Source organism: Euphorbia lathyris, chromosome 1, assembly GCF_963576675.1.
Source record: "Euphorbia lathyris chromosome 1, ddEupLath1.1, whole genome shotgun sequence".
In the NCBI taxonomy this organism is placed as follows: domain Eukaryota; kingdom Viridiplantae; phylum Streptophyta; class Magnoliopsida; order Malpighiales; family Euphorbiaceae; genus Euphorbia; species Euphorbia lathyris.
The window spans coordinates 83,049,135-83,115,670 of NC_088910.1; the positions used below are offsets into that span (position 1 = coordinate 83,049,135).

Sequence of the window (66,536 nt, forward strand, 5' to 3'; positions counted from 1 at the left end):
GCGTTGTATGGATTGAGGCAAGTACCAAGAGCATGGTACAAGAAGATAGCAGAGTTTCTAATTCAAAATGGTTACACTAAACTTGCATACATGGATATTTTGGATTCTAAGAAAAAGTCAACCGACCTTAGCAATAAAATTTTAGACCTGGTTGACAGATTGTAAGTTTGATCTTTCTCATTTTCTCATGATCTTTGAATTTGATTTGACTTTTCGAGATGGATTTTAACTAAATCAAACCTACAGCTCCAGGTTAGCAATAGTACATCATAGAGGTTGAAAATTTTCGTGTTCATAGCTACATAAAAATTATTTCTTCTTGGGAAATTATTGTGACTTAGTGATGGAAATATCCTTCTATAGGAAAATTTTTCTTAGGGCCACAACACCTCAACTATTCCTTCCATAATTTTTATAACTATCATATTTCAACATCGTTTCCTTCTTTTGTTTTCTCCTCCTCCCCACCTTTATGCCAAGCAGAAACTAATCCACTAGGGGAGGTTTCTCTTCCTCAAGGAGAGCTCGCGAGGTATTAGTGGATGAAAACCATAACGAGGTCTCATTACCACCGTTCCTCTCACTTCTTCTTTGTCCAATATAAGATCTTATCCTACCAAGTGGCTCTCCTAAGCCTTTTTTTATGTTCCTCCAATAATGTTCTCAAGACTGAATATGCCTATTTTGTCTTGTGAAGCATCGGATAGCGTGAGTTCTCCTAACTACATGGTATCTTAATATATCAAGGAATTTATGAGTGAAAATTTGGTGCCTTAATCACGAACTTCTTCATTTCTCCCAATGCAAATGGATGTTACTAATAGAATATATATATATATATAGTAATAGTAATAACCTTCGCCCATGTTACATTATTGGTAAAGTTGGGGACTAATAGGGTACTGGTTCTTCCACAACACTACCCAATACTCCTTTTCTAGCCTTTGTTTCACAACTTTTGATCTCTAAAAAGAAAGGATTTGTAAGCTTCCCAATAACAAAGTTCTTTTAACATATGTGTAATTTACTCATTAAAATTGTTTAGAATATCATTTTCACCAACTCTACGTTAGAGGGTTACCTATTATTGAAATTGTCAAATATTAAAGGACTTTTATGTTAGTAAAAGACAAATTTCAGACTTTTATATTCAATTTTCAAGTTAAGAAGCTATATGGAAAACGTAAGACAAAATTATGAATATAATTTACCATATAGCTATTGAATCTCAATTTTTGTCCATGGCTTGGTTTTTGTGTAACCTCATACATCCTCACCCATCCTTAGCTAAAAACTCTTTTCGGATTTTGAACCATACTCTTATGAAGGCAATTCATAACTTCAAGTAGGCTAACACTCAAAGGTCCCGCCTCTAGTACAACATAATGGAATTAATTGGCTGTAATTGCATTTGTTTACTTTCTATTTCTATGCCAACTATTTTCTCCAATACAAAGGCAATGCTTGGATATGTAGCTTATGAATTTAATGTCACATCCAACTCGAAATCTTAAGATAGTGGATTAATACCCTTCATTCATCTCATATTTTCTGATGTAAGGTTTCCAAATATCAACTCACACATAAATCTCAATAATTTCACCTTCAAGTATGAGTCTCTTCCACATTCAGTATTTATATCCCAACAATTTCCCCTCAAATGTGATTTTCTTCCATGTTGCATTCAGACTTTGCTGCAACATCACAAAAAATTAATCATTGACTTCACACGATCTATTTCAGACAATGATTCAAACTAATTAGTGAATTTACATATAACTCTTCTTTTCATATGAATGGCGAAGTATCACCTGCTACAATATGCTTATCTTAAACTCAACCATCAGTTCTAATACCATTTATTAGGGTAAATTACATATATGGGGTACAACCTTTACCCCAAATTACACTTTGTTGTACAATCAAAATTTTGTCACACTAAACAGTACGAACTTCAGGTGACCTCCCACTAAAGTGTACAACCGGTTTTTGTGACCGGTCAACGCTGGTCAACTATGCCACGTCAACATTTTTCATTATAGAATTAAAAAAGTGGGACCCACTCTTTATGAAATGACTAATATAGCCTTATTCTTTATAAATTTACTAAAATATCCTCATCTTCTTCCTTCAACCCCTCTCTCCCATTTCTCTTTCTACATCTTCTCACTCACTCCTCTCTCTACCATTTCTTTTTCATTCCTCTCTACTATTTATATGCATTTCCCCTCTTTTAATTAACTTTTCCCTTTTTTCTTTTTTTTTTAGTTAAAGAAATGGAAAAAGTAGAAGTTTTATGGTCAAATATCGTTCTGTGCTAAGCTGCTGGTGAATGGCTTATACTAGTTAATGGATCTTATTCATCCACGACGTTTGTTAGAAAGGATTGGGGGCATATACTGGTTAATGGCTTCTCCACCTTCTCCTCCACAACCTTATCTGTGGCCACACCTCCAAACTTCACCATACCATACTTCCTCTCCCCTTCTTCTCTTATCACCACCCTCCCGTCGATCGGCCTCAGTGCCTCCTCCGCCTCTTTATACTTATCTAGCAACATAAACTGCATGATCACCAGTTTATCATCCTCCTTTGTTATGACTGGAGCTGTCATTGCAATCTTTTCGCCTCCAGTTTTGGTCATAACTGGTGCTATCATGGGAATCTGTTCTGTCTTGGTATTTTGGGGGTTTCCTAAAACTCCTATATAGTTAGCCAACACCATGAATCCATCTTTTTCTTTCATTTGGGATGGATCGTATGTGAATTCTGCTGCTACTGATGGTGAGTATTTTCGGATTTCGTATTCGTCCGTGGACTGCAGAATTTGGAAATTGATTTCGTATTCGTCTGATCTTTCCGAGAATCAATCCCAATTTTGTAAGTGTGAACTGTAGAATTTGGAAAAAAGAAAAAAAAGGAAAAGTTAATTAAAAGAGGGGAAATGCATATAAATGGTAGAGAGATGAATGAAAGAAAATGGAAGAGGGATGAGTGAGAGAGAAGATGGAGAGAGAGAAATGGGAGAGAGAGGTTGAAGGAAGAAGATGATGATATTTTAGTAAATTTATAAAGAATAAGGCTCTATTAGTCATTCCATAAAGAATGGATCCCACTTTTTTTTTTAATTCTACAATGAAAAATGCTGACGTGGCATAGTTGACCAGCGTTGACCGGTCACAAAAACCGGCTGTACACTTTAGTGGGAGATCACCTGAAATTCGTACGGTTTAGTGTGACAAATTTTTAATTGTATATCAAAGTGTGATTTGGGGTAAAGATTGTACACAACGTATGTAATTTACCCTCATTTATTATGATACTAGAACATTTACCATTTTAGAGAAGCTTTAAATATTGTAAAGAAGTACAATTATAAACTAGATATTATGTCCAGCTCAAAACTTTAAGTTAATAGATTTTGCATTCTATATTATTCTAATATAGAATTTTCAAATACCAACTCACACTTCTATGCTAATAGAATTGAAATCTCTATTAGAATTTTAATAAAAAAGAAGGGAGGATAAAGTGAAATGGATTGAAATTATTGGAAAATAATGATCAATCTTTATTTGCATGGAGCTAAAGAATTATGAAGTTAAACAAACATTCTAATTTTGTTGGACTAGAAATATGATGAGGTTTTTTAGGGTAATTTACAAAATTAGACCTTAGAAGAAGTTCATTTACATTTGTATACTTATTTAGAAATATACTACCAAACTAGACTCTTTCAATACATTTTTTTTAAAAATATACTTACAAAACTTTCATCTTCTTCAACCTCATCTTATTCAAGCCATATGTTTCAACCTCATCGTCTTCTTCAACTCTCTTCTTCCCAATCTAGTAGACAATTTAAACTAAAAAAGAGCAAACAACACTCTAAATGACCATGTTTCAATCTAAGAACAATGGGAAAAACAAAAACAGAAACTAAGAACAATGAAGAACAAGCCTATGTGTTCTCATTTTCATATTCTTCATAAAAAGCTATGGTTCATGATATGAATCTTCATTTTCAATCTTTCCTATTCGCATTCTATCATATGGGTTCACATTTTATGAAATGAGAACCCATTTGAGGTTCTCATTTTATGAATTGGGGTTTGCATTTCATAAAATACTAACCCCATGGGTTAGCATTTTATGAAATGGAGTTCGCATTTCATAAAATGCGAACCATTAAATTTACTTTAAACATTTAAAATTATGCAGAAGATGGGTTGAAGAAGAAGAAGATGAGGTTGTAGAAATTTACTCTAAACATCCAAAATTTACTTATATTTGTTCCTCATTGTACTTAGTTTATGTTTCTGTTTTCTCGTTGTTCTTAAGTTGAAATAATATTTGTTCTTCATTGTGTTTGGTTTCTGTTTTCTTTGTTGTTCTTAGGTTGTAGAAATTTACTCTAAACATTTAGAAGATAAGTTGATGAAGAAGATGAGGTTGAAGAATATGAAGAGTTTGTAAGGGTATTTTTGAAGAAATATATAGAAGTGTCTAGTTTAGTAGCATATGTAAATGAGCCTATAAATGTAAATAGATTTCTCCTTGTAGATACCCATTTTATCCGGGGTAAACTTTCATTTTTTAATAATTTTACCATTTTAACCAATTCATTTCATAAATATTGACATTGCATATATTTACTAGATATATCAATAATTTACTATATTTAGTACTTATATTTTGTTATAGACTGTTCTTAATTACAGTTTTTTAAAAAAAAAAATATTAGTATAATTTGTAAAAATAGTTAGATATTTATATCATAAAAATTCAACCAATTGATTAGATATTAGTTATTAATTTAAAAGAATGTTACGTAGGAAATGATATTAATGTACAAATTGATGTTTACATTTAAACAGATAATTACAAATAATAATAACATTGTTAATTAGTAATGTTTGTTATAAGCATTTAATTAGTTTAATTTAAGTTATTAAGATAAACAAAATTTAACTAGACAAGAAAACGAAAACAAAAAATGATTTTTTTTTATTAATAAATTAAAGATATACAAAAGGCTCAGGTGGTTTGGAATTCCAGCAAACCCACCGAAGACCAAAATACTGGGATACAACAAACATAATATAAAATACAAAAAAAAAATATAAAGAAGCAATTTCCTAGTGGCCAAGGCAGTGGCCACATCGCACTGCTTGGCCACCAAGTAGTAGCTTTGTTGGCTCTCTATTGGAGAGCCACAACCATTACCACCAGGTCTGTTGGTTCTCTATTTAGAGAGCCAAAAAAGCAAACAGCAAAGGGGGGGATTTTTGGGACTTCTCCAATGTAGACCTCAGCATCTCCACTTTTTTTCATCTTCACCTTCTTCATCTTAAGACTAGACTTCTCTTTACACCTGAATTGGTCTTCAAGCCAGGTTCTGGTTTGGAGGAGCTCCGTCTTGTTCTTTCAGGCCGGGTTCAGATTTTGAGGAGAAGACAGAGCAGTGCCCTCCTCTTTCTCTTAAATCTCCCTCTCACACCCTTTTCATCCTCATCAAACCTTTTTACCACTATCAAACTTCAAAGTCCCGTTAAAGGAAACCTGTAGCATCAACAAGCAAAATCAACGATAACAAAGTAGAAAATCCAACCAGATGCATCAAACAGAAAATAATAGACAGAAGCAAGCTAGGATACAGACAAAGAACATAAAAGAAGGTTGAAAGCACAGGAAACCGTCTCCTCAGGTAGAATTTCTTCCTAATGTACAACTCTATTTTCAAGTCTCTGTCATCACCTATCACTAAGAAAACACATGGTAGAGGAGCTTTGGTGAGTGCCTATGCTATAGGTACGAACCGACTTTTCTATCATTTGTATTGTCGTCGTTAATGAGAAATTTTGGGGAGTTCCTATGCTATAGGGACAAACCGAAATTTTGGGGAGTTCCTATGCTATAGGGACAAACCGAATCATCTCAGAAGGTCTTTAAATCATCTGTTTTTGTCATTAAGAAACACAGTATAGAGGAATTTGGGGAGTTCCTATGCTATAGGGATAAACCAAATTTCTCTTCTAGGAGGCCTGTAAATGAATGGAAGGATACGTTATATTCTTTCACATCATTTAAAGTCATCCAACTGTGTCTTTTAAGCATTTGTAATAAAAGCATGAATAAATGGAAACATTTGGCTGGTTCCTAAACTATCAGGCAATCAAAGATATAATCCTTAACCTGAATCCTGTTAGCAATTCAGAATAACTCGGCTGGAATTCTCTCCATAGAGTATGTTTGATTGGTGTTTAATGTAGACATCAGCGCATTTAACAGTAATCTAAAAGCTCTATTTTCATGATTGTTTCAGAAATAAAATTAGAAAAGAAACAGTAACTTGAAAGTGCATTTGTTAGTCGATTCAGCAAGCACCAATGTTGAATGTTCATTATTTTTAAAACTCCATATCTAGATATCATCTATTTGACAACAAGGGCAAACCATGTGTTATATATTGAATGACACCATTACGCACGAAAAATAAAACATTAATATAGCTTCAGGGAATTTCCCAAATTTCATAAACCTGACATAAAACTCAACCAAATAGTGAACCATATTAACCTCGTTAGCATCGTTCAAACTAAACTAACAAGAATCAACCCAAACAGCAAACCCAAAAAAGTAAAACTAAAGAAACTCATATAGAAGCCTTTACCATAAATCGGAAAATGCAATTGACTTATCAAACAAAAACTGGAGAATTAGAAAAACAGAGGAAAATCATACGAACAGATCGAAACAAACCTGAGGGGAATCCGGTACTTGTTTCGGTTCTGAACAGTCACCCCGTCCCCCTTTCACTTCATGATTCTTTTGAGTTCCGGCGTTGCTGTCTCCTTTCCTCATTCCGGATTTGACGTCGTCGTCCGGTTGTAGATATAGCGGAATCGCTAGTCTCGAGGAGAGGGATCGTCGGAATAGAAACATGTCGATGGCGAGATGACAAGAGTAAACGATCTAACCACCGTCGAGAGAGACTCGTCGCCATTGAGAACAAATCGCCGTTGAGGGAGGTGGCTGGAAAGAGGGAAAGAACCCTAAGGTTTCGTTTTATTCGAGAGAGAAAAAGGAGATTCATAGCTTGAGTGTTAAGAGATGTTAGGGTAAAAGATTAGGAAAATGGATTTGGGTCAAGTTAGTTGATTGGGCCTTAATTATACTTAGCCCGAATTTATCCATACATCTCCCTTTTTCTTTTCTTTTTTAGTTATTTATTTATTTAAAACTAGTATTTACCAAAATAAAACGACTTACTTTATACGCCTATGTCATAGGGGTATGAAGTCGGTCAAAAATGAAATTAATTAAAAAACACAAACAGCTCAATTTATAAGTCTATGCTATAGGGGTATGAAAGCGATCAAAGTAAAAATAAATAAATAATTTAAAATGATTCAATTCGTACGTCTATGTCATAGGGGTATGAAATGGACCAAAATAAAATTAAACGACTCAATTTATACGTCTATGCTATAGGGTATGAAAGCGGTCAAAATCAAGTTAATTAAAATAAAACGGCTCAATCCATACGTCTATGTTATAGGGGTATGGAACCGGTTAAAATAAAATTAAAATTAATGAAATGGCTCCAATTTATACGCCTATGTTATAGGGGTATGAAAGTAGTCAAATGTAATTAACTCAAATTAAATGGTCCAAACCTATACACCTTTATTATAAATATATATATATATATATATATATATATATATATATATATAAAATAAAGAGAAAATGAATCGAATAAATCAAATAAGTTTAATATAAAAAAATCACATCTTTTAGTGCCAATTTTGGGCGGGATAGGGTGATTACTCAAAGTTTTCTTCCCTACACGTAATCGACAAACGAACCTAAAATCTCTATTTCGCAGACCCCCTTATCCATTAAAATATACCAAATTTCGGCGTCCAATCACGCCTTAATTTTGATTGGTGGCGACTCTCAAAAAAATAGTTCAAAACGGTAAAAAAACTACTAATTAACTCGATTTTTAGCGTCCGTCGTCCGTCGTCCGGAAAATCCCGGTTGCGACACTCCTAAAATATAATTTTATAATTTGCCCGGTTTTTTAAACTTTAATTAATCTCCATTTTAGAAAAAATTATATTATGTGCTAGGTATACCATATCAGATTTCTGATGATATGTGGTATGCCATAACCAATGAATATAAGACGTGTGTTATTTTTAACAATCAATAAAAGTAATAATTAATTAATTTTAGTCCTTTCATTCTTGAAACACATATTTACGCTTGCAATCGGACCTACCTCAACCACAAAATCTGTCGCGGACCACTATCACTATGATGGCGTGATGGTGGAGCCGTGTGAATATATACATTGATGGAGCAGACCTTGCAATTTATAACAGGATACTATGAGGCTATAAGATCCAAATCTCCAGCAAAGAGTTTCGAATGCCACTGATGGAAAACTTCCTTACAGTCTTCTTTACTTTGTTTGCTACTATTAAAATCATTTAATCCTCCTCATCTAGTTTATGTATAATTAGTTAATCATCATTTGTGTTTTATCTTGTTTATAATTACAAGCAGAACAAATGTATGCTCCATCAATTCACATAGAAAAACTGGTGATGGTGTTCTGTGACGGTGGTCAATTCACAAGGAGCAAAATCAAAAAAACAATATAAACTTATAAAAAAAACAATATCAAAAAGATAAGTACTAAATTGAAAATTATCTAAAAATAGTATCAAAAGACAAGTACCAAATTGAAAACAATGAGTAAAATTGGAAACAAAACTCATAATGAAAGATGTGTTGCAAAAGTTTGGAAGGGGGTGGTTTGGGCATTAAGGACTTTAGGATCTTTAACCAGGCTCTCTTGGGCAAGATGTGTTGGGAACTGATTCAAGGTACTAGTCTAGCTCTTTCTATGATGAAATCTAGATTTATGGCTGTCTCTGGTTTGCCTAAAGCTACCATTGCTCCTTCCTCGATTTGGTCTTCTTGTAAGTTTGTTTATTCTTCCATTTGGGACCAGACCTTTTGGTGGATTGGCCAGTCTTCTTCGCTTAATTTCTGGACGGATAGGTGGATAGTCCCATCGGTGGCGGACAGATTGGGTCTTGATCATCAGGATAAACGTTCACGCTTTAATTCTGTTGATGATTTTTTGGTAAATTCGGAGTGGCTTAACTTAGGTACTCTTCCTTCGGTTGTTCAAGACAGTATTCGTTCTATTCACAGGGGTAGAGATGATCTTGATTTATGTGCTTGGCAGCCCTCTATGAAGGGTATTTTCTCTGCCAAAGAGTACTATTCGATTATCAGTCCTAGTTCCTCCTCGGTGGACTGGTATAAATTTGTTTGGAATGCTCATACTTCCCCTTCTCGTTCCTTCACTTTCTGGAGAGTTTTGCATGGTCGGGTTCCGACTCACGACCTCCTGCAGCGTCTTGGATTCTCCTTTGCCTCTCGTTGTGTTCTTTGTGGTAGGGATGCTGGATCCATTAACCACTTATTCATTAGCTGTTCTTTTGCAGATTCTCTTTGGAGGGCCCTTGAGATTCATTTTGACTGCTCTTTGCCTCGTTATTCCCAATTCATCCACTTCCTCAGCTCTCTTTGTAGCATTCATTTTGGCTCCCAGGTGTCGATGATCTGGCGTGTTGCAGCTGTCACTTGCATCTGGTTAATCTGGCATTGCAGGAATGAAGCAATCTTTAAGGAAGTTTCTCCTTCTATTCAGCACTCGAAGATCACCCTCTTTCGAATGATTCGAGAGTCCTCTGCCACTTCTAAAGGTTTTTGCTCTTCAAGGAGAGATGATGTTATCTTATCACGTCTTCTGGCTTCTCCTAGGCCGCCCCCGGCTCCCAACATTATTCCTGTCCATTGGCTAAAACCTCCTCCGGGATGGGTTAAAGTCAATGTGGACGGCTCTGCTTTTGGCACTCCTGGCGAGGCAGGAGCGGGTGGTATTTTTCGCAACTATCGAGGATTTCCCAAAGGCTGTTTTGCTTTTTCTACCCCTCCTTCTTTTGCTTATATGGCTGAATTGAGAGCCGCTATTTTCGCAATTGAACTTGCTTGGGAGAAAAATTGGCATCAGCTTTGGGTTGAGTCAGACTCATTGTACGTTGTTAATCTGCTTAGACATCGTTCCATGGATGTTCCTTGGAGTATTCGTCAAGAGTGGTTGCATTGTCTCAGCATTTGCTCTATGATGAACATTCTTTTTCTCACATCTTTAGGGAAGGAAATAGAGTTGCTGATGCGCTGGCTAAGTTTGGAGTCTCTTCCTCAATGATCAATTGGTGGCCTTCAGCTCCTGCTTTTTGCCACAGGTTTATCAATGATGACATTTGTAGTATTTCTCATTTGCGTTTTTCTTGACTTTTCTAAACTTTTCTCCTCCCCCCTTCTTTTTGTTTGTTCTCCTTTCTCTTCTCTTGTTCAAACACTCATTTTTTATTTTATTAATATTTTGCGGGTTTGTCAGTTCTTGGGCCATGGATGCTCACCCCGCTCAAGTTCTGTCTCGTCCCAATTTCTATCAAAAAAAAAAATAATCTATCAAATTGAAAATAAGTAAAAAAATTGAAAATAAAGCTAATGAATATGAATTAACTTACATAGAAGGTAATAAAACTGAAGGAAGAACCGAATTTAAGGGAGGAAACAAGAGAGAAGCCAAAAGATTAAAAAAAGAGAAGAAGAAGATTTGGGAATTTTAATCCCTAAACGTGACGGCATCTTGTGTCTCCTTTTCCTCCTTTACGTATAATAGATTAGGTTTAATAATTGTAATTTTTTTTAAATATATATATACTGAATAATTTTTTTTGAGTTCCTTGGGCTTGATTGGATGGATGGTTTAGAGGGGTTAACAAGAGAAGGGTTAGTAAGGGTTGATAGAAACTCTTGTTTGGAAGGGGGAAGAATTAATAAGAGTTTCTACAAACCCATATTTGGAACACAAAAAAAATTAGAAGGGTAAGAGTTTGGAGGGGTTTTGAAGGGTTTCTTTTTAAGCCATCTAATTTTCAATCCTCCAATTTGGTGGGTTTGGAAAGGTTAGAAATTACCCTTCATTCCTCTTCTTTTCCTTTTCTTAACTTTCCATACCTTTTCTATCCTTCTTTTATTAACCGTTCCCTACCCCTCATCCAATCAAACTTGGAAATATGAGCTCTGAGGCTGCGTCCCAAAATTTAAAGTCCAGGACCCCCTGTGTCTGGCTATGACAACAGCTTCTAGATTTCTCCTTGAGGTATGTCTGATGGATGGCGATTGCAAGGGTAAATCTATGTTTCAAGCATGAGAGGACTAACAGAAAAATTAATTAATTATTTTTTATTAATTGTTAGCCTTGGTGCAACGGTAAAACGTTGTTGCCGTGTGACCTGAGGTCACGGGTTCGAGTCTTAGGAGCGGCCTCTTGCCAATTAAATTGGCAAGGGAAGGCTTGCCCCCAATACACCCTTGTGGTGGGACCCCTCCCCGGACCCTCGCTCAGCGGGGACGCGTAATGCGACCGGGCCGCCCTTTTTTTAATTGTTAAAAGTAACACCTGTCCTATATTCATTCATTGGTTATGACATGTATGCCTGGCGCATAATATAACTTCTCCCATTTTAGAGACAAACATTAGCTACGTAATATTCAATTATTATTAACGTCTGACGAGCCGAGCCTAAACAAATACGAATGGAGAGGCGATTGATTCAACTAACAACTCGATCGTTTTCGTCACCAAACTTTTGGCAGTAACGCAACTTTCCCTTTCAAAATGCTTCGATCACATTTCTTTCGTTTCCCTCTTTCCACTCTCTCCTTCTCTCGCCCATCCCTAATTCCATCCTTTCTCTCTGTTACGAACTCCCGATACGCTTTCTGCACATCCTACGCCATGTCCACTGCATCCTCCAACTCTTCTAACTTCTTGTTACGCCAGCTTTTCGAGAAGGATTCTTCTACTTACACCTATTTGCTAGCCGATGTTGCTCACCCTGATAAACCTGCTCTGGTTTCATTTCTCTTCTTTATCCCAAAATTAATATCAATTTATGTGTTTCCAGCATTTAATTACAGACTGATTTGTTCTATTTAAGCTCCAATTACTAACACTTAGTTATCTTTTCCCCTCTCTTTCTAGTTGATTGATCCAGTTGACAGGACGGTGGATAGAGACCTCACCCTGGTGAAAGAGTTAGGCCTCAAGCTAATTTATGCAATAAACACCCATGTCCATGCTGATCATGTCACAGGAACTGGCTTGATTAAGGTTTGGAACTACTTCCGCTCCTTTTAAAATGTATTATTCTGTGAAGCATTTCTTCAACTACTTTTCTTGCATTTTCTTTCTTACCTTGTAGACGAAGTCTCCTGGTGTTAAGTCTATCATTTCTAAAGCAAGCAATTCAAAAGCTGATCTTTTCATTGAAGCTGGAGACAAAATACATTTTGGTGATCTGTTTCTGGAGGTAGGATTATCATTACTCTTCAGGCCAAGCCTCATTGGCAAATATCAAACTGCTTTTCATGATATGTCATATTTGACGTTTTCCTTTATATATTCTTGAGGGAATTTAAGGATTTCAGAATTGTTTTACAAGTCACCGACTTCATGAAGACTATATTCTCCTTATTGCTCTAATTTTTTCGTAGCTAAGATGATAATTAGTGTGGATATGGATAAAAACTTGAGACATAAAAGGTTGCTGCAGATGAACTCTTTGGAGTATTATATTAGCATGCATAGTGCGTATCCAGAATTATGATACCACACTTTTTGCAGCTTAAAATGTGTGTTGTTTGTTTTACTATCTTAGTACATGTTTGATAATGTTAAAATTTCAGAACGTGTGCGCATGTGTACATTCTTTTCACTATAAACCAAGGTTTCTGTTTAGGTTGTAACACACAATACACAAAGAGACTAGAGTGACTTAAGTTGGTCCCCGAGTCTGTGTTAGAATGATCTGGAATTTAGCATGCCTAGCTCTGTGTTGCTTTTAGAATGTTAATATTTGCTGACCTCATGAATTGATTCATGGTTTCAGCGTGCTTCAGTTTATCGTTTTGGACATGAGTATACCTTTTGTCTGTAAATTTGTTAATGTGATACATGGACGGACGGTCTAAATATTGAGTTGCTTTCACAAAAGTCTGGACTTGCTAACCACACTAAGGTCCAAGAGGTTATTCCTGCACAAATTAAGTGAACGTTAGTAATTTTTCTATTATATTTTTGATTCCTGAACTCTTTAACCTCTGTATGTGGGGTGAATGTAATGCATGAAAACTGTATATGCTATAAAAGATATATCGATAAATTCTAGCACTAGTAAAAACATAATTACCAAAGGCACACGACGCCCTAAGGCTCAAGGGAGTCCTGGAGCCATGGGTGGTGCAAGGCAGGCGCCAAAGCAACACAAGGCGCATTAACAACAACAACAAAACCTTAGTCCCGAAATGATTCGGGGTCGGCTAATATGAACCATCATATAAAACCGTGAAATCAAGTCGTGTCAGCGACACAAATTCGCTCCCTCCACTCCGTCCTATCCACTACCATATTTTCCTCAATTCCCAGTAAACTCATATCACTCTCGATCACCCTCCTCCAAGTTTGCTTAGGTCTTCCCCTACCCCTCACCACTACATCCCTTTGCCACTCTTCGGTTCTCCTAACCGGCGCATCAAGCGCTCTACGTCTCACATAGCCAAACCACCTTAGTCGGTTTTCTCTCATTTTATTCTCAATAGATGTGACCCCTACTTTTGTCCTAATTATTTCATTACTCACCCGATCCTTTCTCGTATGACCACACATCCATCTCAACATACGCATCTCCGCCACCGACATCTTATGGATGTGGCAGTGTTTCACTGCCCAACACTCCGTACCATATAACAATGCTGGTCTAATTGCCGTCCGGTAGAATTTCCCCTTCAATCTATTAGGCATGCCGGGGTCACAAAGGAAACCCGTAGCACTCTTCCACTTCGACCAACCAGTTTTAATCCTATGAGCAACACCTCCATCTACTTCTCCATCCGTTTGGATAATAGATCCTAAATACCGGAAGCAATCTGAGACCTGAACAACTCTCCCATCTAGGGTGATTGTACCTACCTCCCTACTCCTATGGCCGCTAAACTTACACTCCAATATTCTGTCTTACTTCGGTTCAACTTAAAGCCTCTATATTCTAGAATTTGTCTCCATAGTTCCAACTTCCTCTCCACTCCTTTCGTCTCATCAACCAACACAATATCATCTGCAAACAGCATGCACCATGGTATACCATCTTGAAGTGAACTTGTTAGTTCATCCATAACGATGGCAAAAAGAAATGGGCTTAGTGCGGAACCTTGATGCACTCCAATCGTAATAGGAAACTCTTCAGTTTTCCCAACACTAGTACGTACACTCGTGCATGCTCCCTCATACATGTCCTTTATGATGTCAATATATTTCCGCGAAATGTCTTTCCTTATCAAGGCCCACCAAAGTACTTCCTTTGGTACCTTATCATATGCTTTCTCCAAGTCAATGAAAACCATATGCAAGTCTTTCTTCTTATTTCGATAGTGCTCCATTAATTGTCTCATTAGATGGATGGCTTCCATAGTTGATCTTCCCGGCATAAAGTCAAACTGGTTTTCCGAGATCTTCACCGTCTTCCTTAGCCTTTGTTTGATCACTCGCTCCCAAAGTTTCATAGTGTGACTCATTAATTTGATTCCCCAATAGTTGGCACAATCTTGGACATCGCCTTTGTTCTTATACAAAGAGATTAAGATACTTTTCCTCCATTCTGATGGCATCTTATTGTTTTTCCAAATTTTGTTGAAGAACGTCGTCAACCATTCGATTCCTCTTTCTCCCAGACATCTCCAAATCTCAATAGGGATGCCATCAGGTCCTACTGCTTTCTTCAACTTCATCTTACTTAATGTCATTTTGACTTCACCCTTTTGAATTCTCCGCAGGCATTCATGATTTATCATATCGTGATGGATATTTATATCTCCAACATCTTGTCTGCGATCTCCATTAAATAAGTCATCAAAATAGGACCTCCATCGTTGCTTGATATCCTTATCTCCAACTAGGACTTTCTGGTCCACATCCTTCACACATTTAACTTTTCATTGCTCCCGTTGGGCTTATCTCCAATCCTCGCAAGTGACCCGGACTTCGGTGCTGGTCCTCGTAGTCTTACCTGTAATCGAGGTCGGCTTCCACCTGTAGTGAAATCTGGAGGGCGAAATAGTTTTTTATCGGGAAAAGGATCTGAGGCTTTCTAGCCTGTATTTTGGAAAAAGATGGAGGGTCATCAAGTCCTCCTTATTGATCTCAATTTGAATGAGGGCTATTCCTACTTGTTTTGTGATATTTCCACCCCTCAGCTAAGAATTTAATTTCTCTTTTCTTTCTCGCTGCATCTTTTGGCTATTGAATCCGCTGCTCTTGCCGGTCTTGGTCGCGTCTTCCAATCTCTCATCCGAGCAATTCTATATATGTCTCTTTCCCCTTCTTTCCTATCCAATCTGGTATACAGATCCCGATTCACCTTTGCTCTAGCATCTCGTATGACCTTCTTTACTTCCCTTTTAGCCTCTTTGTATTTTTCGTAGTTCTCGTCACTCCTACATTTCCCCAATATTTTATAGGATTCTCGCTTACTCTTTAATGCTTGTCGTACTTCTTCTGTCCACCAAGATGTGTCCTTACCCGGTGGCATGCTACCTTTAGAGAACTTCCTTCGCTACTTCCCTTATACTATGCTCCATCTTAGTCCATATCGAATCTATATCTAAATCCATATTACAAGTCCAAACATCTTTTTTGGTCATCTCATCCACAAATTTTTGTTGATTCTCTCCTTGCAATTTCCACCACTTAATCTTAGTCTCTACTTGTGGTGTTTGTTTTCTTATACATTTCCTACTTCGAAAATCAAGCACCACTACTCTATGTTGGGTTGTCGGACTCTCACCAGGGATCACCTTACAATCAATACAACTCTTTCTCCAAGCACTCCTTACTAAGAAGAAGTCAATTTGGCTCGCATTACTGCCACTCCGATAAGTCACTAAGTGGGATGTTCTCTTCATAAACCATGTGTTAATGATACTCAAGTCATAGGCTGATGCGAATTCCAAAATATCATTTCCTGCTTCATTCTTACCCCTACCCCTATATAAATTCTAAATCAAAATGTTATAAATACTAAACCATGACAATATTCTGTTTGTACACATGCATAACATAGTTGTTAATGTTTGTACACATGCATAACATAGTTGTTAATGTTTGTACACGTGTATTAGCATAATAATTGTATACTTAGGCGCGAACACACTTCTGTTTGTATAAATACAGTACAAACATAGTACGAACCTAGTAGTGACAAACATTGTGGAATCAATCAAATATCAATTCTCAATTCTGTTTGTACACGTGCATAATAATTGAATGCAAACACATTTTTATTTGTACAAACATAGTAAAAAGTAGCAACACAGTGGAATGAAGCAAATATCAATTTAGAATCAGAGCACAGATCTCTAGAACTAAACAGTAAACAGAAGCGGAAGTTTATTAGATCATTGTGTTGTCAGTTGTGCGGCTCTAACTCTTACTCTTCCAATTCAAACATGGATCTTTTGTTTTCTTTCTTTGTTTTTATATTTATTTTGGACCCCTTAGATGTGTCTAATCCAAGGGTGAACATAAACCTACAATACAACACTATACAAAGCCATAAATACATACATATGCCACCGAGGCGAGTGCCAAGGTTACTGCGCCCGCCATGGAGGGTGGTGAGGTGCTAGGCCTGGAGCCTTGTGCGCCATGCGCCTCAGTCGCGCCATTAATAACTATGAGTAAAAAGATTGAAGAAATATATTTCCAGGCCTCTGAATCTAACATGTTTTTGCTATTGAGCCCCAGAATCTTAACTTTGACACAATTTCTTTGCATGAACAGCTGTTGCAATTATTATCTTGTTATGGTTTCTGCAGATTGTTACTTTTTCATTCCATCTATTTACTTGTCTACCAATAGGCCTATTCTTTTATGTATATACTTTTGTAGGTTCGAGCTACTCCTGGCCATACATTAGGTTGTGTTACTTATGTTACTGGAGATGGGCCTGGTCAGCCCCTGCCAAGAATGGCTTTCACTGGGGATGCTTTACTAATACGGGGATGTGGAAGAACTGATTTTCAGGTTTGGTATCTCAAATTCTATTAATTTATGTTGCTGAGATTTGATCTATCAGAATAAGTGTACAGTTCCAAATGACATCCAGCAATTTTTCTAACCCCATTAGCTACAAGCAGGGTGGAAATTCATATCAACTTTATCAGTCAGTGCATTCACAGGCAAGGACATGAAATGAACAAATAGTATGTCAATTTCCAAACAAAATATGAGCATAGTTTTAACAATCTCTATTTCTTTTCGTGAACAAATCAGATATTCACCTTGCCGAATGATACATTGGTCTATCCTGCTCATGATTACAAGGGATTTACTGTATGGAGCCATTTCTTTGCTCTTATGTGATTATCTAACTCATTCATACTGCTGATCTGCTACTCTGTGTGAGGTGCAGGTTAGCACCGTTGGAGAGGAAATGTTATACAATCCTAGGCTCACAAAAGATGAGGCGAGTTTTATATCTTATGTCTATTGTTGTTACTTCTTATTTTCTCTGGTGAGATAACTAGCTCTAACTCATTTTCAGAAGATGGTGTCAAAGTTGTTTATTGTAATATAAGTGACAAACTAACCTGTAAAAGGAAAAGCAACTTTTTGCAATTTACGTTTTTAGTTTTTGGTGCATCAGGAATCTGCTTTTTAATTCACAATTTTTGCAGAATTCAGTCGTTTTTAGTTTTTGGTGCATCAGGAATCTGCTTTTTAATTCACAATTTTTGCAGAATTCAGCATATCATTTTTATTTTGATCAACAGAAGTGTTTGATTTATGCCATAATGCAACTTTGTAGAAAATCACTAAAAATGATCTGTATATTGTAGTTCTTGATATGTATAAATATGGCTCTCCATTATCTCTAACCAACGGTATGATCAATATATGTTGTTTTCAGGAAACTTTTAAGAGTATCATGGAAAGTAAGTAACACTATATACTTGGCATGTATTTAAATAATTGCTCTCTGTAATGACAACTGTTTAATGAGGAATTGCAAACATGACCTATTATTGTGCAGATTTGAACCTTCCATATCCGAAGATGATTGACATAGCTGTTCCTTGTAACATGGTCTGTGGTTTGCAAGAGCCTTCGGTGAAGAATGTAGAGGCCATGTCGAGCTAAACTGGCGGAGCTGCCTGCTTCCATTTTAAGGTACTGCATGTGCACTCAATGTTTCTAACATGTGATACATTTACAAATAACATAATCAGTTGATTGGTTTGGCAAAATGATAGTAAAACTATAATATCAAAATGCTGTTGGTTTCGACCAATATCGTTTGATTTCAACCAATGAAAAAAAGTTAGAGCAACATATGCTGTTTAGTCTTTTTGTTGTTCAGTGCCGAAATAATGACACTCTAAATAGCTGGTAATCTTTGTTATATTTAAATATTCGATTTTAAATAGAATTCATTTCCATCTTTATTTAGGATTCTTAATGAGCCTTATATATTGGTTATTATTCTTTTCCATTCAAGGATTAGGATTTATTGTAATTACTATAAATAGGTTCTTTTGTAAACAAAAACATTAGTTGTATTCCGTTTAGATTCTTAATTGGGATAAGGTGCAAAAATACCCTTAAAGTTGACAACCAAGAGCAATTCTACCTTTAACGTCTAAAGTGGTGCAATTTTACCCCTAAGGGTGGCAACCAAGAGCAGTGATCAATTTGAGAAATATTTTATCAAACTGTCTTCTCAGTCATGAATCTTGTCATCTCCATTAAAAAAAATCCAAATATTTTATTGAATTTAAAAGTATTAATATTTAATTCTATTATGAAATTACAACAACGTAAAAATACAAAAATGAAGAACCAACTACTATGCAACTTATGCAAAATACGAGAATAAAATATGTGTTTTGTAATGATGTCTGAAATTGACCCAACTTGCCAATGTTAGTGGTAAAATTGCACCATTTTAGACGTTAAGGGTAAAATTGCACCATTGTCGATGTTAGGGGTATTTTTACACCTATCCCTTCTTAATAGATGGTTTTGTTAAACCCTTTTTATTTTTCAAATCACAATCACCCAATTCTACCTAATCATAATGGTTAGGTTCTATAGCCATTGAAAGTTCTTAAAATACAAATTATCTCTGAGTATGATCATTTAAGTTGAAATCCTTGGCGAATGTGTACCAGCCTAGAATGTTTAAAGTGGAGATGTTCTTATTGATATATATTTGTACATCACAAAAAGGTTCCCAACTTAGGATTGTTGTAAAACTGTGATTCCCATTTCTTTAACCAAAACAAACAAAATGTACTATCTGATAAATACATAAAATGGAAATGTGTGTGTCTGCTCGTGTGTGTGCGTGTCAACAATTTCTCATATAATTTGGGGTTTAGACAATGAAATTTTTTAAGTGAAATAAGAGCAGAAATGACTCTTGCTCAATTAGGGATTTAGGTGCTTTCAAAGTAACATTATCATATTTGATCATAAGAAAATAATGCAAAGGAAGGGTGTTTTAATTTGTTAGATGAAAAGATAAACTGATACAACTAAAGGATATATTAACTTACTAGATCAAAAGCAAAAGAAGCTAGAATTGGCATGCCAGAGAACAGATATAGAGAATTGGGAATATTTGGATTTTAAGTTGGACGCTGTCACTTGTTAAAATTTTGTTGGGTAATCAAGTTAGATGACGAAATACCTTCATTATAAAGGCTAAAGAAACTACATTTGAGATTCCTTGTAATTGTTTGCGGAAGGTTTGGTTTGACATGTGCATTGTTATAATTGATGAAATATCAAATAAATGTTTTTTCTTTAGACTTTCAATTTAATGATACAGGTATTCTAATGTCCAGAAGGGTTTATCTCAAGGACTTGATTTACATCGTTTATGTTAGCCACTTAATTCACTATATATTTTACATGTTTCACTAATTCATTATGTTAGTACTGTTTTGATTCTTCTATTTACGTTCCTGTAATTCCTTTTTTCAGCAAATGAAGTTATTGTGCACTTGATGAACTTTTTGACCATGCATGTAATTTCTGTTAGCTCAATAGACTTAAAATTTAGCTTCTGTGTGTCCTCTGGAGTTTGATTTATACTGTTAGCATGCATTCAATTTGTTTCGTCTGAACCCATATTAGTGAATTGATTTACCTTTTCCATATTATTTAAGATCCAATTTACAGAATTTGCATGTTCTAATGGCCGCTTTTTTTGTTTGCAGACAATAAGCGGCTTTATCAGAATTGTGTTTTATGGTTAAAAATAGAGAGTTAGTTTATAGGCGTATAAAAGTTATCCTATAGACCTCATTAACTGATCTTGCACTGCAACAGGAAGCTCAATATTACGGCTTGTACGAGTCAGCAAATTTTTTGCTATGCTTACCTTGTTCTGCATTCATTGCCAATAGTTTCGTCTTTGTAATTAAATGTCTTTTTTCAACTTTGTGTAAAATAATCTTAAAACAGATGGAACAGGTCACTGAAATAAAATGAGAATAATCAGAATTGTTATTGCTAATTAAGCTTGCCCCTTGGGTTCTTGGTAAGATAGTCGTCTTTAAAAATGGTGAAATATTTATCAATGACATTGTTAGCACTGGTTTTTTTTGGCCTATGATGAAATTTAAATGCCAAGTCCCAAGTGTGCTACAATGATCCAAAGATGCTATGGTCGTCCTATTTGGGAACTCTTAGAAATGCTCGAGAACAGCTGAAAACTCGAAAATTTCAGGATTGTTCAATTGTGAGTTAAGCATTCAATTGTTGACACATGTTCCCCACATCATCATTTAGGACATTTGTCAACAATCGAATGATGGTGTTTGTGAGAACCCGACCCTCCTAATAAAACCCTTAGGAAAGTAACCAAAGCTTTTGGGTTCTGGATGGGTGAGTCGGTGTTTCTGGTTGAGTCACTGCAACTGCAACCAGTTTCAGATGCCTCTTTTATGTTTACTTAAAAGGTTCCATTTCTTTTCTCGATAATAATATTTACTGGGTTTTCCTTTTATTAATTTATGGAATGGTGCTTTGATTTGAGTCAAGGAAGGTTCTTTCAATGTCTGAGGTCTTAAACATTGTTCTTGTCTGTTCATGTCTCGTTGTTGGCTTATTTTGATGAAATTACTGATTTCAGCCCCAAAACGATAAACTGATCTTTATTTTCTTGTATGGGTTATCTTATTATTACATATGTATTAGGGGAAAGTAAAAAAATAAATCCTGAGGTGTGGCTCAAGTAGGGGTTTGTGCGTTGTGTGAGTCAATTTTTCTGTTAAATAATAAGTGTGGTTTAGTTAATTTGTAAAATTAGACTTTCTATTTTTGGTAATTTATCAAGTTAGCTTTTTTAATTGCTCTAAGTCGCTTTTTTTTTGGGTAAATGGTCACGACAATAATTTTTGACGGAATGACTGAATTTGTAATCTGCATAAAATCTAGATCCCTGTTTGTAAATTTTTAAATCACATAGATTATTTTTATAAATCAATCAAACTACAAAGTTTATTTTTGTACTTTGCTCTTTTCATTAATAATGTAATATAGGTAGGAACATAGATAATTTTTGGTAATTTATCAAGTTAGCTTTTTTAATTGCTCTAAGTCGTTTTTTTTTGGGTAAATGGTCACGACAATAATTTTTGACGGAATGACTGAATTTGTAATCTGCATAAAATCTAGATCCTTGTTTGTAAATTTTTAAATCACATAAATTATTTTTGTAAATCAATCAAACTACAAAGTTTATTTTTGTACTTTGCTCTTTTCATTAATAATGTAATATAGGTAGGAACATAGATAATAAGCAAAACTGTTTACATAGATTTACTTATGGATATAACATATCCATAAGCTTCACTAGGTAATGGCAAAGTTAAGACAGAATCGGGAAAGAAAGCAAGCCCCAAGGAAGGGGAAGAGCAAAGCGAGGAATAAAGAGGGGTTTCGAGGAATATGAACAGAATAACAATAATTGATAAAGAATAAGAAAATAAAGTCGAAATTAAATGTGCAGAAATGAAAGAATAAAAGATGAAAAAACTATATAAACATGAAATAATGAAGAAGTAAAGAAGAAAGGATAGAAACGAATTACTTTCCAATCTTGCTTCCCTAATCTAGGAAGAAATATAAGAAGGATCTTTTCCCTTTTTGGTCACACACTTTTATATCGGTCTATTTTGGGGTTCTTATGTATTTTTTATAACGAATCAGGAGTTCGTTTTGAAAGCATTGCCTTGCAACCGTCCCGATTACGTTCTTCAATAGGAATTACATTAGCGTAGTTGATATAATAGAAACCTTAAGTAAAATGCCCGACCACAACCTAATAAAGTACATTTCATGATATTTCCTGATGCGGGGCATCTTTCCATAGGATCGGGTCCGGACGAGGGAAGTCGGAGGAAGAATCTAGCACGAGCAACAAGCGAGCAAGGAGGCCAAACTGTGCCACACAACATGTGGGGCACGCTCCGCGTGGGTTATTACATGTTCCGCGTACTTGAGGGTTTGATCCAAAGAGAAGTCCAGGAGGTCATCTACGCAGGGCTTGGATCGGGCACGCTCCGCGTGTAAGAAGAAATGATCTAGAGAAAAGTTCAGCAGCCAAGGCACGCCCCGCGTGGAATTAGGCACGCCCCGCGTGCCTTCAGTTTAAAAGCCTACGCTCCGCGTAGAATTGGGCACGCTCCGCGTAGATGGGGTACTAATTCGGAGAAGAGCTCAACAGCCAACCCAACCCACGCCCCACGTGCCTTCAGCTTAAGGAACTTGCTCCTTACTCCAGCTTCCTCCTTATTTACAATCCTGCCACTCCCTATTTACACATTTGCCACTCCCTTATTACAACCATACCACTCCCTATTTACCATCCATGCCACCCCTTTATATTTCACCCATTTACCCCTTATCTTTATGTTTTTAATTAGCTATGTAATTTTCCCTGTATGTAATTTGGCAATTAGGGTTTTTGAGATGATATAAATTCATCTCTTTCTTGTATTTGTTCTTTAACTTTTTATCAATCAAATATTAAACTTCTTCAAGAAGCTTGTTAAGGTTTTCACCTTCAACAATGGGGATTTCATATTCCTATGGATTTAGTCCATGAAACTTGGGATTTACTCATTCTAGTTTAACTAGAGAAGAACATCTTTGTTAGTTTACGATTAAAACTAACACGTCCGAAATTAATCCGTATCAGTTGGTATCAGAGCCGATCGTTTTCCTTGAACGGAGACTTCTTTCGACTATGGTTCAACCAAAGTTATCTCCAAGTTATGAAGAAACCTTCAATAAGGGGTTGGAAAATCTCAAAGCCATGGTGATAAAGTATCATGAGAGTTGGAAGCAAGAATTTCGGGTAGTCAATGAGCTAACAAGGGAGTTTGTGGCATCTTTGGAGAGTCGCAAGCAAGGAGACCGAAATGATTCCCAACCCGCCATAGAAGTTCCTCTTGAAGATCCATCACCAATCTTTTCTCCTTTACACATGGTAAAGGTAAATCCCAAACTTCCAATTTCTAATGTTGATGTTATGGATTGTCCTATTGTTAGGAAGAGATTGGATGTTTGTGATGTTGTTTATGATGTGGAAGTGGATTTAGATTCTCATTATGGATTTGTTGATAATGATGTTGTGAATGAGAATGTGAGTTCATGTATAGGTAAGGAGGAAGGAGTGTTTGTAGGTGAGGATGTTGGGAAAGCCCATGTAGCAAGTGATGCTCCCCAAGTGTTTGATGAAATGCCTCTTAAGCATAACCTTGTTTGTAAGTTTGAGAAAATTGAAGGCATTATTCTTGAGGAAGGGGAGAGTGACTTTGGGCTTATTAATCTCTTTGAGGAGAATGATGAAGTTAGTCTATGTGTGGAGATTGATGACTATGGATATGGGAGAGATGTTGGTGGTTCAACTATAGTTGGGTGTAGCATGTCGTTTAGGTCGGGTAGCTATTCAAATGAGGTAGCCGGCTTGAACTATAGGGAGAAGTGGAAGGAGACGAAAGGTCGTGGGAAAAGACGGATCGTGGATGAAGAGGGAAATGAATTTGAACATGATCATGAAGAAGAGGAGTTAGTAGAGGAGATTGATGAAGAGGAGGACCAATCCGAGAATGAGCTAGAAAGAAATGGGGAACGTGATTATTATAAAGGTGAATTCGAGGATGAGGTTAAAGAGAGAGAGCACGCTTCCGAAGATAAGATATGTGAGGATGGTGAACTTTGTCATAGTGCATATGAGTTTGATTATGATGAAGGTGGTAGAGTTTACCATGGGGAGGATGAACGTCGAAGCATTGAGTGGAACCAATATGGGGCCGCTTATGAGGAAGACGAAGATAGGGTCTACTATGATGAGAATGGGCATCAGTGTGTTAAGTGGGATCGACATGAGGCTCCCTATGAAGATAATGAAGGTAGATTCTATTGTGATGATGAGTTGGAGGATGTTGAACGGAACTACAACGAAGATATCTATGAATATTATGGAGGTAGGTTCCATCATGATGATGAGTTGGGAAATGTAGAGTGGAACCGAAATGAAGAAGCTTATGAGCATGATGATGGTCGGTTCCGAGATGACTATGAGTCGGGAAATGTTGGGTGGAACCGAAATGAATATGCTTATGATGATGAAGAAAATCGGTTCCAAGATAAGGACGATGCGAGAAGTGTTGAGTATGAAGACACCTATGAAGTTGATGATGATGGCAGTGAGCAGAATGTGTATTTGGTGACTAGGGTACCAATGCCTAGTGAAGAGGAGCCTAGTCAACGTCATCGATTATTTAGAACTCGATGCTTAGTTCTTGAGAAGAAGTGTGAGATGGTGGTCGACGGAGGAAGCCAAGTGAATATCATTAGTCGGTCCGCCATGATCAAGTTTGGGTTGGTTACCGAGCCACATCCTAGACCTTACCGCCTTGGTTGGGTCAACGAGGTGGAAAAGCTTCAAGTTACTCATTGGTGTAAAGTTCCTTTCACTATTGGAGCTTATGGGGATGAAGCTATGTGTGATGTTGTAGAGATGGGTGCTTGTGATGTGCTACTTGGTAGGCCATGACAATTTGATTGTGATGCCTCACATGCGGGAAGAAGCAACACCTACACCATACGCAAAGGCGGAATCCGATATGTCCTTACACCTTTGAAGAGTTCTCCTAGTAAGAAAATGGAGATCACTTTAGAAGATTGTCCAACTCGGGAGTTGAATGTGAATGGGTGCATTGGTGGAACAGTTGAGACATTAAATCATCTTGACTTGGGTTCCATGGATGAGCTAGCTAGCCACTCTCCTAGTGAAGTCAAATCCAAAGAGGAGAATGAGGTTGAGAAGGGGGTAGCGAAGTTGGAAGTGAGGAAGTAGAGCCGATGTTCAAGGGTGACAAGCACGTGTCTTTCAATGAGCCACCTAAAGGGCTTCCTAAAGGGCTTCCACCTTTGAGGAAGCTACCACGAGACATGGCATGGGATCCGGGAGATAATGCACCTAGTACTACATATGGTGAGTTGAGATCCAAAGAGGAGAATGAAGTTGAGAAAGGGGAGAGCAAAGTTAGAAGTGAGGAAGTTGAGCCGATGTCCGAGGGTGACAAGTACATATCTTCCAACGAGCCACCTAAAGGGCTTCTTAAAGGGATCCCACTTTTGATAAAGCTACCACATAACATGGTATGGGATCCGGGAGATAGTGCACCTAGCCCTACAAATGGTGGGCTGAGCTTTAGAGAGGAGGATGAAGTTTGCTCCATGATGTCTATTGATAGCACCGAGACACCTAGCACATGCCACATACAAAAGAATCGAGTCACTCATTTGGTAAAATCTGAACTTATTCTTTTGTGCTTTGTTGAGATATTTGTGTTGGAATCTTGGGTGTGTATGTTGAGGGAGAACCTTCCCTATGATGAGCCCATGAGAGGTGATATTGTTGTGAGAAATATGAGCTTTATGTTGAGGGAGAACCTTCCCTATGATGGAACCATGAAGGGTGATCTTGTTGGGGGCTTTGGTGATTGTTTGTTGAGGGGGAATGGCTTCCCGGGGAATATAGGGAAGATGGAAGGAAGTCAAGACTTGGTAGATTCAGAATCCACTATTGTGTGCCTTATTGACATGTATGTGTGTGGGTATATGTTGTGCTTATTGAGGAAGCATCAACCTTATGTGGAGTCAATGAGAAGCAATCTTGTGATGAAGAGAGTGGGGTTTATGAAGTTTTGATGAATGGGGATAGCCACCCGAGAGATGTTGAGAAGGTAGAAGGAATTCAAGGCTTGGGGAGTAATAGCCAAGTTAGTAAGGTGGCAAGTCTTGAAGTTCTGGGATTGTTAACCCAAGGTGAGGGAGGAGCTACTATGTGTGTGCTTGGGTTCATTATGATGTGGGTTGACAAATGTCGCCGAGATATTCCGTTTGATGTGGGCCATGAGCAAGGAGAGATTGAGCATGATAGCCGGGTTAGTGGAGTGAGTAAAAGCGAAGGTTGGGCCTATTCAATTCGAAATCATGTTTGGGTTGTGAAGAGTACTCAAGGGATCGCTCTAATTTGGGTTGATATATGGCACCGATACATGACATTTGAGGTCGGCTATGAGCAAGTGGAGGTTGAGCCTAGCATCCGGGTTGATGGCGTGAGGTATATAGAGGTCCGGGCATATTCGACTCAAAGCCATATTGGGGTTTTGAAGAGCATGTGTGGGATTGAGCCTAATTGGGTTGATACATGTCGTCGGGACCTTCCATTTGAGGTAGGCAAAGAGCGGGAGAAGAGTGTGTTGATTCCTCAAGTTCATGATGGGGAGATCAAGAGGATCCAATGGTGGTCCATTCAACGTAGTGAGGGGCGTTGGAAGACCACCCAAGCAGTTATGGGGAAGTGGTTTGACAAGCTTCGCCAAGACATATCATTCGATGTTGGTAGAGCATCCGAGATTGGTGGAGATTGGGAGATGAGTACCACGGAAAATGAAGTCCGGGGTGAGGCACTTGTGGAGATATGGGGAAAAGCTCGTGAGGAGAAGGTGAGTCCAACAATATGTGGAGTGGACTTTTTGACTTCATCTCGAACAACACTTTGGTTCAATTTGAGGGCTTGGGTTCATTCATAACGAACACGTCTCATCAATATGTGGCAAGCAACTTGGGGTCAAGTTCTTTTTAAGAGAGAGTGTATGATGCGGGGCATCTTTCCCTAGGATCGGATCCGGACGAGGGAAGTCGGAGGAAGAATCTAGCACGAGCAACAAGCGAGTAAGGAGGCCAAACTGACAACATGTGGGGCACACTCTGCGTGGGTTATTACACGCTCCGCGTACTTGAGGGTTTGATCCAAAGAGAAGTCCATGAGGTCATCTACGCAGAGCTTGGATCGGGCACGCTCCGCGTAGAGTTAAAACACGCTCCGCGTGTAAGAAGAAATGATCCAGAGAAAAGTTCAGCAGCCAAAGCACGCCCCACGTGGAATTAGGCACGCCCCGCGTGCCTTCAGTTTAAAAGCCTACGCTCCGCGTAGAATTGGACACGCTCCACGTAGATGGGGTACTGATCCGGAGAAGAGCTCAACAGCCAACCCACGCCCCGCGTGCCTTCAGCTTAAGGAACTTGCTCCTTACTCCAGCTTCCTCCTTATTTACAATCCTGCCACTCCCTATTTACACCTTTGCCACTCTCTTATTACAACTATGCCACTCCCTATTTACCATCCATGCCACCCCTTTATATTTCACCCATTTACCCCTTATCTTTATGTTTTTAATTAGCTATGTAATTTGCCCTTTATGTAATTTGACAATTAGGGTTTTTGAGATGATATAAATTCATCTCTTTCTTGTATTTGTTCTTTAACTTTTTATCAATCAAATATTAAACTTCTTCAAGAAGCTTGTTAAGGTTTTCACCTTCAACAATGGGGATTTCATATTCCTATAGATTTAGTCCATGAAACTTGGGATTCACTCCTTCTAGTTTAGCTAGAGAAGAACATCTTTGTTAGTTTACGATTAAAACTAACACGTCCGAAATTAATCCGTATCATTTCCAAATGGGTACTCTCGGATTGGCTAAATTTAATAATAGATGTCAGTTGTCATTTTAGCTTCCTTCTCATTTCTGTTAAAATTCGTAAAAATGTGTTGCACATAAGTAGAGGTTTGGCTACAAGTATAACTAACCCTTAATCATTTGATACAAAAGTATATAGAAATTTACATGCAGAGTTGAGATTTGTGAGATAATGTTTTTAGAGAGGATGATAATCTAATTATTTTGAGGAATAATATAAGATATTTATCTTTGGAGTATTTCTAGAAAACACATGAGCATTACTATCTTGAGTTCATCTCATATTGTGGCAATTCTAGAAAATTGTCGATATTGTGGTAACTCTAGAAAACACATCAGTGTTACTATTTTGAGTTCATCTCATATTGTGGTAACTCTAGAAAATTGTCTAGAGAATACCCTCTTTGTACGCCTACTATCTTATAGTGAAAGAATTAATTCTTGAGCTTGATCGTGGAGTAGCCCAAAAATCAAAAGAAAACCAAGCTAAATTACTAGCGTCATTTCTATTAATTATTTATGCTTATCTTTATTTTTGCGGTATATTTTATTAGTATTCTCAATAATTGGTACAAAGGACTAATCAATATATAGGTAAAGTCGACAAGCAAAATAGTCAGTTAAAATGGAAAAATTATCACATATGAAGAAACAAAATTGAGGATCGCCTATATGTAACGAAGACACATTTACTAGTGTTCGGGACATATAAACCTGAAGGAAAGACAGATTTCGAGCATGAGGAAGTCTATGGTTTTATTTGAAAATTTATCGAAGACAAGGTGTATAATCACATCTCTGGCAAAACTCATGCATGAACTCTATGGAATAAACTCAAAGAATTGTACGCCTAAAAAGCTGGCAGAAACAAATTATTTTATTTGACTGAATTGGTTCAAATGAAATATCGAGGAGGTACTTCTCTCACGGATCACTTGCCTAGTATGGGGATGAAAAATAAAAATGAGCTCACTACTCTACTAACATCGGCTTCATTTCCACAATTGTGGGAGAGTCCAGGAATTTCACTTTCAAACTCCGCATCACATTGACAAATTAGCATGAAGTTTGTTAAAACTTAAAAGGAGTAGAGAAAGGCTATGCAGAATGAGACTTGGAATTTAGTTCCCAAACCCAAAGATGTGAAGCCTATTTCCTGCAAAAGGGTTTATAAAGTAAAACAGTCGAAAGATACAAAGCTCGATTGGTGGCTAATTCTCCAGTTGCTAAGATCACCACAATACGTGTTCTACTAGCACTTGCAACTAGTAAAGATTGGAAGCTATGACGGATGGATGTGAAGAATGCTTTCTTATACGGCGAATTGAATTGAGAGATTTACATGGACCAACCTCAAATATTCAAGAGCAAGGGTCAACCAAATTATGTATGCAAGCTGAAGAAGAAATTATATGGATTGAAGCAAGCACCAGAACATGGTACTGGAAGATACCAAAGTTCCTGATTCAAAGTGACTTCATGATGGCACCAACTGATTCCAATTTGTTCGTGAAGGTCCAAGGTGAGAAGTTGGCTATAGTATTAGTTTGTGTAGATGATCTTATTATCACAGGTGATGAAGTTGCTAAAATTATTCAAGTCAGAGACAACTTATCGGTACGATTTTAAATGAAATCATTGGGAGATTTAAATCATTTCAATGGTCTTAAAGTTGAAGGCACGAATGAATGACTCTTCTTGTGTTAGCACAAGTATGCTAAAGATCTTATGGAGATGTTTGAGATACTAGAATGGAAGCCTATTACGACTCTAATAGAGGTGCATACAAAGTTATGTTCCACTGGAGGAAAAGACTTGGAGGATGCTACTATGTATAGACAACTGGTTGGAAGCTTAATATAGTAGCTCAAGAGTGTACTTGGCTAATATAGCTTATGAAGGATCTTTATCAGCAGTTGATTACTCGGTAGAATTATATTGTGATAATCAGTAAGCGATACATTGATTGAAAATCCAATGTTCCATGCTAGAACCAAACATGTTGAGGTTCATTATCATTTTGTACGAGAGGTTTTTACGTAGAAACATTAAGATATAGTATGTGAAGACTGAAGACTAAGTTGTTGACATATTTGCAAAAGGAGTTAACAGTGAAAAATTGAACAATTCAAAAGGCAATTTGGGATGGTTAACAAATACGATGTATTAAAAGTCAGTGTTGAAAGAGAGTATTAACAAGTCAAGCATCGACAATCTTATTTCAAAAAAAAAAAAAAAAGTCAAGCATGGACTTGTCTAGATATTTTTAGATTATTCACCAACAATAATTAAATTGAGTTGATATTTAAACTGACATAGTTTGTGATTAAAAAAGTATAAATAAAAAGAAGATAAAGTACGAGAGATTGCAAATAAATAAAACATGAGTACATATGCTACTCAATTTCATTGTATATAAATTCTGTTTTGGTTGAAATAAAAGTTTATATTTATTTTAAGTTACTCAATTTCATAACATAGACTCATATCATCCATAAAGAGTACATTGATCTAAGGTTTTAATTCTTATTGTTCTATGTCCAAAATATGAAAGGAAGCTACCATCCAATCAATTCGTTTTATATTCTTCCTTGTTTTAGTCAACTTAGGCCGGGCTTGGATTGAAAAACGGGTTAACTTGGCTGACATCTGGACTTGATCCAAACACTTGGGCCAGGCTGACATGATCTAACTATGGACAGTTTGGACCTTACTTGTATTTCAGGCTTTTAAGCATCCATCATTTTCTCCAATTATCCCAAGTCTCTTTAATTTTCATTTCAAAGCAACTTTAGTTTGGAAAAATAAGCAAATACTTATGGCATAAACATTACCTACTATAAATTAACTAAAAGCCTAGAATGTGAATTTCACAAAGAAAATAATTAAAGCCAAATTATATTACAGACACTACTTTTGCAAATATTCATTATACTATAACACTATGAAATGAACTAAGCATTCATAACATAGCTGTAATAAACTCATATTTATTTTCATAAACGACTCTAGTTATAGTTAAAATGAGGAAAATAAAAAAACCTTACAAAATGATATTTTGAAATTAAATCTGGACAAAATAGCATCCTAAAAATTCAATTTAATTAATATCTCAAACATCCTAAAAAAATATTGTAAATTAAACCTGGACAAAATAGCATAACATATTTATCTTCATTTAATGCAATAAAATCCTCTAAAAGTATCATTTGGGTGTAAAAAAAAGCATCCATCTTTTTTTGCATTGAAGGTGGATCCACTTGGAAGTAGCATAATTTGATACGTAGGATTGTGGTAGGTTCATATATACAAAGAAGAACAAACCTAAATTGATTTTAGGTAAGATTAGAAGTTATCCTACCTTGAATACAATATGTCTGTCTTTTTTATTTGGCTTATGTTATATTCTTGGCAATGTTATATACCAAAATATACCAGTTTTCTTAGGTATGCTTCTTAGTCCACAACTAATTGCGTCATCCATAACTTAAGTATTATATATGACATTTCTGTGCATCAACGAATCTAGGGGGCCTGGTAAGCAGTGGCGGATCCAGGATTTAAGGGAGGGGGTAAAACTCTATGTATTTTTTTTTAGATAAAATAGCATTAATTGAAAAAAATATACTTTAGTACATAATTGCTATTCGATACAAAATGTCTTAAAATAAAATAAAAACTTCTAATGCTAAGTAGATCGACGATTACGAGGTGACAATTGACATCTACAATCTGTCATAGCTTGAAAACGACCTGCTGCCTCTACCTATACTGCTTCTTTTTAGGGTTAATGTGCAAAAATACCCCTAACGTTTTGGGTCAGGAGCAATTTTACCTCTACGGGGCGTTTGGTATTCTATTGGGATAGGAATAAGGATAAAGGTTGGGATAGGGATAAGGATAAATGATTGGGATAAGGAAAAAATATAATAGTCGAGAATTATTATTCAATGTTTGGTATGTGGGATATGGATGGAGATAAAAATAATACATTTTACTATTTTAACCTTATTTAAACTACAAAACATTAATTTGAGGGACAATATGAACTTTTCTATCCTATTAAAATCGCAGGAGCTTATCCCCCTTCTTATACCACCCTCTTCTTGAGTATAGGATTTGAGGGATAAGAGACTTATCCCTCGTCTGTCTCACTCTTCTATCTCTCAAACAAACACGGGATAACTTATCTCGTGTTTTTTTATCTATATCCCACCTCCTATATCCCTTCTAACAAACAGCCCGCTAACATCTAAAATGGTGCAATTTTACCTCTATTGTTTGTAGCCAAGAGCAATTTTACCCCTAACGTTGATAAATTGGATCAATTTCAGACACTATTATAAAATACAGTCATTTTTTTTCTTTATTTTGCACCAATTGCATAAAAAAGGATATAATGTTTTTTGTAATTTAATAATAAAATTGGAGATTAATATTTATAAATTCGGTGAATTTTTTTAATTTTTTTGTCTAATTCGTACAAAAGATAGTATATTTTTTTCTTATTTTGTTCACATCCCAACATATGTTTGTGATTTGTTACTAATAAAATAACGCATCTGTGAAGTGTAGATGACAAGATTCATGACGGAGAAGACAGTTTGATGAATTATTTCTCAAATTGATCCAATTTATCAACGTTAGGGGTAAAATTAATCTTGGCTACAAACATTAGGGGTAAAATTGCATCCTTTTAGACGTTAGGGGTAAAATTGCTCCTGACCCAAAACGTTAGGGGTATTTTTACACCTTAACTCTTCTTTTTATATCAAAAACTCACAAGACAAAACGGGGTCGTTTTCGACTAATTTTTTTATATATATATAATTCAGGTGTGTTTATGTGTGGAGGGGGAAAGTAAATCCGCCCCTGCTGGTAAGGATTAGATTGACCAACCTATTAATCTTTGGAAAGCTATATTGGACTTTTTTTTTTTTTTTTTTTTTTTTTTATGTATGGGGCCTGAAATTTTTAGGCTAATAACACTAAAAAAAAAAAAAAAGGTTTTTATAGGAATATCATAATTAGTTACAAAATTACAACTAAATTATATTATCAAATTTAATTTTTAACATATCATTATTTTTCATATATAATAAATAAAATATATTTTTTGTATTTTAATTTAAAAATTCTGAACTCAAATTCATAAATTCTAAACCCTAAACAATATATTCTAGATTCCTAGTTTAAAAATATAATTCTTAAAATATATTAAAAATAATGATTTGATTAGTTTGACATATAAAGATAAGTTTTTAAAAGTGAATTTCAATGTAAATTTCTCTAAGAAAATGGTAAATTATAAAACTGACACAGTTAAGAATTCTATTTACATATTTAAACCTATTACAATACCTTTTATCAAATTAGACACTTTCAAAGTTAACTTTCCTGAAATACCCTTAGTATATATATTATCACTTAACATATTTTGTACGGAACATAATTTGTATTGAGACAACTGTAGAGCGATCTTGTGATTTAACACATTATTACGATCAGAGTTACGTTAGAAATTTATTTGAGATGTATTTGCGTGTTTGAATGTTAGTGATAACTTGTATAAACTTCTGTCGGAATACTTTCTGTTTGAGGTGCCGTTGGGATCGGCGGGGGACACACCGATGCCAAAGTCAATATAGTATTGAGAGAGAATAATAAGAATAATTTGAAAAGTGCTCTAGAGCTAGTAAGTGTGCCTTTAGCTTCTCTCGTTGGAGTATTTATATAGGTTTTCATAACCTTTTGTCATTAAAGAAGAAGGAGATGAACGGTTGTATCTTTATTATTTATTTAAGGCCTTTTAATAGCTATGTAACTGTCTTTAATTATAGAAGATGTTTATTCAATTACATCATCAGGCTTTAACGTAACTGATATAGGATATCAAGGATCCTTTCTGGGAGGTGTCCAGAGCCTAGCATATCATCCTTTGGGGATCTTGGCATATCCGTCTGGCGTATCTCTTATATTGTTACACGTGGCTGGTTATACTGCTAACGACTTCTTTGTTATTTGTATTATTAAAATGTTACTCATTGAATAACATTTCAGATATTATAGAAATCCTCTTATTTCAGCAGGAAGATAATTTCGCAGATATGAAAACCTTTCGCAACGTAAGCAACTGCGAAATAAATTCATATAAGTCATTTGGATTTTCTTCGCAGTTGCTTCCATTCCAAATGGTTTGTAGGAACTGCGAAGACAATGTCTTCACATTTTTATCATTTGTTTCGCAGTTGCTTCAACTGCAAAGTAAATTCATATAAGTCATTTGAATTTCCTCTGCAGTTGTTTCCACTATGAAAGGATTGCAGGAACTGCGAAAACAATTGTCTTCGCAGTTTTATCATATGTTTCACAGTTGCTTCAACTGCGAAGTATTTTAAGATTATTTTGTTTCACTGTACGAAAGAGTTTATAACTGTGAAGAAGTTTTGTTTTCATGTTTCACAATTGCTTCAACTGCGAAGTATTTTAAGCTTATTTTGTTTCGCTGTACGAAAGAGTTTATAACTGTGAAGGAGTTTTGTTTTCATGTTTTCCCTTATACATTCTTTTCAATATTTGCCATTGAATTGCAACAAAATCGCACAAAATCATTCCACAGTTGTCGCCTCACAAATTATGTTTCATATAAAATATGTTCTTTTTTTAGAAGGTGCACAAAAAATGTTAAATGATAATATATATACTAAGGGTATTTTGGAAAATTTAGCTTTGAAATGGTCTAATTTGGTAAGAAGTGTTGTAATGAGTCTAAATATGTAAACCGACCTCTCAATTTGGGCAACTAAAAAAATTCAAATAAACACCTATACACATTGGTGCATTCTTTATTATGAATTTTGGATTATTATATATATTATAGACACGGTAAGATAAACACGGAATGTATATATAGGGATGTAAATGGGACGGGACAGGACATGAAATGCATTTTCCATTCCCATTTCTCGACTAGTCAGGGATTCTCCATTCCATCCTTGCGAGTTAAACTGGGACAGATTTGTCTCCATTCCCGTCTCGTGGAGATCCCTATTCCCGTTTATAGATATTGCAAAAAAATTCCCCATTCTCCGTTCCACCGCAGGGAATCACCGTTTGTGTTTTAAAAAAATAGTAATGCTTAAAACTTCTAAGAATTAGTAGGTAATAACATCAAGCATCAATAATCATTCTCAAATTTTCCATACCACAAAAAACTAAAAATTAAAAACAACCAATCACCTAACTAAAATGTACTTAAATCATCCAAAATAATCAATTATCACGAGAAATAGTCGAGATCCCTATTGGGGATTAACGAGGTGAGGAAGGGGATCTCCATAGGTCAGGGATACCTTTCTCTATCCACGACCCACCTCCATCACGGGGGATAAAACTATCTCTATCCCGTTCCATGAAGATTCTTATCGGATTCCTCGTCCCCATCGGGACGGATCACCAATAGGGATGGAGAATCCCCGCTCCATTTACATTCCTATGCTAGAGCTAATTTGCTAATTTGCTAATCACAATTATAGATAAGCAACAAAATTTGCATAAAGAAAAGATTATATTTTTGGCATATGGCTTGGCTTTCCTTTTCAAATCCTACTAGTTTTATTTTGGTTGTTAGCACAAGTTTGTTTGATAAAAAATTTCATTACATTTATTTTTTTTGTACAGTTACAACTTTTTATCGGCGAAGTGTTTAAAACATTTCTTTATAACAATTAATCAATCTCTCTCCATCAAGTTGACTCATATGAGACATATATGCAAATGTAAACGTACCGTAAAAATTGACATTAGGTGATTATATTTGGAATAATTAATTAAATATAGAATTCGGAAAATGTTAGTTTTGCAGATTTTTAGTAGACTAAATGGCTAAGTTGTAATAATATAACTAGTCAAAGATTCGTGCGTTATACGAGATGTATAATATTATTTAATAAATTTGATTATTGATTTAAATATTATATTAATTTCATTTTTTATGACAAAAATTGTAAAATTATTCAATTTTTTATGACGAAAAATACAAAATCGTTCAATTGTCATGCATCATTTTCATGATTTTTTTTTATAAAAAACGTAAATTATAATATTTCCGACTCGTAATCATCTATTTTCGGGATTCTCGGGTTGTTACGTATCAAATATCCCTAACGTTTTGGGTCAGGTGCAATTTTACCCCTAACATCTAAAATGGTGCAATTTTACCCCTAATGTTTGCAGCCAATAGCAATTTTATCCCTAACGTTGATAAATTGGATCAATTTCAGACACTATTATAAAATACAGTCATTTTTTTCTTTATTTTGCACCAATTGCATATCAATTTTGTAATTTTGCACCAATTTTACCTCTAACGTTGATAAATTGGATCAATTTCAGACACTATTATTCATGACCGAGAAAATAGCTTGATGAATTATTTCTCAAATTGACCCAATTTATCAACGTTAGGGGTAAAATTGCTCTTGACTTCCAACATTAGGGATAAAATTATACCATTTTAGACGTTAGGGATAAAATTGCTTCTGACCCAAAACATTAGGAGTATTTTTGCACTTTAACATTTATTTTTGGACTTAATTTTTTTTTTTAATGGGATGAATGGGGGGCCAATACCCCTTTGAACCCCCCCCCCCCCCTGCAGTTAGGAGTGCATCCGCACGATGTGGGCAACACGAATGCTACACTGAAATGAGGTCCATTGGATAGGCCTACTTTTGCTTCAATTATATTATTTTATTAATAATCTCTTAAAAAATCGTTTAATGGTGATTAATTTTATTTTAAACAAATTTAAAAAAAAGTTTAATACCGATTTAATTTTATTTTAAACAGATTTAAAAAAAAATATCCAAAAATCGGAGTTGTAAAGATTCCTGGTCTGGCCTCCGATCCCCGGTTGACACCGGTTTGTTGAGGATTCAACAAACTAGTATAGCTCGGACCTGACTCCTCGTTGGTTCTTGGTTCAATCGGTCCTCCGATCCGAGTTTTATAAGATTGGGAGCTCAATAGGGGGGAATACCTAAAATTTGAGGAGCTCAATAGGGGGGAATACCTAAAATTCGAAAGGATAAAAAAAAATGGCTTTGCCCAAAAAATTATCTTGAGCTTATTTGAGATGTCTTTATTTTTATCTTTATCTAAGTATTATAAGTAAATGTATATACTCTTCAACTATATCGAATTAATATGAATTAAAAATTATCATATTTAGCTAAAAGAGAGAGAAGATGTAAACTATTTGTCAAGGTAGAGGAGAAATTAGAAAGTAGTTTTAAATAAGTAAGGTGGTTAAATTTGACAATCTAATGTCGATAAATAAGAGAAAAGGTGGTGGTGATGGTTGAAAATTTATATTCCTAACTTTTCAATGTGTACATGAAAGAGACTTTACATTACAAAAACTAAAACTAAAATTGAATAATTGTTTCACCTGAAAATACTCCACTACGCATGGTCATTCTTAATCAATTAAGTTGACTTAAATATATAAATATTGGAAAAAATTATGGTAAAAATTAATTATATATATAAATAAATAAAAAAACAAAAAGTTTGTTCCCCCCAATACTTACCGAGTCAGTGGCTGGCTAGTAGAACGGAGATCTTGTGACTTACAAGTTGGGTTACTTTGCCCACATATCTTATTAAATAAATTTACTACCTTTTTGGAAGATAACATTGACCATAAGAATTTCATGGCTAGAAAATCGATGGGGTTCTGTATAGAAATACGGAAATATTTCTATTTTTTATAATTCATTTCACATCAAGGAGTTGAAATATGCTAAACAAACTGGAGTTTAAGTATATACAAGAAATTGAGTAATATACAAAACTGAATTGTCCACCAGAAATATTCTATTTTTAGATTTTGTTTGGGTCTTTATCAGGTGTTCTAATTTGACTTTCTTTTTGGCTCTGTATATTGAAATTCTTTGTTTCTGTGTAGCTAATTAATGGGATAAGTATAATTATAATTAAGGAAAAAAGGATAAAATTGTGAAACTGTAATCAAGTTGGCATTGGATAGTGACAAACAACTTCATCCATTATCAAATATACATCTATAAATGGGATATTAGTTAAAGCATAAAATATTAAAAGTTGAAATTGAACTGCAGGAGAATTAAAAATGGCAGTAACAGAAAGTGGGCAAAACCCAACTAAGATGAACAAATATGCAGCTGCTTGTTCCATTGTTGCTTCAATGATCTCCATTATTTTTGGCTATGGTATGTCTCCTTTCTTTGCGTTTTGTCATAATCGTGTTATAACATTTATATATGTATTTCAAAAATTTATATTGTTATATATGATATAAAGGTAACAAAATTGATAATTATATTAAACAAGTAGTGTTGAGTGGCTACTATATATTTTTCTTAGAATTCTCATTTCCTTTTTATTTTACCCTTGAAAGTACCAAAAAAAAAAAACAATATTGCCTTGTTATTTGCTTGATCAAATTTTCAAATTTTTTATTTTTTTGTAAGTTAATGGGCGGAATTGTCATGCTTGAACGCCATGATCCGTAAAGTCTATTCTCAGAAGAAAATATTTAAACGTCCTTCTTAATAAAATAAAGGATTAAAGATGAAAAGTTCAGTGTAATGGATGAAAAGGAAAAATAAAAACATTCCACCTCATTAGAAAATAATTAATATAAAAAAAAGTGAATAATTATCATATTTTTATTAATAAAGTGAATAGACCCGAAAGCATAATAGAATTTCACAATTAAAGACTTGTTGTTTGGGATTTTTAGAATATAATAAAAAAATTACTTCTATGACAAAAGGAGTGCATACTGTAAAATTTTCCCTTGAATAACCTTTGTTTATTTTGATTATTTTTTTTAATAGATACCGGTGTAATGAGTGGAGCCTTGATATTCATAGAAGACGACTTGAAAATCCACGATACTCAAGTGGAAGTTCTCGCCGGAATCTTGAACATATGTGCATTAGTGGGATCTCTTATGGCCGGCAGAACATCCGATATCATTGGCCGGAGATATACAATAGTTATAGCCTGCATCATCTTCATGCTTGGTTCAGTTCTAATGGGATACGGTCCAAATTATGCTGTACTAATGGCAGGAAGATGCACCGCCGGAATCGGAGTCGGTTTCGCACTGATGATAGCTCCGGTGTACTCCGCAGAAGTTTCATCAACATCATCACGAGGTTTCCTAACCTCACTCCCAGAAATCGGTATAAGCATAGGCATTTTACTTGGATATATATCAAACGTTGTCTTCGGAAAATTAACACTAAAACTCGGGTGGAGATTGATGCTTGGAATAGCAGCAATCCCTTCAGTAGTGTTAGCTTTCGGCATCCTAAAAATGCCAGAATCTCCGAGATGGTTGATCATGCAAGGCCGATTAGGTGAAGCTAGAGAAGTACTTAACCGAGTATCAAACTCGAAAGAAGAGGCCGAACAACGTTTTCGAGACATAACATCCGCTGCAGGAATGGACGAAAACTGCAAGGAAGAGAGGGTGACACCGAACAAAAACTCCGGCGGGAAAGGTGTATGGAGAGAGCTGATACTCCACCCAACCCCGGCCGTCCGGTGGATACTTATAGCAGCCATCGGAATCCATTTTTTCGAGCACGCTGTAGGGATTGAAGCAGTAGTACTTTACAGTCCAAGAATATTCAAAAAAGCAGGAGTAGTGGGAAAACATAAGCTCTTACTAGCAACAGTTGGAGTAGGATTAACAAAGTTTGTATTTATATCAATAGCTACAATGCTTCTAGACAAAGTAGGAAGGAGAAAGCTTTTGTTAATAAGCACATCAGGAATTATAGTATTCTTAACATTGCTAGGAACATGTTTGACAGTGGTTGAGCAGCATAAAGGAGAAAAACTGTTATGGGCACTTGCACTAAGTATTGCATCAACATATACATTTGTGGCATTTTATAATTTTGGGTTAGCTCCGGTCACTTGGGTATACAGTTCAGAGATATTTCCACTGAGATTGAGAGCACAAGGGTATAGTATTGGAGTGGCTGTCAATAGGCTTATGAATGCTACTATTTCAATGACATTTATATCATTGTATAAAGCAATTACTATAGGTGGAGCATTCTTCTTGTTTGCTGGTATATCAGTGGTTGCTTGGATATTCTTCTACTTTTGCTTCCCTGAAACTAAGGGGAAATCTTTGGAAGAAATGGAAGAGCTCTTTAGCCAAGGGATTATGGGGAGATGGAATAAAAAATCTCTTCAAGATGAGTCTACAACCAAGTATTGATTTATGTGTATTGTATAATATGTACAATCATTCATTCATATATAAGCAGATGATCTAGGGAGGAAGATACAATGTATTTGGCATGGTGACTTTTTATTTGTATAAAAGAAAACCCAAGCATACATCTTTCTAATGTATTTTTTGCTGTTTGAAAAGAAAATGTTAATTGTTTATCATGTTGTGTATGACAGGTGGAGATATATATAGTAATGTTTTAGTTTTAAGTGATATATTAATGATGTGATGTGATGTTATGATGTCGTTTTCTTTATTGTTATATATGACATTTCATCCAATTTGTATGTGATTCTTCGAGCAACTAAAAGAAGAAAAACTAAGCTGCAACATCTTAAGGATGAGAAAAGAAACCATTCAAAATTTTGGCAGTGATCAAGCTTAATAAACCAAACCAAACCAAACCAAACCAAAGGAGAGATTCCAACTTATAAACTTGAGAAAAATATCTGAATGGCTTCATATTGCATCCGCAACGCATGCATCCATGTGGTCCTCAAATCACACGTTTTAACAGGCTAAAAAAATGTGTATATATTATGAGCTTTAACTTAGATCTCTTATTCTTTTGACCACATAACTTAAAAAAGTACTGTATTTATATGGAAGGAACTAAGAGCATGGTGGCAATACCAAAGTGGTGCCACCTAGACATAAATCATTCCAAAAGTAACATGCCATTAGGGCTATTATACCTTTACAATTTTTTGGGCAAAAATAAAAATAAATTAAAAAGTATTGAAATACAATATTTTATTTAATTAACAGACATACAGTCTATGGTCTTTCTAAAAATCCTTTAGAGTTGGTGGAGTTGTAATCTCAACCATTAATTCTAACATTAATGGATGAGATTTAATTGATAAATTTTAATATTTAATTAATCATTTATTGATCAATCAAATCTCATCCATTCATTTTGTAATTAATGGTTGAAATAATTACAACTCCACCAACTCTAGAGGATTTCAACTCTAGAGGATCTCTAGCCGGTCTTTCTAGCATGAGGAGAAGTTGACGCTCCTCTTGGCTACACGTGCCCACTATATCATAAAGGTGTAGTGCAGTTTTTCTTTATGTTTGGCGGTATTATTTTTATATCTTTGTTACTGAATATTATAACTTACTTCAATCTACAACAACCAAAACACTTATAGTATACTGGTTGGATGTTACAAGTTACACCCTTGTAACATCCAGTATAATTGCTCTAATATATCTCAACTACTCTCTTTTTATTCTCCACCTAAGATTTAATTCATTATTATCCTCATGTAGGTCAATTCAGAGATTTCAAATGTTTAGGGATGCAATAGCAAATAAAAACCTTCATAAATAAGTACAAAAAAAATAAAGTAAAAAAATTAATTACGAAAAAAATTGCTTCAAAATGGCTCTTTTTATTATTAAAAACATCCAATTTCATAAGAAAAAATAATATTTTATTTTGTTTTAAAGTACCCAATTGTTCATACAAAACAATATCTACATGCACTTTTATATGTAAAATCATTAATACTAGTGTATGCTTCAACATTTTTTAATATATTTATCTTAAATTTCAATACATAAAATGGGTAGACTATTCAATTTTTCTTGTTGCATTACTGTCTTAAATTGTTGATTAAAAAAAATTAATAATCCTACTCCATCAATGTCTTTGTTAGTAATGATTGGTTATACTACCTCCGTTTCATATTACATGTCTTTCTATAGATTTTTTTTGTTTCATATTACATGTCATTTTATATGATCAGTACACGTTAAGTCATCTTTTTTTTTTGCTATAAAATGCGAGTTTACGGAAATTAATTAGAATAATAGACTTATTATAGAATAAATAAATATTGGAATCAATAAATAAGGGATAACGTCTTTTTTCCAATATCCTTAATTTCTATACAATTCTCTAAAAAGACATGTAATATGAAACGGAGGGAGTATTATATAAGCATGATACATGATTGAGTGTCGCTAGAACATATAAATCTTCTTTCTTGAAGCATATATATATATATATATATATATATATATATTGGTAAGAAAGGAAAGGAAAAAAACAAAACCAACAAAAAACCTACACCGGGATCAGTCTAGGAAGGCTGACTCCAATCCTATCCTCTAGGAGAGAAGGCAAAAGAAAAGAATGAGGAACAGATAGGGTAGAAACACCTAACATTCTCCCATGCCCAGCAGCTGCTAAGCGATCCGCCACGCGGTTTTGCTCCCTAAAAATATGGGAGAAATTAAGATACTCAAAGGCAGGACGAAGCCTCAAAATAGCTTTGATGAGATTCTGGCTCTTCAGACAAACAGCCTGGCTATCTGAAATCCTGTTAATAGCCTCCAGATTATCAGATTCCACCGAGAGCTTTTTAACACCCATGCGAATGGCGAGTTTAATACCTGACAAGATACCCCAGAGCTCCGCAGAAAAGGAGGAGCCCGTCCCCAAGTTATGGGTAAACCCCGCCATCCAATTGCCACCAGCATCCCGAAGAACTCCTCCAGCAGCAATTCTGCCATTGCTAAGGCAGGAGCCATCAGTATTCAACTTAGCAAACCCTTCTCTAGGCTTACTCCAGCCAACTAGCAGGATCTCTTTATCCGGGGAGGGGCGAACAAGGGAATCTCTTTCAAAGCTTTTAGTAATAACAAAGAGCTTCTTCGAGAAGAAAAACAGTAAATCAGGAATAAGGACAGCCTTACCCGCAAATAATTCTTCATTCCTCCACTTCCAGATTTGGTGACAAGTAATAGCAAAGAGGATGGCACCGTGCTCCATGTTGGCCAGCAAGTTCCCCTTGGCTCCTTGAGAGAACCAGTCCCCTTCAGAAAAGGCCATGAAGGAAGGGAGGATGTGATGAGGGAGGATCCCTTCCCAGATCTTCTTACTATTTGGGCAATCCCTCAAGGCATGGCACAAGGTTTCCACATTGCCTCTGCATCTACTACAGGCACTAGACTCAGTCAAGTGCCTTCTGTGCCTATCCGCATTCGTAAGGAGCCTGTCTTTGATACCCAGCCAAAGGAAGCTCCTGATACGGTAAGGGATCTTGAGGGACCATATGGACTTCCAAATCTCCAAGGGAGGATCAGCCCTATTAGGGGTAAAAGCTTCATAGGCCGATTTACAAGAATAAGTACCATTATTCGTCAAGGCCCAACAATGTCTATCCTTATCCTCCTCTTGATTGCTAATCTTCACTCCTCTAATGTTAAGAAGGGTCTCCAGACTAAAGAAAGAGTCGAACTTTGATTAGCATATATATAGAGTTTGATTAGCAACTACTCAGCTTTAAATATCTTATAATTTATATATTATAAATGAATTATACATATAAATATATAATAAAAATATAATTTATGTATTAATAAAGGAAATGATCTCACTTTCTATTAAGATGTAGCACTTCTTTGATGCAATTGTAATTAGGTTAATATATACGTTAAAAAATCTCATTACGATACCGCTTAATGCTAACTCCACCGTTGAATGACTTGTGATCGGAATCGTCATCACAAAAACATTCTTATGTTGAGACAATGACTGGTGCCATGTGTAGTATGGGAGTTGAACTTAAAGTTCTAATTGACCTAAGAGATGAAGGTCTCGCTTCAATTGATTTATTTGAGAATCCACTTGAAACAAATATCACAATTATGCATGAGCTTGTGGAGGAACTTGGAAGAAATTTGATCGTCAAAGTTCTTGGTAGGAATGTGAGTTACACTATGCTACACAATTTTGCCCTAGAATTTTGGAAACCTGGCAGGAAAGTTGATATTATTGATTTAGGGCATGGCTAACATCCTGTTAAATTCGAACAACACCTTAGCTAGGTCGAGTAATGCCTTAATGTCCGTACATGGACTCCTAAATTTGTCCCATTTGATGCATCTATTAATACCACTGTGGTTTGGGTGAGATTCCCTGAGTTGAAACTTCAATATTATGAGGAATATTGCTTAATCTTGATTGGTAACTCCTTAGGTAAGGAAGTGAAGGCTGATAAAAAAAATACTACTCGAGTATGTGTTGATTGCTCAATTTAAGGTTAACGACGAACATTGTTGTATTGAGTATGAAGGTCTCCATGTTGCATGTACGAAATGTAGGAAGTATAGACACACAAAATATCTATGTTGCAATCATAATATCATCTATATCCTTATGTTGCCTAAGGACACCTTTGTGCATATATAAATGTGTAACATGTTGTTTCTAACTTGTTGGTATCAGAAGCCGGAGTCAAGAATTTGTTGCATGTGACTGAATCAGAGGAATATGGGCCATGGATGATCCTAAGGCAAAAATATACCAAGGAACAAAGCTTCTAATAATAATAAAGCTAATAGTCTACTTTAGGGGCAGAAAGTCACTATGGAGGTGCTTTCCGGTTTCAACCATTCACGTTCTACTTTTGAAATTGATTCTAGTTCAAGGAAAAACCACAAGCAGAACCTTATTCATGTTGCAGCTTACAAAGGCAAATATAGGTCTAGTTTTCAATATAAACAAACCAATTCTTATCATCCTTTTATAGATTAAAGGGGACACAAAAAAAAATTCCTTCCCTGGAAGAGGATGATGGTGAACATTGAATGAAAGTTGATGCAATGATTGCTAAGGAATTTTCCTTTGAGGCTTGAGGTACATGAAGAAATAAAAGGAGCAGAGGTGATGACAAAATTTCTCAACCTTTGTCTAATATGGATATAAATGTTGTCTTTCATGGGTCAAAGAACGCAACTAGTAATGTTGTTGTCTCGAATTGATTTCCTTTCTCATGAAGATCATCTCATGGAAGTGATTTGGAGCCAGTGGTAATGAGTTTCACTGAGCTCTTCACCATTTATTATCTGTGAATGATGTTGATATTCTTGTTTTGCTTGGGACTCATCTTCTGACTAACATGGGTGAGGAGTTTGGTAGAAATTTTAATTTTACTCATTTTGAAGCTATTGATATTGAAGGTTTTAGTGGTGGTATTTGGATTTTTTGGAAGGATGCTAGGGTTCAAGTGTCCATTCTTTTGACAACCAGGCAATTCTTTCATCTTGAAGTTATCATTATCGGAGATTAATCGGGGATTAATCAGATTTGTATTGTTGTATTTTTTATTTATAAATCAATAAAAATTATTATATAAATTCAATTAAAAATATGTATTATACTATCTAAAAAATGTATATTTGTAAAATATATCGTTAAAAATATGTAAACATCAATATTTCAACAACAAATATCATTGAATCAACTCAAACAAATAAAATATAATGTTCACAAGTAATATAATTCACCAAAAGTTATTACATTAAAGAAGAAAGGAAAATCCTCACCCCACCTGGATGTGATTCGAACCCATGACCTCCCTAGTCATAGGTAATCTCTCAACCACTAGACTAAGAGTTTCACCACAAAATTAATGAGGTTGTCAAGACTCGAACTCTCGACCGTTTGATGAGAGTACAGAACACAATTAAACAAAAATATTCGAAAATAATAAACACAATGTTGAAGTAGAGGGACTAAAATTATAATTTATGAAGGATGAAATTGTAATTTTTGTAATTTGGATGATAATAATTATGCACAAAAAAACTAGCACTCAACTCTTCTATTATTTCACTCACCCCTTATATCTCAAAATAACATCTACTTAAATAAGAATTCTAATGTCCATATTTTGGACAAATAAAAAAAAACCCATACATAACCCATACAATGACTTTGACCATTGCACCAATAATATCATTCACCCATACAATGACTTTGAACTACCCAATTAATTATTATTTTCATGTCTTTATTTTATTTTATTTTTGATTAATTTTTTGTTTTATTTTATTTTGACCAAAATTAAGTTTATATTTTTTTAACACACAATTCACGAATAACCATGCGATAATGTTCAAAAATAAATTATAATGAAGTAAAAAATTTAATAAAAAAATATTTTTTTCATTGTTGCTTAGGTGGGCCTGAGGCGGTCTAGACGGAGTCAAAACAGTTAAAAAACACATAGGGGACAAAAAAAAAAGCCAAGAGGGATTAATAGGAAAAAATCAGAGTGGATTCTCGATTTCGGACACCTAGGCGGCCTTGGTTTTGAATGGTAGTCACGTCATTACGCCTTGAAGAAGTATGAAGTGCTCCATCAATTTGCTAAACTAGGTAGGTAACTTGTCTTGTATTACTAGGTACAATTTCTGCATCATCAGATACAACTTTTGAATATTCTTTGGCAGCATATTGGTGTCTCACCGAGCGTGTCCAAGTATTTTTTCGCCTTTTTTGTTCTTGAAATATGAGTGTGCCAGAGATTTTATGAAAAAACTCCAAAATTTATTAATTCTAACTTGTTGAACAAAATGATTGTTTTAAAAGTCAAAAGAATATAAAAACCTTAAATTCGCAATTAATTCTACAGAACGAGGTTAATTGAACAACAATACACTAAAATTAAACAAAGTTGAAATGGAAAGAACTTGGAAACTTGAAATTGAATTACAAAAAATTGTTCTAAAAGTAAACTTACTAGAAAATAATAATGAAGAATTTTTGGGAAAATAAATACAATTAACAAGCAAACTTGCTAAATAAACATTATAAATTTGAGATTTGAGTCTGGTTCTTTTGTGTTGTTATGTGTATTTTTTTTATGCTAAATTTTTATTTATACCTTGGTTGTACATCCACAACTGTCTTTAACTCTCCTTCCTATGTTTGTATGAGTGCTCCATCACCAAAACTGTTCCAAGACTTCAACTGCCTCTCACTTTCCAATTTCACAAAACTAACTCCAAAAAACCAATTTATTATAATTAATCATTTAATTAACTATAAATCAATTAATTTTACAGAATTACACACTTAGACCAAATTTTTTGGCAATTTATCAATTTGGCCCCATTTTCACATATTGCAAAATTAGGCCAGAAAAAGTGTTTGAATACGAATTAGCCCTAATTAAAGGGTGTGACGAGAAGTGTTTACTGATATTGAACCGGATGAATGACTAATGGAGAGTAAATTATCTTAGAAGTTTTCAAAATTTGTTAAATAAAATAAAATATCACAGAAAATAAATCAAAAATATTAAAAACAAAGTACTATAGTGTCTAGCCTTTGGTATCGTTATTTAGGATTATAATCCTCTATCTTTTGAGTTTTATATTATACTTCAAGCATCTCAATTTTCGAGATGAGTGAGAGCTTGATTGTCTAACGATTTTTATTTTACAGCTATATTTTGTGGCTTATTAGGTATAGTGAAGTAAAAAAAAAAAAATTATTTACATAGGCATGTGACAATGATTCAAATTGGAGTTCAATATATCAATGTATGTTTGTTCCAAAAATAGAAAGAAAATGCATAGTGCTATAAATAATGCCCACAAGACATCTAGAAGCAAGGAGAACCTTAAAGAAAAGAAAAAGTTTGAATGGGAAGATGTCCACATATTTTGCATTGTCCATAGGTATAGGGCGAGGAAAGAGAAAGGCAATGAAAATGAAAATGAAATGCTTGTAATTAATCTGGTTTTGTGTACGTAATCTGTCTGTTAATTAAAAAGATGAGGAAACTTTGTCCAAATATCGATAAAGAAGATGGACTTGAGACAGTTCTTGAGGTTCCAATACCAGAAGAAATGTTTACAAGTATGGGTAGCAATGTTACTTTACGTTGGCATAATATGCTTACTTGGATGAAAGCTCAAACTTCTGATAAATGGTCTCAACCTGTTATTGCTGGCCGTATTAATGAACTTCGTTTCCTTCTTTATTTGGTCGGATCTCCTCTTATTCCTCTTCAAGTTCAAGTTGGTCATTCTGTTTACAAGCCCGTCAAAGATTGTTCCATTGTAAGTCATTTCTATTCAAATTTCATGTTTTGATATGAGGATTTTTATTCAATTTTGTATATGTGATTGCAGCAAGCTTCTACTGCAAAATATATAGTTCAGCAATACATAGCAGCAACAGGAGGACAACCAGCATTAAACGCAGTGCATAGCATGTGTGTAACAGGAGAAGTGAAGATAAGTGCATCAGAATTTCATCAAGGAGATCAAACAATAAATGTAAAAAGAACAGAAGAAGCAGGTGGATTCGTATTATGGCAAAAAGATCCTGATTTATGGATATTAGAGCTTGTTGTTTCAGGTTGCAAAGTCATTTGTGGAAGCAATGGCAAAATTTCTTGGAGGCATTCTTCTAATCAACCATCTCCTGTTTCTAAGGGTCCTCCTAGACCCTTAAGACGTTTTCTCCAGGTATCTAAATTAATATATATATATTATTACTTATTATAACCTTCAAATTTGTTTCTCTAAATAATTTTTCTATATATATAAAAATAGGGTTTGGACCCAAGATCGACAGCAAACTTATTTTTAGATGCAACCTGCATTGGAGAGAAAATAATAAATGAAGAAGATTGCTTTATATTAAAGCTAGAGACATCATCAGCAATAAGAGAAGCACAAAGTGGGGCAAATTATGAGATAATACATCATACAATATGGGGTTATTTTAGTCAAAGATCAGGACTTCTTATTCAGTTTGAAGATTCAAGGTTATTAAGAACAAGAAGTAAAGATGATGATGATATATTTTGGGAAACAAGCACTGAATCAGTTATGGAAGATTATAGATATGTTGATGGTATTAATATAGCACATAGTGGTAAAACTCGTGTCACTGTTTATAGATATGGAGAACAGTCTGCTAATCACAAGAGAAAAATGGAAGAGAAATGGAAAATTGAAGATGTTGATTTTAATGTCCAAGGTTTAACTGATGACCATTTTTTACCTCCTTCTGACATCATTTCTTAGATCTCCTTGTATTCATTTTTCAACATCATTTTCTCTCATCTTCTGTAAATTAGTAATACCCTTTATCACAATTCTTTTTTTTGTATGCCATTGAAATCAATTAATTGTTCAATTTTTTAATGGGGCAACCTGGTTTGCAATAATATTGAAATTGAATGTATTTTAGTTCTGAAAGTAAAATTAATAGTTGAGGGATTCTATGCTTTTTGTAATCAAAAATCTATTGGGGTAAAATATAATTGTTAGATATATAAATAATCCTATTATTTAGAAAAATCCTATTGTTTAGGAAATAGATTATTTCCTAAACTACTTCTTGGGTATATCTGTTTCTTGGACACCAGGGTCTATCTTTTTGTCTCAAAAGAAATATGCTTCTAAAATAATTCACAAGACTGGACTCTCATCTTCCAATTCATGCGCTACATTTGTTGACACTAAACAAAAGCTTAGCCTTTCTTCGGGTTCTCCTTATCATGATCCATCAGAGTACTGGAGTCTTACCGGTGTCTTACAATATTTGACTCTCACTCGGCCGGATATCTCCTACGCAGTTCAGCAAGTCTGTTTGTTTATGCATGACCCCAGGAACCAGAACATGGCCGCCATCAAACGGATACTTCGATATGTTAAGGGGACTCTTGATTTTGGGCTTACACCTACATCTTCTATTGATTCTTTAGTCTCTTATACTGATGCTGATTGGGGCGGCTGTCCTGACACTCGGCGATCCACATCAGGCCATTGTGTTTTTCTTGGTGATAATCTCATTTTTTGGTCAGCAAAACGTCAATCTACTCTCTCTCGCTCTAGTGCCGAAGCTGAGTATCGAGGGATAGCTAATGTTGTCTCTGAAACTTGCTGGATTCGAAATCTTTTCCTTGAGCTCCACTGTCAGATTCGGAAGTCCACCCTGGTTTACTGTGACAATGTAAGTGTTGTCTACCTCTCTGGTCATCCTGTTCAACATCAACGCACAAAACACATAGAGATGGATATTCATTTTGTGCGTGAAAAGGTTGCCAAAGGCGAAGTACGAGTTCTTCATGTTCCTTCCCGACATCAAATATCTGATATTTTCACCAAAGGTCTACCACAGATTCTTCAGATCTAGTCTCAACGTTCGACCTCCTCCCGCTTCGACTACGGGGTGTGTTAGATATGTAAATAATCCTATTATTTAGGAAAATCCTATTGTTTAGGAAATAGATTATTTCCTTATTATTCCCTTGATTGTATGCTTAATTGTAGGCTTAATTGTGTATTGTGTTATGTATATAAACACTTCTTAATCAATGAAAACCTCAAGGGTTCCAATTATAATAATAATTTTAATTAACTTCAATTATTAAGTATTAAATCACCCTAAAATTATCAAGGAATATTAAGAAAAGTATATATAATAGAGGGATTCGCGGCAAAGGAGGTGTAAAGTGATCAAATAGTTGCTATTTTTCAACATCACGTGGACTGACTGTAAAGATCTAGTTTTTTTTTAGGGGTGCAAGTGGTCGGTTAACCAGTCCATTACGGTTAATTCGGTCGGTTAATCATTTAATCGGTTTTTTAAAAACATTAACTATACACTGGTCCATTAAATTCGGTTAACCACTAATCAGTTAACCAATTATTTCGGTCGGTTAACCTTTTATTTCGGTTTCTAACCATTAGTAAATAAAAATAAAAATAATAAAAGAATTCTAATTTTTATTGTTAGGGAGACGGAGGCTCAATGACGAGTTGAAGAGATTAACTGCGGAGAGGGAGATGTACGTGCATTATGATCCTTCAGTTTTGATTCCGTTAAATTGTTGATTCCCTATATCAAATCTCTGTCTAAAAACGTGTTAAAGAACAATTAAACAGATAAAAAAAAGCAAAATACCCCTAATAAAACTTCTGGCTATAAAGTTTTGGAAAACAAGTAATAAAATTTTATCATTGTTTCTACATCCAAAAACATAAAAGAAAAAAAGCCGCATAAACTAAAATTAGAGAGACAGTAACAAATTAACTGAGAGTTATTTACATATTTTCATCTTATTTGATATTAATATTTGATAGAAGGACTAAACCATTAAAGGTGAAAAAATTTAGAAACCTTATAATTAAATAGTGGATTGATTAATGAGTTATGAAAAACTAAAGGGACTAAATAATTGTTTACCATATAAATAAATTTATTTTTATATTTTTTTAATATTTAATTGAGATTCGGTCGGTTTCGGTTAACCGCGGTTTTTGGAATAAAAAACTATAACCGTAACCATTAACCATTATTTTTAAAATTAAAAACCGTACACTAATCTATCGGTTTCAGTTAACCTTATTTTTTATTTCGGTTTGGTTTTTCGGTTTTTCGGATTTTTGTGTGCACCCCTAGTTTTTTTGGATATAAAATCATGAGGATCTTGTTATGCTAATGTCAGGATAGAAACCTAGGTAAGACTTGCACTAAGTACGGATGGGGTATGGCACTCTTAGTACGTTGCACTTGACTTTGTCAATATATAACTTATCATTTTGGTGGTGCATGAAGCATAAGTAATCATGTTGATGCTCCTAATTCAGACCTACACAACCCAATAACAATATAGATCTCTAGTTAGCACCACTCTTTAATGATTAAAACTATTGTGGGACGATGTTTGATGTCATACAGGTAATAAATTTATACTACGTGCCATGAATTTTTTACGCTTATGAAAACTTCTCTGGATACAAAAACAAACGAGAGCAAGCAATCCCAATTTATGAGAACAATATGATTTCTGCATTGCTTTACAAAAAGAATGTATAAACGAATCATAGAAGGTTTCTCCATTGGCTTCACTCTTTAATCTTACCATATGAAGAAAAACATTTCAATGAGTCAATAGTAGAAAGAGGGTTATTTGCCTCCCACTTTTAGAGCTATTTGTGTCTCGCTTTGTCGCGATATAAATAACTTGCATCAAACAAATGGGTAGCAAATGGGCAATGCAAGTGCATAAAATAATTGTGTCGATTTTCAATCAACAAAATAAAATTGGTATTTTAAATGTGATTTATCGTATAGATTTTGGTAGTTTAAATATGGACTATTATACAAGCTGATGATACATTAAAAAATTAGAAAAATAAAAATCATTGGCTAAAAAGGTAATTTGTCCACAAGCAAATTGTGATTGTGTGAAATTAGCCAAAAAGTGATGTGGGCATCTTAAGTAAAAGACCAAGGTAAGAGGGGACAAAGTCTCACACGACGTGTCCCATCAACAACACATCGTGTGAGCAAGAGAGCTGTCGGAGGAATTAAAAGGAAACACCCCCACACATCGTGTCACCAGGGGCACACGGTGTGTGGGATGCTTGAAAAGCCCCTGGAACTCTGATGTCTAATTCACACGACGTATGCTTATTCTCACGTGTCGTGTAACCTGTTTGAGGTGCATCCCAATAACTGCATCAAAGAACCTAGTGATCGGAGAACAAGAGCCACATGACGTGTCACAACACCCACATGTCGTGTGGAGTGACTTAACCTGCAATGAGAACAAGATGACAAGGCTGCCAGAATCAATGTTCACCTGCCAAAATCACTATTCACCCTTTAATTTATTGTTGGGTAAATTCCAAAAGGACTGTGCATTATGCCGTTACAAGAATTACGGAAATGCTGGAAACGCCGTTTAACTTGGTGACGTGGCAAAGGGTAGACTCGTCCGAATTTATTGGGAGACCTATATAAGCTCCAGAAGCTTCTCTTCTTCCCCCAATTTTCTACTTCTTCTCAATTTCTTCCGCCAATCGAAAACCAAAATTCAAGATTCCTTCAAATCACAGTGAGTAATTAGCATAATCGCGATTCTCTTGAAGTTTAGAATGTAAACCCCATGATTTGGTTTTATAATTTAGCCTAATTCGCGTACAATTTACTAAACCCTAAAATCGTGAAGAGATGAGTTCGTCGAATTCGTCCAATTCTCAAATTTCATTGGGTCAATGGCATGAATCAAACTGCTTCTGTGGGATTAGAGCTTCAATCCGCCGAGCTTCAACAAAGTTAAATAATGGAAGGATGTTCGTTGGTTGTTCGAAATATCCTGATCGAACTGCTTATCGTTATTTTGAGTGGATTGATCCTGATGATTTAGAAGTTTGTCGTGCTCGTGTAGATGAACTCGAAATGGAGTTACGGTCTATTTCTGAGGGTAAGCGAAAGGTAGAGATGGAATTGTTGCAGGTGAAGGAAGAAAATGGAAGACTGAGAAAGGAACTGGTGCAGGAGAACGAAGAAAATAGAAGTTTGAAATCAGAAAATGGGTGTTTAAGGAAGAAATTAATTGTAATTGTGATTGTAGTGATAATTGGGTTGATTGTGATGCTGATTGGCAATGTAGATAATGATAGTAGGCTAGATGGCAGATTTGGGTTGCCTTAGTGGTAGGCAAACTACAATTTGTAGTTCTCAGTGTATTGCCATTTACCTGTTTGGGTAAATGTTTGTGTGAAAAAAGGTGTATTGAAAAGCAAATGATTGTCTTGTGTTAATTATTAGCCAAGTTCATTGGATTGTAACTTTGTGCAACTTATTGGATATTGTTAATTGTTAGTCAAGTTCTTTGTCCTCTAACGTTGCAAAATTTATTAGCTTGTAATTTTGTGTTAATTGTTGCCTAAGTTCATGTAAAATGACTAGAAATGCTGGGTTCTTATCCTGCACATACACAAAATGACTATAAATGTTACTTGTGCACACTGAATATACCTAAAAATGTTAACAAGTTTATGTCACACATCTGTGTAAATAGCAAAGAAACTTAATTGCATATAATGCCAAACAAAAGGTCTTACATATCACATTTTGGAAATAACCTTAATTGTCACAAAGGTATTACATATACGGCATTGTAAAGGTACCTATAATGCCAAACAAAAGCTATACCATATAAGGTCATAACTTTTGATCACCCTACACAAAAAGTAGTGCACCATAAAGGTCACAATTCCCAAAATATACAAAATGGTAACAAAAAGTAGTGATCCAATCTGCCTATCAAACTTCTTAGTAATCTTCAACAGCTCCAGTGAAAAGGCCATGCCTCTTCGCTAAATCAGCAAGGTTTGCAGCTCTTCTTGGTCTTTGTGGGACAGTTGGCTCTGCTTCAGTTGGGTTCACTCTTTTTCTGGATGTAGAAATTGTTGGTGCCATGAAATTTCTGCCCCTGCCCCTACCTCTGCCTTTGCCTCTCACAACTGGTTGGCTTTGTCCTCTTGTTGACGGCTGTGTTGGGGGTGGCTGTGAAGCATTTTCTCTATTAACAGCACCATCAGTTGCTCGTTGATGTGTTGGGGGTGGCTGTGAAGCACTTCCACCTACATGTCCTTGCTGCATCAAGCAATAACTAAGTTACCATATTATTCCAAAATCCCAACAAAAATAGCAAAAACCTATATACTCCACCAACTTACACTAGAATGTACAGGGTTGGAAGTGGATGCATTAGTGGATTTTCTAGGCCTGCCTACCTTTCTAGGTGGACTACCCTGCAAAAAAGTAAATACACATTTGAATCAAAGCATTTAAAGGAACAATGGCCATCTAATGTTGATTATACAAACAGTATGGACTTACTTGAACTTGTTTACCACTCCTTTTGTTGGCTAATTTGCACTGCCTTCTTTGCCATGGGGTTTCACCTATAATTCCAGCCTTGCAGCCCCTAGCATTATGGCCAAACCTTTGACATAAGCCACACTTAACACCACCTCCTATCCTGGAAACCTTATGGGGGTCCCTTGGTTCATCTGCCCTCCTATTCCTTCTCTTCTTTGGTCTTCCAGGCGGTTTAAGTACAACCCCAGCATGAATGTCAGGTAGTGTTGTCCTTTCCCACTCCTCTTGTGATGGCACAGGCTTGAACACATGTTGATATACAGCCAAATACGTTGACTTCAAAAAATAGTCATGCACATATCGCTCTGGTTGTTCTCTCTGATAAATGATGGCAGCCACTGCATGCTTACAAGGAATTCCAGAAATGTCCCACATTCTACAAGTACATGACTTATCCTTGAGATCAATAGCAACATTCTTTCCATAGTAATCAACTTCGTATAATTGATCCCCTACTCTTGTGCAAAAACAGTTTCGACTCTCCACTTTTATCTTCTCAAGCCTATTCTGGTAATTTGGGCACACATCTCCATTATAGTTTTTCATACCATTGAACTTGGTATACTGTCTTGCCATTAAGGCTTTCCTGATCCATTCCAGCAGACTAAGTATAGGCAACTCCCTACAAGGTAATATCATCTTGTTAAACGACTCACAAACGTTGTTTTGAATTGCATCACATTTGGTTCTTGGGTTGAAGTGACTCCTTGCCCATGTGTGAGGATCATGTTCCATCACCCATTGATGAGCCGCAGGGTCAAATGATTTGAGTTTCTCCATATGATTCTCCCATAACTTCATAGTACCAGTTGCTGCAGCCTTCCACAGATGATCTTTGTATTAAACCCCTTTGAATCTCATCTTCATGTTCTCGTACATGTGCTTGACACAGAAACGATGTTCCACATCCGGCATTAACTCCTTCATAGCTTGCACCAGACCCTATAAATTAAGAACAAACCATTAGTAGACTAATTATGAATTAACACTAACAAACATATAATAACCATAACCCACCTTTTGTTGATCCGACATGAAGACCCATCCAGTTTCTCTAACCGCGCCAAAATCATCTTGCAAAACTTGTAGAAACCATGACCAGGATTCTTTGCACTCAGAGTCAACAACAGCAATAGCAATTGGAAATAGGTTCTCGTTGCCATCCCTACCAATTGCAGCCAACAACTGCCCACCCATCATTCCTTTCAAATGACAACCATCAAGGCATATAATTGGCCGTATGCCAGAGAAGTATCCTTGTTTTTGTGCAGCCATCCGAACGTACATGTGTTGAAACAAAACAATCTCCCTAGGAACTCCTAACCCATGGTCTAGCTTCAACTCCGTTTTTATTTGGACAACAGTTCCTGGATTAGTTACTTTGAGAGTCTCAGCATAATCATACAACCTCTTATATTGATCCCTGATTTGACCAGATATAATTTTCCTCCCCTCACTTTTAGTCTTATAGCATTTTCGAATAGACACCTCATAGCCCAAATCCCTCTTAATCTTATTCTTCAGGTATGACACTTTCAAATCCTTATCATCCCTCATGTCTTCCAAATATTTCTCACAAAGGTATGAAACCTTACAAAATTTCTCATTGTATTGTTTAGGACAAGTATGTTGAAACACCTTTCCACATAATTTTGATTTGACAAAATTGTTTAAGTATAATTGAAATACATATTCTAAACACACTAAGTTTAAATGCTTTGATTTATTCTACTAATGTGTTTGTTCAAATGTTGAGTTAAATTGTTTATAAGACACAAGAATTAAAAGGCCCAAGCCCAATACAAGTGTCAAAGCCCAAGTCAAACAACTCAGTACAACTCGGCCCGCGTTAGCCAAAATGATGTCGCTGTGTACAAAACGCAACTCAGCAATCGAAGGATCTGGAAGACCTTCGGGAACAACTTCAAGAGGAAGCTGCTGAGTAGATTCGACAAACGTACAAGACAGCAGCTGGCTAAGGAAAACTTCTAGACAAAGTATTTCCACTTCGGGTAAAGTTCAGACGACACAGTATGCTATCCAGTTGACTTTACCATAAGTAGTGAGACATTCGGCTGAGCTGACCGAGGACAGAAGATACACAAATCTGATTGGCCGAGAGTTCTGAGCATGTCAGGATGACAACGACAGGAAGCCGTTTCCCTCCAATGGTTATTTCGAAATTCGAAATGACCGATGCCCAGACGTCTCTATAAATAGAGTGCCATCAGAAGCTTCAACACAACAGAACTTGATCAAGCCATTACGCTGACCAAATCTCTACGCAAAGTTCTGCAAGAAAAAAGCAAAGCAATCTTACACTACATTCAATATCTTTTGTGTAAAAGTCTAGAGTGATTATTCAATCATCTAAGGTGTCTTAGCAAATCATTGTTTAGGACAAACACTTATCATTTCTAGAGATTAGAAAGGAGAGGCTGAGTACTCGGTTATAGTACTCAGCAAGAGATTAGGATTGAGTAGAGGTATAGAGGAAGGTACTCTTGTTATACTCAGTTGCTAAGATTGTAAAAGGTTTGAGGCTCTACCTTTAAAGAGCTCAGTAGAGGATTTGAAATCTCGGAACGTGTTCCGGGGACAGGACGTAGGCTTAGAAGAAGCCGAACCTGGATAAATCTGCTGAGTAACGTATTTCTTACTTTAAACTCCTTATATATATTGCTTGCTTAAATAACCAAAACTGACCAAGTAAAAAGGTCAAGCTGAGTTGTGCGCATCGAACATCTGAGCTCAGGAATAGACTTTAAGTGTTATCTCCTGACTCAAGTCAAGAAACTGACCTAGTCACCAGTTGACTAAGCCAGAATCTTACTGATCACTCAGCGCCGCTGTTAAAACCTTTTCTCTTAAGAAAAGAAGTTTGCCCAAACTTAAGAAAAAGTTTAAATAGTTCCTAACCCCCCCTTGGAACTATACTTGCACTGTTATAAGGGACCAACAAGTGGTATCAGAGCCTAAAAGCTCTTTGTAAAAGGTCTAACAACCTTAAGCTGATCCCTACCATGGGCGAAAACAGTACTCGGTTTCTCCCAGGAAACCAAACAACTCAGATACTGCCTGAGGGGCTGTCCATCAGTCGGCCTCCCCTATTCTTCGCGTCTAACTATACCTTCTGGAAGAATAGGATGAAAAACTTCATTCAGGCTACAAATATGAGTGCCTGGCTATCTATAGTTCAAGGCCCATTTGTACCTGTCGAAGTTGTGGCTGACCAAACAGTTGTAAAAGCTGAGGCCAAATGGACAGAGGATGATCTTAAGAAGCTTCAAAATCACTCTTCGGCTATCAATATGCTTCACTGTGCGCTCGATGCTGCAGAATATAATAAAATCTCAGGTTGTGAGTCGGCACAAGAGATCTGGAAAAAGCTGGAAGTCACCTACGAGGGAACTAATAAAGTAAAGGAGTCCAAGGTGAATCAGCAGATGAGACTGTACGAGCTGTTCGAGATGAACAATGATGAGGGCATTTCAGACATGAATGCAAGGTTTACCAACATCATTAATGAGCTCAAGAGAATTGGGAAAATCTTCACTGAGGAAGAACAAGTCAAAAAGATACTCAGGAGTCTTCCTAAAGACTGGCAAGCAAAGAAGACAGCTGTTGAGGAAGCTCAGGATTTAACCACCTACAAATATGACGAACTCATCGGCTCGTTGCTGACTCATGAGATATCTATGAAAAACTTCGAGGTGAAGGAAAATCTGAAGACAAGAAGCAGAAATCCCTTGTCATAAAAGTTGACTCCACTGACGGGAGCTCAACTGATGATGAGGAGATGGCCATGTTCACAAGGAAGATGAAAAGGCTATTCAGGAAGAATGACAAATATTCTAAGAAGCCTTACAGAAAGTTTGATAAGTATAAAGCTGACTCAAGCGACAGCAAATACAAAAAGGACAACTCAAAGCCCATTACATGCTTTGAGTGCCATCAAACCGGCCATATTAAGTCAAGCTGCCCCACACTGAGGAAGGACAAGAAGAGTGGCAAAAAGGCAATGGTGGCTACATGGAGTGACAGTGATGAGTCTTCATCTACAGAAACTGAGGCCACCGGGTCAGCGAAGATATGCTTCATGGCTGACGAACTTGCTGAGCCGTGCGATTCTGAGCATGCTGACCTATCCGTCGCATCAGATGACGAGGAGCAATCAAATGAGGTAATTACTCTTCCCCAACTCAGAAACGATATGGTTAATGCCCTGGGTGATCTCTACACACTTGTCAAGAAGTGTAATAAGAAAGTTAGAGCACTCAGCAGGCGCTGTGACGAAGTGGAAAAGGTCAAACTGAGTGACCTCAGATTCCTTCTTCAAGACAATTCAACTCTGCATGATAACATGAAGATCATACATGAGTCTTTCTTTGAAGTCCAATCAGTTTCAAAGAAACTGACAAAGGACGTCACAACCATCCAGAACCAATTAATGGTTCCAAATAAAAGAAACATTCCTCTGAGAACTCAGTACCAAGGTACTCAGCAGAGATGGAATCCCCAGCGAAAAGTCCAGTGTGACTTTTGTGGGAAGAAAGGACACACCACTAAGGTGTGCTGGCACGCTCAGCACTGGGGTGCTGACAAGTCAGTGAAACATCCTAAACAGAAGGTTAGCTGTGACTTCTGTGGAAAGAATGGCCATACTGTCCAAGTATGTCGCCATAAAATAAAATATGATGCTTTACCTATTGCACCTAACAAGCAAGGACCCAAAAAGAATTGGGTACCTAAAAGTAACTAGTTACAATGCAGGTAAGCCTGAGATGTGCCGAGAAGTCAAAGATGTGGTATATTGACAGCGCATGCTCGAGGCATATGACTGGTGATGAAACTCAGTTCATCATGTTTGAGCGTAAACGAGGAGGAAGTGTAAGTTTTGGAGACAACAAGAAGGGTAAGATAGTAGGGCCAGGAACCATTGGAGGTAATCCTACTATTGAATCTGTCTCCCTAGTCAGCGGACTCAAATATAACTTACTCAGCGTAGCTCAGCTATGTGACAATGGGAGAAAAGTTATATTTGATGCTTTTGGATGTAAAATATACGAGGGTAAAACAAATGAGTTAATCTTAACTGCCCCTCGCATAGATAATGTCTTTATGCTAGACTTAGAGAAAAAGTTTTCAAAAACTGTGTGCTTAGTATCAAAGGAAGAGAATTCCTGGCTATGGCACAGGAGACTTGGTCATGTAAGCATGGACCTCCTGGCCAAACTAGCAAGAAAGCAATTGGTTGAGGGACTGCCTGAACTTAAATTTGAAAAAGATCAATTATGCCACGCTTGCCAAGCTGGAAAACAAACCAAACAATCTTTTCACAGCAAAAACATTGTCTCAACTAAGCATCCGTTAGAGTTACTACACTTGGATCTCTTCGGTCCAGTCCAGCCACTGAGTCTGGGTGGAAGAAGATTTTCCTTGGTCATTGTAGATGACTTCTCTCGGTACACGTGGGTTATCTTGCTGACCAGCAAGGATGAGACCTTTGAGACATTTTCAAATTTGGTTAGAAAAATTGAAAATGATAAAGACCTAAAATTAGCTCACATTCGTAGCGATAATGGTGGAGAATTCAAAAACCAAAAGTTTGTTGAATTCTGTGAAGCCAGCGGCATTGACCACAATTTTTCTGCTCCTAGAACACCTCAACAAAATGGGGTTGTTGAAAGGAAGAACAGAACTCTGGTTGAAATAGCCAGGACAATGCTGGATGAGCATAGGCTTCCAAAGTATTTTTGGGGAGAGGCTGTTAACACAGCGTGCTATATTCTTAATAGGGCTCTAGTTAGACCTATATTAAAGAAAACCCCCTATGAACTTTGGAAAGGACGAAAGCCCAATATTGGATACTTTCGTGCCTTTGGCTGTAAATGTTTTATTTTAAATACCAAAGATAGCTTAGCAAAGTTTGATTCAAAAGCTGATGAGGCTATCTTTTTGGGCTACTCAACAAACAGCAAAGCATACAGAGTTTTTAATAAGCGAACTCAAGTTCTAGAAGAGTCAGTACATGTGGAGTTCGACGAAACTAACCCTGCAGGTAGATACCAGCCGCTGACCGAAGATGATCCACACTCAGTAACCGCTGACCAAGAACCAGCTACTGAGTCATTCACGAAAAGGCTGACCAAGAGTAAGAGTGAACTTAAGATTACTTTTACTGACCCATCTACTTCTGCAGAGATTGTTGAAACACAGACAGCACAAGACATAAATCTACCTAAAGAGATAAGGATTCCAAGAGGGCACTCAGAAAGTGCAATCCTTGATTCTGCTGGGAATACCCTGATGACGAGGAATCAACTCAGGAAGTACCTCAGCAATGTAGCCTTCGTCTCAGTACAGGAACCTAAGAACTTCGCTGATGCTGAGGAAGATGAATTCTGGATGAACGCAATGCAAGAGGAGCTCGATCAATTCAGAAGAAACGATGTATGGGAGCTAGTGCCTCATCCAAAGAGTCAAAAGACCATTGGAACAAGATGGGTCTTCAGGAACAAGATGGATGAACAAGGGAATGTAGTCAGGAACAAAGCAAGGCTTGTAGCTCAGGGCTACAGTCAGCAAGAAGGTATTGACTACGGTGAGACCTTTGCCCCAGTGGTAAGGCTAGAAGCTATTAGGATCTTATGTGCATATGCATCTTACATGAACTTTAAATTATTCCAAATGGATGTCAAAAGTGCATTTCTTAATGGAGTTATAAACGAGGAGGTTTATGTTAATCAACCTCCAGGTTTTGAGGACCTTAAATTCCCAAACCACGTTTATAAACTCAAAAAGGCTCTGTACGGCCTCAAGCAAGCACCACGTGCTTGGTATGAGAGGCTGACCAGTTTTCTGCTGTCTAGAAATTATGTCAGTGGCAAAGCTGATACAACCTTATTCATTAAGAGAAAGGGTAAAGATACCCTGCTGGCCCAAATTTATGTTGATGATATAATATTTGGTGCAACTAACGAATCAATGTGCAAGGAGTTTAGCAAACAAATGCAGACTGAGTTTGAAATGTCCATGATGGGAGAACTCAACTTCTTCCTCGGTCTTCAAATTAAACAAGGAAAGAACGGCATCTTCATCAGTCAAGCCAAATATGCCAAGGAGATATTAAAGAAATATGATTTGGAAGATTGCAAGCCAATATCCACTCCTATGGGCACTGACACTGTCCTATGCGCTGACGAGAATGGTAAGTCAGTAGACAGCAAATTATATCGAGGTATGATAGGCTCTCTACTCTACTTAACAGCAAGCAGACCGGATATTCAGTTCTCAGTATGCTACTGTGCTAGATATCAATCTAACCCTAAGGAATCTCATTACATTGCTGTAAAAAGAATCCTTAGATATTTGCAAAGCTCAGTGAACGCAGGTTTATGGTATCCCAATACTCATGATTTCACACTCATTGGATACACTGATGCTGACTATGGACAGGATAAGCTGGAACGGAAAAGCACCTCTGGAGGATGTCACTTCTTAGGAAGCTGTCTTGTATCCTGGTTCAGCAAAAAGCAGGCGTCAGTAGCCTTGTCTACCACTGAAGCTGAGTACATTGCTGCTGGTCATTGTGTTGCTCAAGTCCTATGGATTAAGCAACAGCTTGAAGACTATGGAGTTCAAACAAAGACAATTGAAGTCAAATGTGACAACAAAAGTGCAATTGATCTTTCAAAGAACCCAATTCAACACAGCAGAATGAAGCATGTCAGCATCAGACATCACTTCATTAGAGACCATGTACTCAAAGGTGAGATAAAGCTGACCTTTGTCCCAACGGACGAGCAGCTTGCGGATATCTTCACGAAGCCACTGGCCCGTGAGCAGTTCAGCATACTGAGAGAAGCTATTGGTATGTTTAATCCTCTTCAGTAAATTCCTGAACTAAATGAATATGCATGCTGAGTGAATTACTATGTTGAATGATTGTTTTTGCTGAGTACTCATTGAAATTAATTGAACAGCAAATACTGAGTAAATTGCACAATGAGTAAGTTAGTTTAAACTTAGAAATCATCCCTTTATGCAATACTGACCACTCAGAATATGAAACGCTTAGTATTCTAAATGCTGAGTGTTAGATCCGTTAGAATAAATGCAAAAGCACGCGTATAGCCACCTAGGATGACGTACGCGCCGAATGTGTCATAAAAGCCAGGATTTTTGTCGTTTCACAATCCCGAGGCAAAACTGACACATGGATTCGTTTAGATCCACACTTCACCGCTATAAATAATGGGTAAATCCCCATTGTTTTCTCTTTACGTCTACCGAATTCTAAGGCAAAGAAAGTTTTCTCTCTAAACACTCTCAAAGCTTCCCAAACGCATTCTTCAACTATGACTAAAGTTACCTTCAACATCTCCGGTGCTGGCCACTCTAAGCCCAGCTCCGATGAAACTTCCAGGCAAACCTCTGTGCCAGAATCTACCAAGGTCACCTCGCCGAGCAAAGGAAAAACTGGCCAAACCTCCTCTGGTAAGGGAAAGCCTGAAAAAGTCAGGACCTATTCGAAGGTCTTCGAAAACGTCCGAGAATGGAAGGTTGAGCCCTCAAGATGGGTATCTAAAGCCTTTGTACAAACCGAACAACCCTTTTGTGAGTGGATTTCACAAAATGGATGGACTTAGCTGTTTTCGATTAGGGATCACACCTATCCTGACCTGGTAAAGGAGTTTTACCACAACCTTCGCGTTGCCAATGATAACCAGGACTACCTGGTAACAGTGGTGAAAAAGAAAACCATCTTCATCAACCCTCTCTACCTAGGGAATTTGCTCAAGTTAAAAACTAAGGGAGCAAGGCTAAGGAGATCTAGAGATCAGGATGGTACTGGGTACGAGGTCAACTTCTGCAAACCTGAAGGCCAATCAGGAGAAGTCTCAGCTTCATCTATGGGTCAGCATCAGAAGATGGCTCACTATCTACTGAGTTACTTTATTTATCCGAAGATCAACTGCACTACCTTAGCAACGAACTTCGAACAATGCTTTATCTGGCATATGCTGATGTACAAGCCGATCAACATGCCAGTATTTCTCATTGCTGGCTTCCAAAGGAGTACGGGTACTCTAAGGCTAGGATCAATCATCACCAGGATCCTCATTGATCATAAGGTAGACCTGACTGATGAAGAAACAGCTAGAGGATCTGAGATCATAGCGGCTTCACTAAGAGCGTTGAAGTTCGGTCAGCCTCTAAAGAAAGGAAAAGCTGTTGCTGCTGCGAGTGCAGTACAGCAAGCTGAGGGAACTGATGTCCCAAAGAAAGGGAAAAGGACTAAGGCCCCAGCTTCCCGAAAAAGAAAAGCTGTTGAGACTCCTTCCAAAGATGCTGAGTCTCCAGCTAAGAGGCAGAAGTCAGCTGCTAAGTCAGCTGAGAAAATGAGCAGGCAAGATGAGCCTGAAACTGAGGACACAAATGAGCAATCTCAGAAGAAGCACAAGTCCTCCACACTGACTCCCCTCGATGCTATCCCTACTAACATTGTTGTGCCTGGTGACTCTCACTACACACAGTGTTTAGGAATTGTGTCTGAGGAACAGGGAGAAGAGGTACAACTGGATGATCAGTTCATCTCTCAAGTAGAGGAAGAACTAGATGGTGATAGTTCAGAAGAAGACGAGACCAGCAATCATGATGACGCTGAGGACAATGAGGAGACAACCAGTGAGGTTGCAGCTGAGTAAGCCAATACTGGGTTGGCTGCTGGAGAAGAGCAAGAACTTGACCAACACAATGTTGATCAAGTCCAAGAGCAAGCTGACCTGCCTCATCATGATCAGGAAGAAACTTCTCCTTCTCACTCAGGAGAGTCTACTCAAGCTGACAATCCTCCTACTCCTCCTCGAAGAAGAAAACTCATCAAGGCAAGTCAGAAAGAAGTCAGTGAGACTCCTGTTGAACTAATAACTTTTCCTACCTTTGCCGTTCAACAACCAACCAAAGACCCCTCTGCCCTAAAACTCAAATTTATTGGTAGAAAACCTGCGGCATCCATCGAAAAACAAGCATCTGTTTCTTCCCAACAGGAACATGCCGACCAAAATGCTTCTGCCACCTCAACAAGTCAGGTTGAGACGAGTGCTATCAATACTGTCCATCCAAGCATTGTGCTGACTCCAAACATATCTGCCCCCGTCAGCACAGACAGTATTCGAGTTTCTACTTCTCCAACTCATCTATCTGCCGATCAAACTCGTCCTCAAATGAACCAAGTGCAGATTGAAAACACCATTCCAGTCACTGACCATGTCATTCCTTTGACTCCTCCTCCTACCGGTCACACTGATGTCCCTAAAGGCTCTCAAAGCTATCTGAATGCCACTGAGTCCGGCAAAAGGATAATCGACTCAGTGCAAGCATTGATCAAAGACCTTCAACAATCCACTCCTGCTGCTGCTGGGTCTTCATCTATTGAGACTACTCAGCTTTCCCAGGTCACTCAGCTTCTCAACGAAGTTAAGGGATTCAAGGACTTGCTGAACGTCATCATCACTTATCAAACACAGCAAGCCAAGCAGGACGCTATCGCCAAGCTGGCTGAGATCCAGCTGACAACCGTTCAACACTTGAATTCTCTACAACAACAGGTTCAGAACTTTTCAGCTGCGAACCAAGGCTTTGCAACCTCTGCTGAGGTCAAGATGCTCTTTGCTAAGCTTCACACCGAGCAACTCAAGACCAATGAGCAAATGGTCTCTTACTCTCAGTGCTCAGTGGAGCAAATTGGTGAAGCTGTTCGATTGCTGAATCTGAACAAGCAAGAGATGGACACTGACCAGATGAAACAAAACGAGATGCTGTCTATCACAAGACAAACCTTCAATCACATCCGTCACACAAATATCCAGCGTCAGTACTTTGACACTTACCTACTCAAAACCTTTCATCAAGTCATTGCTGGACTGACTGATGCACTTATATGGATTGGTAAGTCTGAAGCTTTCATCGTCAGTATGATCAGCGCTGCCAACTTCAATATACCTGATGAAGTCTCCAATCAGGGTGTTGCCATTTTTGATGGTGTAAATGAAAGCGCTGACCGCCTTAAAGCGCTGTCCAACGAACTGACCAGGGCTGTCTTAACCGACAGCTTTAGGATTCCTCCTCCCGATGCTGACAAAACGGGGGAGAAAGAACAAGCGAGAACACCAGCAAGAACACAGCATGGGTCTAGTCAGTCCCAACAAAAGAAAAAGAAATAGATATAGGCTAGCTCAGTATAGACTAAGTATGATGTAATCTATATGCCTTGTCCTTAAGTTTTTTTTTGTAAACACTGACTACCGATATTAATATATCATATCTACATCTTTCATTCTATTCCTGAGTTATGATATATGTTGATGTGTACTGAGTCTTTATGTATCTTCAATTAAAACTGATAACGTGTTTGACATTGACTTATATGCCTATATAAC

General features: G+C 36.5%; 3 protein-coding genes and 1 long non-coding RNA gene across 5 annotated transcripts; 3 read left to right on the plus strand and 1 right to left on the minus strand.

Moving 5' to 3' along the window:
• Positions 1-4,986: 4,986 nt before the first annotated feature.
• Positions 4,987-7,162, minus strand: LOC136203870 (uncharacterized). Its single transcript, XR_010674994.1, has 2 exons — positions 6,763-7,162; positions 4,987-5,562 (listed from the first exon to the last, which is right to left on the minus strand). It is a non-coding gene; the product is annotated as an uncharacterized lncRNA (long non-coding RNA).
• Positions 7,163-11,650: 4,488 nt separating this feature from the next.
• LOC136203841 (persulfide dioxygenase ETHE1 homolog, mitochondrial) lies at positions 11,651-20,738 on the plus strand. Of its 2 annotated transcripts, none has more exons than XM_065995077.1 (10): positions 11,651-12,016; positions 12,146-12,274; positions 12,366-12,473; positions 17,105-17,239; positions 17,353-17,394; positions 17,489-17,548; positions 17,628-17,681; positions 18,126-18,150; positions 18,249-18,385; positions 20,552-20,738. In XM_065995077.1, exons 1-9 carry the CDS (start codon positions 11,780-11,782, stop codon positions 18,353-18,355), a joined length of 897 nt encoding a protein of 298 aa, XP_065851149.1. In that variant the 5' UTR covers positions 11,651-11,779; the 3' UTR covers positions 18,356-18,385; positions 20,552-20,738. The 2 variants fall into 2 exon arrangements, with proteins under 2 accessions (XP_065851149.1, XP_065851144.1); XM_065995072.1 differs by having other exon boundaries at positions 11,652-12,016; positions 20,440-20,738.
• Positions 20,739-38,400: 17,662 nt separating this feature from the next.
• Positions 38,401-40,747, plus strand: LOC136210854 (probable polyol transporter 3). The gene is made up of 2 exons (XM_066002276.1): positions 38,401-38,541; positions 39,172-40,747. The coding sequence occupies exons 1-2, from the start codon at positions 38,442-38,444 to the stop codon at positions 40,572-40,574; spliced, it is 1,503 nt and encodes a 500-aa protein (XP_065858348.1). The 5' UTR covers positions 38,401-38,441; the 3' UTR covers positions 40,575-40,747.
• Positions 40,748-48,170: 7,423 nt separating this feature from the next.
• Positions 48,171-49,433, plus strand: LOC136218532 (uncharacterized). Its single transcript, XM_066005469.1, has 3 exons — positions 48,171-48,458; positions 48,531-48,869; positions 48,957-49,433. Exons 1-3 carry the CDS (start codon positions 48,171-48,173, stop codon positions 49,431-49,433), a joined length of 1,104 nt encoding a protein of 367 aa, XP_065861541.1.
• Positions 49,434-66,536: the final 17,103 nt, after the last annotated feature.

Bases quoted from the DNA above. Each gene is read 5' to 3' on its own strand.
- LOC136218532 (XM_066005469.1), top strand. From the start codon at position 48,171: ATGAGGAAACTTTGTCCAAATATCGATAAAGAAGATGGACTTGAGACA. The intron at 48,459-48,530 runs GTAAGTCATTTC...ATGTGATTGCAG, and splicing joins CCGTCAAAGATTGTTCCATT to CAAGCTTCTACTGCAAAATA. The intron at 48,870-48,956 runs GTATCTAAATTA...ATATAAAAATAG, and splicing joins CCTTAAGACGTTTTCTCCAG to GGTTTGGACCCAAGATCGAC.
- LOC136210854 (XM_066002276.1), top strand. From the start codon at position 38,442: ATGGCAGTAACAGAAAGTGGGCAAAACCCAACTAAGATGAACAAATAT. The intron at 38,542-39,171 runs GTATGTCTCCTT...TTTTTTTAATAG, and splicing joins CTCCATTATTTTTGGCTATG to ATACCGGTGTAATGAGTGGA.
- LOC136203841 (XM_065995077.1), top strand. From the start codon at position 11,780: ATGCTTCGATCACATTTCTTTCGTTTCCCTCTTTCCACTCTCTCCTTC. The intron at 17,395-17,488 runs GCAAGGACATGA...TGAACAAATCAG, and splicing joins ATCAGTCAGTGCATTCACAG to ATATTCACCTTGCCGAATGA. The intron at 17,682-18,125 runs GCGAGTTTTATA...TGTTGTTTTCAG, and splicing joins CTAGGCTCACAAAAGATGAG to GAAACTTTTAAGAGTATCAT.